The 72089-nt window shown below is 41.6% G+C and overlaps 1 protein-coding gene across 1 annotated transcript; it reads left to right on the forward strand.

Moving 5' to 3' along the window:
• Positions 1-27632: 27632 nt before the first annotated feature.
• On the forward strand, positions 27633-29783 carry LOC147439438 (uncharacterized). The gene is made up of 3 exons (XM_086484317.1): positions 27633-27857; positions 28461-28619; positions 28719-29783. Exons 1-3 carry the CDS (start codon positions 27633-27635, stop codon positions 29781-29783), a joined length of 1449 nt encoding a protein of 482 aa, XP_086340443.1.
• Positions 29784-72089: the final 42306 nt, after the last annotated feature.

Consider the following 72089-nt stretch of genomic DNA (forward strand, 5'->3'; position numbering starts at 1 on the left):
TTGTCATGCTCATGTTGAGCCATGACAACCTCCCGGGATCATAATTACATCGGCTATCAGGGCAGCCACCCCTACGAACCCGCCTCCACATCCTTGATACACAAGGTCCATACTCTTGTCATTCTGAGATCTTTTATTTACTGATGGCCAAAATTTGCCCCCATCCTAGGCATTCCATCTACTGACAGCAAGGCACAAGTAGTCCTAGACCAATCTTCCGAGTGATGCTTGCGTCTGAGTGCCCATATTAACACTTTGCTTTCTTTATAATTTCTGCGAAGCTTGCCACCTCAAAACCTCCTTCAAACACACGGCGGTTTCTTGTCTGCCATACATTATGAAAGAAGAAGTATCTGACGATGTGTGTGCTGACGAGGAGTGTAGGACTACCTGAATTTTTACCTCCAAGGAATAGATCAGTCTTGAAAAAACTAATTTTCCATGTTCTCTAGACCCACTTGCATACTTTCCCTGCCAGGCCTTTGATAGCTGTCAGTCCATGAATAGGTGGGCCAGATCTTCACTAGCTACCCTGCACCCCAAGCATCGATCTGACCCAATCCCTCTCTCCTGAATCTTCACCCCCGTCAGTAGAGCACCCCAAATAACCTTCCATAAGAAAACCTTCATGTACTGCGGAACCTTTGGCTTCCACATGTTCTCCATTACATGCTCCCACCTTTCCTCCGGCCATTGCTTTTTCCATATCTTGTTAAGGGGGCTAGACCAATTCTTCTTTTGCATCATTGTATGATAGATGCTTTTAGTATGGGGTTTCCACAAGAGACTGCTTCTGGGCGATTTCGAGGCATTCCATTCCAAATCCGAATCACAGATTGGCATCACTAGATTGTCAAGCTCTTTCATCACTTTGTGGACAAGTAAGACTTCCAAGCTATTAAGTTTGTACTGGGTAACCATAAGTTCAATGCTTTTCCAGCTCTTGTTGCCACTGTCCCAGAAGTGCTCAAGTCGGTTCAGACCCTTATTATTCAGCTTCCTCGCTGTCTCAATCCAATAGGGAGTTTGTGGCGGATCTACAACTTGGGAGAGCCAGGGGGACCAATGTAGGATGGAGTTCTTGAAGTATCGGGCTTCTTTCCCCCACCTTAAGACTCCTGCTACTCTATTGTATTTTCTTACCAATTCTCCTGAGCTGTCCCCCAGTCTCAAAGTAGACCACGCCGGGGCTAACAGTTTGTCATGAACCTCCACCGCTCTCCACTTTCCACCCTTCGAGCCAAGATTAGCTGCTTCTATCATATCTCTGATCATGACAGCCCAAACTTGATCTTGTTTAGCCAAGGAAACCACAAATTTGGTGCAACAAGCTTCTGCATGGGCACAGGGTTGAGAATTCCGAGGCCTCCTTGATTCCCCGGCCGAGCAATTGATTCCCAACAGGCCCATTGCCATGGCTTGGAAGATTTCGTGTTATTTTGCCATAAAAATCTTTTTACTAGTGACACTTAGCCATCTTGAGAAGCGGGCTAGTGAAGGCAATATAAGGAATCATAAAGGCATTCAACACTTTTATCCGACTTGGGAATGGGAGAAGAGCATACTCCCACCTACTCATTTTTGTTTTGATTTTTTCAAGCACCCACTCGAATCTTTGCTTGTGAGTTACGTCCACCCCCAAGGAGGCTCCCAGATGTCTAAAGATATTCCCTTTTGTGACAATCTCCCCCGACCAGACAATAGGGTCAAATGAGTCATTTTCTGATAGGGAGATCATCCTTGACTTCTCTATATTACATTCGGACCCCGAAGCTACTAGGAATATTTGTACAATCTCCAGAGCTTTTCCAATGACATGGGGGCAAGCCTTCAAGAAGAGGAGAGAATCGTCTGCAAAAAGTTTTGCCATGAGTTGGCTATTTCCAGGTAAGACAAGGCCTTGCACCTCCCCTCGTTCAGCACTAGCTTTGAGCGTCGTGATTAGAGGATGTGATCCTATGGCGAAGAGTAGGGGGCCAGAGGGCATCCCTGTTTAATAGACCTTTTGACCTCAAAAGAGCCCACAATTCTATCGTTGAATAGGAGCTCTGACTGGCTTCCAGCCCCCATTACACGTACCAGCCGACATAGGCGCGACCCAAATCCTAGAGCTTCCATGACGGCTTCTATATATGTCCATGTTATTCTGTCATAAGCCTTGTCCAGGTCCAACTGCAGCAGAATGCACTCCTGCTTTGCGACAGTTGTGTATTCTATGCCCACCATTGCTGCCAAGATGTTATCGTAAATGGACCTTCCTTTGATGAAACCATGTTGATGGGGAGAGATGATCTTGGTTAGTAAGGGGGCTAGTCGGAGGGCCACTGCTTTAGCTATAATTTTGCAGGCCACCGACATCATCATTATAGGCGCCAATGTTTCAGTTTAGAACAGCAGATCTGTTTTGGGATGGGCTTGATAAGCCCTCTCTTCACTTTTCTTGAAAGAGAAAGATATTTCCTTTGAAAAAGGAAATATCTTTTTGGGGACAAAGTTTGCATGTTGCATGGTTTGAAAGGAAATATCTTTTGCGACAAAGTTTGCATGTTGCAGGGGTGTCCCTCATCACTATATGTCACGGCTCTGGGTCAGAGGGGATCTAGGGCCCAAATTTGGGGGCGTGAGGCGGCTTTACTCTCAATAGTCGGATCACGCAGTGAACTAGGGTTGGGTGAACTGGGGGTGAACTAAGGGTGAATTAGGGGCAGGCAAGTTAGGGTGGATGAACTAAGGGTGAACTAAGGGCTCCTAAACTAGGGTATGATCATGTGCCATGCCAACATGCAGAGCGACGTGCGCTAGCGTGGTGGTAGGGCATTCGTGTGGCAACCGAGACGGCCCAGGTTCGACCCACACCCCGCGAGGCGGGTGAACTAGGGGTGAACTAGGGGGGTGAATTAGGAGTGAACTCAGGGCACCATTTTTGCCCTGAGTTCACCCCTAGTTCACCCCCAGTTTACTGTGTGATCCGACGGCCGAGATCAAAGCCGCCTCGTGCCCCCAAATTTGGGCCCTAGATCCCCCTCTAGCGAGAGCCGTGCCATATAGTGACGAGGGGAACAGTGGAAGCAAAACAAAAAGCTTTCAAAGGAAATATCTGACCTTGCAGCAACAAACAAGTGGAGGGTCCTACTGGGTTTTGTTGGAAAAAAGAAAGCTCCACAAGGTTTTCGAAAAAAAAGGGCGAAGAGGGTTTTTATTGGGTTCTTATGCTGGAGAAAGGGGAAAAAAAGATTTGGGAAGGGAAACACAACGATCAGGTTTACACGTTTACATAGAAGGGAAAAAGAAAAAGGAGAGCATATAGGGGTTTCACGCGCCCTCAATCTCGATCTCACTCTCATTTGAAAGGGGAAAGATCTTGTACGAGACTTGAAGGAAAGTGAGAAGGAAGGTAAAAGTTTGCTTTCTTTTGCTCAGAGATATTTGACAAGGGAGTTGGAAAGCTTTCAGGCAAGCATGGGTACAAAGGGGTGGATTCCAAAAGCTTGGAACAGGGCAGCTTGTGATCATTGCAGGTTCGGGTGCATGTCGCGAACAACGGCTTGAGCATGTCATGGGCAAGAACCAAATTTATGATCAGTTGGAGAGCCAAGTAGCGGATATTCAATGTGTTGGGTGCCAGTGCTTGGGATTTTATCATTACTCAAGGTTTTTCTTTTACGATTTTTGGTGATTATCGAGGATCGATTTCGATCGCACATTGTACATAAATTGGAAAATTGAATGAATTTGGTGTTGGGGTGGATGTGTGTTGCAAGTTTCTCTCTGTTTTTTTCTTGCTGCCCCTATCTCCCTCAAGTCTCTCATAGCCAGAAGCTCGACGCTTTTCCGGTCGACCCTGGAGAACTGCGCACTCCGACAACGCTTCAAAGAGGTATTTCGATTGCCAGTTTCAATTCTTCAATATGTTAGCTCATTTCTCTATGACCACCTTCATCAAGGTGATATCCCGGAGGCATTAAGGGCAACTAGTGGCAGGTGATTTCAGTGGTGGAGAGGATGGTCACGATTGCCATATTGCGCAATGTCCTCCCAACGGTGCTTCTTTGTCCTCATTTTGATAGCTAGTCTTCCGTGCTCAATGATGTCATCCATCTCCAACTTTGTTGCAAGGAGTACATCTATGTCTTTGGCATCCCAATTTTCTTGTGAGATGCTATTTTGATCATGTTCCTCTATAGCTCCAGCTTCCTCCACTAGGACTTCACATGTGCCATAGAGGTCGTCGTTGATGTCAACATTCCTTTCATTCTCATCTTTATTGTTGGGTTTAGATGATGGAGTTGTCATTTGAGGAGCAATGCTACTACTTGTCACCTGTGAAGGGATGGTTCGACATAACTTGTGAGCACGCATCTGAGGTATGGGAGGACACATGTGAAGTAAGAGAAGACGCACACGAGGTATGACAATTGTGCTCCTTGCTTGTCCCACATCAGATTGAGTGATGTTATATAGCCTTTGATGTGGATGACGAGGATGCATGGTCAAGGCAGACATCAGAAGTGACTACCTCGGTACCCAATCCGACCCTCTATAGTACAATGGTTGCATTCATGTGGTGCTCGAAGGACGTGGCCTATTTGAAGTGGTTGGTAGAGGAAAAGGAAACCCACTAAAGTGATAGGAGGATGTATTTGTGCAGGCATGCCCTCCTCTCTTCATAAAAATATACTCAATGTTCCAGTTTTCGTTAATGTCTTTGTCATGTGCATGCACATACATACATGCACTCACAATAGTAACCAATAAATTGGGAGAGAAGGGACACCAACACAGGTGCCCAATGCTCAACAAATTTTCAAGCACTTTAAGAAAGGGTATGAAGTGTCTCTTTATAGTTATTTTCAAAATTGTGAAATACACTGACTGCGTTGTGGGAAGCTGTGGTAAGTAAAAGTTTGTTATTATAGTACACCTATTGTGTTTTTGGTAGCCTCAAAGAGAGGACAAATGTGTAACCTTCAGCACCTCAAGGCTCGGCTTAAGCTTGAGGCCGTGTTGTAATTTCTTTGAGATTTAAATACATTCACTTACAATTGTGAGTTTGGCCAAATTTTTTATTTGAAAGTACACTTGCATAAATTTTTAAAAGATATCAATATTGGTCTTAGAAAATACCTTTTGAAAAAACAAAGACAAATTTATCTTTAAAAATTAGATTTTCATTAAAGAATAAAATATCCACAACAATTGTCACTCTTTTGTTACTTGCACTTAAGCTGGACCATTTACTTTTTGTAAAGTAGAAAGCCTTTTGACTTTATATTTTTCAAAGTCTTTTTGTTATCTATCTATAGTTAAGTGGGTTCGATTATTCTATGTAAAGTAGAACTAGTATGTGACCCGCGCGTTATCGTGGCTACATGTGCGTCAATTGAAGCAACTATTGTTCTCCTTCCGTTCACAGGGAGGGCAAATGTGGACATCGCCTATGATTCTTATGTGAGCTTTTATAGTTCTTTAATACGCTTGTGCATCAACCACCACTATAACTACTTTTTAAATGACAATGTATGACAACACACAAGGTCTAAGTGCCCTCCACATTCCCATCAACCAAGCCTAAATCTATCTTTTGGATCAACAATATGTCTACCTTTTTGAGTGTAAGATCGAACAACTAATGAAGTGTAGTTACTCTCCACATTCGTGTGGATTTACCAAGGATAAATCTCCTTCTAGCTGGTCATGCCAAGCTCCAACATACTCCTCCTAATCATGGCAAGTGTGTCCCTCCCCCCCTACCTGCACACCCCCTTTCTCCCCCCCCCAATCTCTATCTGTGAGTGTGTGTGTTGAGTTCAAGAATTATCAAGTCAATTTGAGGTCTCTTGGGAATGAATTAAGTAATGGGCTCCCTTCTCATGATGTCTTGTCTTAACATCCTATGTTACTCTATAAGGAGGCAACAAATTTGAGATTAGGCTAGAGAGGTCCCCCTCACACAATTGATATAGGACCCTGGTGAGTGGTAGTGGCGCTCTAAATAGACTAATAGAGAGCTGGTATCCTTCTTTGGATATAGTGTTTGCATTGAACGACGAATTCTTTAGATGCATTAGCACGCCCTCTCACCATCCTTACCAATCAAGGCATTGGTCATGATAGCAACTCTCTCATGCTTCTCTCGTGTAGTTTTGGTCTTGCATTTGGGGCATCACAGTCAACTAAATCATCAATTGCTATTTGTTGGTACTTAGGATGCATGTACCAGTCATGACCCAACATTACACCACATAGTAGTCGAAGAAACTTTACCATTGGTATGCACAACTGATTTGGTGACCAGTGTGTTGTTTGCTTCTCAAAGGCACTATTCATGATGGGTGTGTGACATGGGGGTGATTGCATGGCTATAGCAACTTTGTCTCTATATATGGATAAATTTCAAAATTTACAGGCTAGCTTGCACTCAATCTAGCTAGCATATACACTTGCATCTACCAAGACTCGTCGCATGGATGTTGAGGTCTCTTGCAATTGACCATAAGCAGGTTAGTAACATAAGGTGCATATGCATATTATTGTTTGTGTACATTTGGGCACCATTGGAACCTTAAAATGTGAGGGCAATGAAAGAAAAAAAGTTCACTCAATCGTTTCTCTTTGTAAGAGTTTTGGGCATCATGCTCAAAGAAAGGGCATGCTGCAAAATACATACACACATGGAGCACAAATGCACGTTCTTCTTTGAGAGAGAAGAGTGTATTCAACCATTCACATGCTTTCCCTTACCCATATTTTATACCATAGCATCCATTTGGCTTAGCTCCCACTCACTTAAATGTGAGACAGAGCATTGAGGCACTACATGGAGGAGAGTCTCTTTTTGTACGCGAATTATATCCCTTAACAATTTGAGAGTGCGATCATCATACCTTACATGAGTGCTCGGCTTTTGATCACATCAAACTTGCTTTACCCTCATTTTAGCCCATAGCAACCATTTGGCTTAGCTCCCACTCCCTTAAATGTGAGACAGAGCATTGAGGCACTACATGGAGGTGAGTCTCTTTTTGTACTTGAATTATATCCCTTAACAATTTGAGAGTGTGATCATCATACCCTACTTGAGTGCTCACCTTCTGATCACATCAAACTTGGTTTACCCTCATTTTAGCCCATACCATTGCCTACATACCTTTCTCTCCTAGCCACCTCATGGATTCAATTTGTTAGTGGCCACCCTTATATCCATAGTCTTCAAACATGTTTCATGTTGTACTTGATCCCAAAGGTCAATCTGACCTTTAAGGATGATCTCTCTCTCTCTCTCTCTCTCTCTCTCTCTCTCTCTCTCTCTCTCTCAGACCTGCGACACACACGACGATGCTGTAGAAAATGAAACATGATCTTTCTCTCTCAGACCTACGATATGCCGCATCTCTCTCTCTCTCTCTCTCTCACACACACACGCACGCAAGTTCGAGACGTACCAACTTATCCACGCATGGCATAGTTCGTTGCTCTTTATTTTTCTAAACTGCGAAGTAGAGCCACCCTTTACAAAAACAAAAGTAATCACCCTTCAAAATTGAAGGTTGGAGTGAAACTCCATGGCTTTGCTAAAGAGTTTAATAATATAAATACATATATAGTACTAAGTATTATGACTTTTTGATAGAATGAGAAGTCAAAACTAAGTCTTTTTATTTTTTACTATCACACTTCTCAAAACTAAGTCTTTTCATTTTCTACCATAAGAGTACTTGCTACTTACCCTTCACTTTTACATTCAAACCAACTGACTTCTGACTTACCCTTCACTTTTACATTTGGAACAAATGTTTCTTAAGGTTCTTGAAATGAAAGAGAGAGTGACACATGAAAGAGAGAGTGACACATGGATGCCCTCTCCTTCCTTGAAAATTTCAAGCTCAATTATATATAGTACTACGTATTATGACTTTTTGATAGAAGGAGAAGTCAAAACTAAGTCTTTTTATTTTTTACTATCACACTTCTCAAAACTAAGTCTTTTCATTTTCTACCATAAGAGTACTTGCTACTTACCCTTCACTTTTACATTCAAACCAAATGACTTCTGACTTACCCTTCACTTTTACATTTGGAACAAATGTTTCTTAAGGTTCTTGAAATGAAAGAGAGAGCGACACATGGATGGCCTCTCCTTCCTTGAAAATTTCAAGCTCAATTATATATAGTATAGAAGTCTTTTCATTTCTTCAATGTTAGTATTCACTTTTTCATTTTAAATCTTCCTACCATTGACTTTTGCAATTTAGAATGGAGATCTTATAAGGTTTCTCTTAAGTGAAGCAGCGAGTGACACATGGAGGGTATCTCCTTCCTTGAAAAATTTAAGCTACTTCATATATAGTACTAGTATGTGACCGCGCGTTGCTACGGCAAAGGAAACAATGCCTATATTCTTATAGGGCTATCTTCTCTTCCAAGAGGAACATTGTCAATACTCTCTTCCTACACGTCTAGTTTATCGCATTTAAAAAAGTGATGCATGACACGACCTCTTAATAGATGCTGCAAAGCATTCTTTGATACCAAGATTGGAAGCTTCTCATAGACATTATTTTTTGTGAGGTGCTAGCCCTTGTTCAACAAACTTAGGAGTGCTCTAATTCTATTGGGATGTGTGTGTGTGTGTGCATATATATATATATATATATACATATATATATATATATATATATATATATATATATATATATATATATAGAGAGAGAGAGAGAGAGAGAGAGAGAGAGAGAGAGAGAGATTCCTTCATTTGGTCTACCTTGATCTAACAATGCTACCAAGCTTGATTATAGAGATTAGATAAGTTAGCATGGTGTAAAGAGATGAAATTTAAGAGAATTCAATGTAGTAATATATATTTTTATTATAAATGGAGTGAGTTCTAGAATTGGTTTCAATGATAGGAACGCAGTTGGATTTAATATCTCTGCTCCACTCTCTTACATGCTTCTATCCTTGTACATATGTATGGATGTATGTATACATATATATATCTATATGTACACATAGTACACACACACACACACACACACACATATATGCTTGAAGTGAAGATTTGTTACATAGGTCTTGAGACATCGTGATATGTTCCAATTACGTGTGTGTGTGTGTGTGTGTGTGTGAGAGAGAGAGAGAGAGAGAGAGAGAGAGAGAGAGAGAGAGAGAGATAGATAGATTTTATTATCGTCCTCGGAGGTCAAATATGACCTATGAGAGAGAGAGAGAGAGAGAGAGAGAGAGAGAGAGAAGATAAACAAGAAGAAAATTTTTAATGCCATCGGAACAATCCCAAAAGATATATCTCACAACATGGGTAAGAATAAAGTTATTTTTGGTTCATCTTCTCTCTCTCTCTCTCTCTCTCTCTCTCTCTCCTCCCCATAGATATTCACTTTTGTTGAAGGCTTGTCTTGTAACTTTTAAAGTCACTTTAGATTGTTGCTACACACGAGCATTTTGTTATGTCTTCCTCTCTCCTCTTGCGTTATTTGTTGGACTTTGCATTTCAACACATTAAATACGGCATTTAACAATTGTCCTCTCCTCTCTCTCTCTCTCTCTCTCTCTCTCTCTCTCTCTCTCTCTCTCTCTCTCGCTCGTTGATTTTAGATTGGCACCCTTGCCTGCCAAAATTTAAGAAATTTATTGGTTTTTAAGCATGGCCTACATGTTAACTCTTAAAAATAAAAAGAACAAAATATCCAAGAATTGGTAAAAGGTCCATCAACTGGGAAATCTCTCTACCCATTTGGGGTGCTCTCTTTCGTTGATTTTAAATTGGTACCCTTGTCTGCCAAAATTTAAAGAATTTATAGATTTTTAAGCATGGCCCACGTGCTAACTCTTAAAAATAAAAAGAACAAAATATCAAAGAATTGGTAAAAGGTCCATCAATTGGGAAATCTCTCTACCCATTTGGGGTGTTAATGTGAGGGTTGGTCTTTGTCGGGCATTTAATCCATTTTCTACGGGTGAAAAACTTTGACTATCCTTTTAAAAATACACTAATGCCAAAAAATAATATCTTGAAAATTTGAAAAGTGCGTGAGCTCAACGGTAAAATATTTCTTTCTTTCTCTCCCCCTCATAAATGTACATGTGTATGCACACATGCAATGTGATGGTCTCTCTCTCTCTCTCTCTCTCTCTCTCTCTCTCATGGTCAATAATCTGGATAACGTTCCCTGCATTTGCATGTCATGCACGTCCTCAAAGCGAGACAACCCCAAGTCGACGTTAGGCGAGCTTTTTTATTTTTCTCAAGCTCTTTAAAGAAATACATATTTCCAAAATTTTCTAAAACATATTAGTATTGGTTTTGAAAAAAGCCCGTTGAAAAGATAAAACAAAATATATCTTCAAAAATTACATTTCCATTAAACAAATTTTTTTAAAAAAATTTGGTTATATTTTCAAAAAGTAAATTCGCATTAGGTAACAAAACCTCCACTAAAGTTATCCATTTTTAGTTATGTGCAATCAAACGTCAACTTTTATTTTACGTGGAATAGAAAGTCTCTTGATTTTACTACATTATAAAGAGTATAGATTTTATGTGGAATAGAAAATCTCTTGATTTTACATTTGAAAAGGCTTGTCACTTCTTATATTCTGAAAAGGAAAAGGAAAAGGCTATCATTTCTTACAATCTTATCCTTTACTTTTACATTTTAGATTAGATGTTTTGCAAGGTGTTTTTTGAAATGAACCAGAGAGTGACACGTGGACACTCTCTCCTTCTTTGAAAATTTTAAGCTGCATTATAAAGAGTATAGAGAGATAATGACATCCATGATTCTTTAAGGCTCCAATCTCCCTTCTTTTGTAGATGAAATAAAGCAAGATGTATTCTAAGGAGGCATGCTTTTAGATCCCTTTTAATGAGGTTCTCTAAGAATGCATAGACAAACAATTAATAGCTCAAACTCTTTTAAAATGTGTATTTGTAAGCTTTGTAAGCGACTTTTCAATTAAAAATGATAATGATCCATTTCTATTTTTTTTGCCTTATCTCACAGATTATTATGAGTTTTAATATTTTTAAAATAGATTTTTAACTCTCATGACCTCTCAATAGTCACTCTTTTCCCCTTTGAATACCCATGTGAAGACCTCACCTTGTTAGAATAATGTTGTCTATTGGAACCATACCTTATATATCTTAGATGTTTTGAACGAAATCATGTGAAAAAATTCTACTTTGAAATGTGATTTTCTTGAAAACAAACACGCTCATTATGAGTTTATATTTTAGAATCCTAGTCTCTTTTGGAACCATAAACTTTCAAAGGTGAATTGACATGAAGCAAGTGAGACAGAGGTGGTCCAAGGCAAAGGGCCTTAAAAGGACACTAATAATAGGGACTCTAATTAAAGGTACTGATACTAGCTTCCCGAGTCCCGACACTTGGACGTTGAGAACAACACTTGGACTCTAAAAGGTACGATACTAGCTTCCCGACACTTGGACGTTGGAGATGAACTTTTTAAGCTCAATTAAATTAACAAACTTGAGTTAACTCAATTTGGACTCAATCGACAAATGCAACATGAATAATGCTATTTTGCTTTAAGAAATTGCCATACTCCAAATAAATTTTAGTGTTAAAAAATTGAACATATATAGATCATTGTGTTGGTAGAGGTCATTATGGTCTTTTATTGTTGGCTCTTTGGAGGACAACTAGCTAGTTGCTTCCCTCAAGGCAAACTTTGAGAAACTCTTCAAGATCCTATCTTTAATGAGACGTTCAGTTCTTTGTGATGATATTGGCTTGATCACCTGCAAATCAAAAGGACAGCATTAATGAGGCATTTATGCTCACTTGTTCAAGACATCAATTAAACTATTGATAATTGGAATTTAAAAGCATGCAGTAAAGCTCTAATTACAATCACAATTGTCATGATACAGCATACTTAATGTTGATTCACAAGAAGTTCTGGACAAATTCTCATAATATTTCCCACATTGTGACTTACCTCAACATCATGAGCTTCTGTGAGGGAGTCACACATACCTAGACATGTACTATTGGGGGCAGGGGACTACCAGCCCGGTGGGGCGTCGGTGGTCTCCTGTCCCCAATCGTACCTAGCTAGGTATGCGGTGCCTCTCGAGCAGAAGCTCATGATGTTATGCATTGTATGAAAAACACTGAGAAAGACTCCGTTTTCCTACATGAGAAAACTTCTAAATCTTCTTGTGATGCAAGTTGAACCCATTCACACTTGTATGAGAGAGAGTGAGTTACAAAGCCGAGCAGCAATACCTAAAAGACGATAGTATTAAGGAGATGGTCACCGGCTGTTATGAGGTTTGCATTTAGTATATTCAACTCTAAAGCCTCAAGGGCTCTTGTAATCTACACAAATGCCCCATCCCCTTTTCAACACTCTACTTTGAGGTGGTGCATGGCTCCCTCAAATATCTAGCTGCAACATACACATATACATACATACTACAATATTGTATCAAGATTTTCACATGAACCTTAATTAAATGCAACCACCATGTTGTTAATTATCCCTCTAATAATTGCACATGATACACACATTTAATATGTCGTACTCTGCGCGATGTTGCTTCGCCAGGACAGGAATCCCTTGAATGCTTGATTGAAGAAGCGAAACCTCCTTCTGGCTGTGATCAATTTTGCAAAGTGGTTTAAAGGATGGAATCCAGGGAGATCGTTGCATGGGTACGAATGCAAAAGGGGGGAGAGATGCCAACCCTTTGAGGCAAAAAAGTGGGGAAGTGGCACATGGAGGAGAGAGGGACGGCTAGATGTGTCAGGTCGATGACCCATACAAAGCGAAGACACACACACATGCTCTCTCTCTCTCTCTCTCTCTCTCTCCCCTTTGTTTCCTCTATGGGATAGGCCAAGAGTGGAGCATATCCACTGTGTCTTTCTCCCTTTGGTTTCTGTCTAGGGGAAGGCACTACTCTCTCCCACTTGTTTCTGTCTAGTGGCATAGCCCCGCTCGCTCCCTCTCATTTCTTTATAGGGATGTCCGAGCACATGCCTGCAATATATGTCATTTTCATGCATGGATGACCATTGGTGCACCTCACCAACTGTGTGTAGAGTGGATGATGGTTAGGATGCAATGACCGCCATTGGAAATACCTCTACCAGTCACAGCTACAATAGGGCAGGGGAATGGAAAGATGGCAATTGAAGACTTGCACTGGAATGTGCTCTCCAACTCTTTTAGCCACATGAAAGATCCCTTTAGGGATTGAACGTAGAAATTAATCGAAATGTAGACCCGTACTAGAGCACAAGGAAACTTCAATCATCAATGACATATCCGATTTATTAATTTTTGGCTTTTTAAAACAAGTCTTGGTAAAGTAGTGAAATAACTTCCATCATTGATGACATATCCGATTTATTGTGTAAATCCTCTAAAAGAAGACTTATTGAAGGGCTTTCTCCTTATGTCTACTGTGTCTAGTTGGGGCTTTTAGGAGGGTGGCTCCCTTCTGAGACATTGTAATGGGTGGATTTATCTTGAGGGTGGCATTGTCTGGGATGGCAATTCATTCAGTGTTTGTGGCAACCTCTTGGTGTCAATTGCTCAATGGTGATCTGGTGAAGGATCTCTTTTGTAATTCTTTTTGGCCCCATGGCTCGACTTGAGCATGGGATATAAATTGGTTTGTGTCACGGGTTTGGGTGTTGTTGTCGTGCAGAAACACTGCTCAGAGACGCTAATACAATGAGAACCAAGCCAGCAACAAGTTGTCAACCTAGGATGGAGTTGATCCGCAGGCGCATGGAAACAAATAGCTGGTTGTCACTCAACTATTCGACCTTCTCTAGACAATCACTACCAAAGGAGATCATTCTAAAACACTCTAATCATACTGAGCTGCAATCTTTCCTACAACACTTCCGTTCACCAAAACATGGTCAAACATTATCGATTCGCCACAAAACTCAAGGATCCTCCTCTACACACCTAGAGGACACTTCCCTGAAGTTTCCAACCTAATCCACAACCCGTAAACATATGGTGCAGAAATCGCGTATAAAGACAGGCCGAAATTTACATGTCGTTGAATCTGGAAATGTTTAGTCCTAAAGTGTAGTTCTACTCACCGTGAACGCAATGACATAAAGCAATCAAAAAACGGACACACAGATAGAGAGAAAACTCACTCGCAAGCTCACGGAAGAGCTCTTCGCAAAGAGACTGAAACCGCTCAAGCTTGGCATCGAAGCGTAGCTCGCGCCTTTGCTAACACGATGGTGTAGTCACTTTCACAATGTAGTAGTCACAACATGCAAGGGGAAAGGAAGAAGACCTCTCTCACTCTCACACACAGTACGCAGTCTCTGTACGTTCAGATAAGCCCAAAAAATGATAAAAAGCCCCCTTAGGTTTACAAAAGATTGGCTTTTATACCTCAGCCTTGGAGGTGTTATCTCATCAAAAATGAATTCTACTTCCTATCAAGGGTGTTTTGGAATAGCAATTACAATGACATATGTTCCGAAAATTATCTGGAGCCTGAAGAATTAATTATATTTAAGCTCATAGTGTGAATAGTACAAGAAAAATGGGATTTCGGATGTGGATTTGCAGATCAACACTCCCCCCTTCCGCGTTCAAGTCGTCCCCGACATGATCTTTGTCTGCTTGACTTGCCGCCTGGGCCTTCTTCTTATGCTCGCTGCTAATGGAAGTCGGGCGGCTTTATCAATTTGAGATAGGATTCATATCTTACATTCCCCAGAGTGATAGTAGGGCCGAAGATCTTGCTGTCGTAAGTGAAAAATCCTGTATAAAATGCCTCTTCGAATGCTTGCATATGATAGCTCGGAAAAAACATAACTCTCTGATAGAGTAGATGCAACACTTCAAGTGATGGCTGCTTCGGGAGATCGTAGACCATCTTGGCAAAGGTGTCGCCCGTTGATAGTAGACTTGAGTCAGTAGCTTTGGAGGGCGCGAACACTTCAAGACAGGCCAGTAAGGTTTTGCATATTTTTCTTAGCATGATGCACGCTAGGTCTAGAGAGCCAGTGAATATCCTAATGGCGCCCTTTAGGGTTTTCACCATATAGGCTGCACTTATTCTCTCTCCTACACTAGGTGGTGGCAATGATGGGTAATTTAGCCATGTTGCATGTGTTCTCAATAATCTGAGATGATTGGCCCACGATCTGACACGTGGCACTGGGCAGTAGGCACAATCATCCCTTATAGCCTTAGGTGCTTCCACCAAATTCTTCAAATATGTTGGATATTTGATGAGCCAGGCTTTTCTCCATTTGGGTTGAGAATCTACAATTCTCTTTACATCTGCATTGCTTTGTAGATCTCTTTCGTATATTGCTACTGTTCCTTTGGCTTGAATTCTCTTTTTGGTTGCTTTGACTCCGTATTTTAAAAGAGGATATGGAAGTGTTGGCTGCATCCACTCTTCTCTTAAAACTGATGTGGCGATTCCTTTAGCACCCAATGAGTGGATAATTCTTTTTTCCCATTCTATGGCGGCCTTGTGATCTTCCGATGTAGTTTGTTCTATCAGATGCTGCAATCGGGCTTCTTCTTCAACCGTTAGAGCCTGTTCCTGTTCCTCTTTCTGCTGCATCTCTTCCTCAATAGGCTTAGTGTCTTCAGCCCCTTCTGGTATTTGCATGTGCTCCGTCTAAGCACTCACCTCTGTCTCCCCCGTGCTTGGTCCTGCTTGGAGCTCTTGTAGCTGTCTTTGTACATATAATTCCCTTTGAGTAGCTTTAGCTGCATTGTCGACCAACAATTCTTGAAGCTCCGCGAGTTGTTGGCTTAACTGCTCGTTGTTGGCTTTTAGCTTCTCTTCTTCTCTTACAAAATCTTCAGCTAACAGAGTCCTTTGTCGTTGCTCAGATTTAAGAGAATGTTGTAGTCCTTTGATTTGCTCTTCAAGGGGATGCACTTCTCTAATGCTGTCTTCCTGTTGGCCTCTCGCTGCCCTTGGAGTTGATCGTAGCCTTTGGATTGTTGTGTCTTGTAGTTCCAATCTGGCTTTCAACTCCATGATCTCATCTCTGGCAGCTTCTAACTCATCGTCCACCTTTTCTTTTTCAAATATGACACTTCGGACCTCATTGGAGGCCTCTGCCATCTGGAGTGTTAGTCCATCTCGCTCCGCTTCAGCTTCTTTCAAAATTCTAGATACCTCTTCAAGATCATGCTCTGCATCATCTGCTCTTAGTTTTGCATCTTGAAGGCCTTTAAAGAGATGATCATATTCATCTTGCATGTTCGCTTCTCTTGTTCTGAGCATATTACTGTTTTCCTCAGCTAGTATAAGAGACCGCGTCCTGATTATGTCCAAAAGTTGGTGTGCGTCTCTTACATCTTTCTCATTATCTTGCAGTATGTTCTGGCTAGTAGGCCGATCAATTGGCCCGAAAAAGGGAACTTGGTACCCCATGCTCAGCATCACCCCTGATGGAGGTGGTCTATACGGGCGCTCCAAGGGTTTCGAAATGTAGTGTTGGGGAATCTGCTCCATTCCCAACACTTCAGGTTGCTCTTGAGATTCTTCTCTTGCTTTTCTATCCCCGTGTGCTCTTTTCGCAGCTTGTGTTGACGGCTTTTCTTCAGTATTTTCCTTCCATGGTGGGTGTGGCAATCCGTACACTACCTTGGCCGCTTCTTCTTCTGAATAGCCTACATTGAGTAGGTCTTGAAAAGTGCATCTGTCTTCTTCCTCCTTATCCTTTGGTGGTGTCTGCACCTCTCCCTTCTCTTTTGGTGATCTCTTTGGAGGGGTGATTGAAGTTTGAGGGCTGGGTAAAGGAGAGAGTGGCCTTGGAGAGGGTGCTTTCCCACTTTCCTTCTTTTCTTCTTGGGCATCTTTTGCTTCAGCAGGTATTTCTTTCAATTTCTTCTTTATGTCCTCCACTTCATCTGAAGTGAAAGGCTCTAGAGATTTTTGCTCTATCACTCTTTTCGACTCTTCATATGCTTTAATATAATGATCAAATTGGTCTTCGAGTGGTCGGGATGAGCTGCCCTCGACTCTTGCTGGATCTGGCACCCAGTATTCTTCGAAATCTCCCTTCAAGGCTCTTTCAGCTCTAAATTGGTCAACTAGCCGTTCTATTCTTGCCGCTTTCTGGCTAGTGGTCTCCTTGGGCTTTTTCTCCTTGGCCATAATTGCCTTGCCTTTCTTTCGTGGAGGTTGTTCCGCTTCCTCCTCATATACTGTTTCTAATCTCCTTTGGAATCTGGGCGCAATCTGAATGGGTGGTGCTACAGGTGGTTCTTCCTCTACATCTTCCTCCTCTCTCAGCCACTCATTCTGGGATGGGGGTGCAGGCCATTTTCCTCTTGCTCCAATGGCTTCGTATGCTATCTTGGTTAAGACCTCTCCCCCGCTGATGTATCTTGGCTTCTCTGTCCCCATTTGCACTATTTGTTCATGCAAATACTGTGCATAGTTTACCGCTTTAGGCACATTGCTTCGGATGGCCCATGTCACTGTCGTGGCAACAGCATGTGGTGGTGCCTCATATTTCTGAGGTCTTTTGCTCATAAATGGAAATACTTATTGTACAGCTTGCAGATTCTGGCTACTCTTGGGTCCACCATGTCTTCCCAGGTCTGATTTGGCTTCTTCTTTTGGTGATAAACTTCTAAAGTTTCTCTTATTTCCCTGACAGAATTCCCTTCATTGCTCATACTTAGGGCATTTGCTATCACCTGTGGTGTAATCATCACCTCGACTTTTTGGTTGTCCAAGTCGGTGATCACAGCCTTGCCATCCTTCTGAATTGTGCTTGTGAGCTCATAAACTCTTTGTGGATCCACACCTGCTAGCTCCGCAGTGAAGAAATTGTGCAAGTCTGCCCTTTCCAGCTGAGTTAGAAGAGCTTCTTTGTTTGCATAATCAATGATTTCTCTTGGGTTCATAGGGATATCCACCGTGTTCCCTTGAGGATCTCTGAAAGTGCCTTGGTATATTGAGATCCCTTCATCCTCAAGTGTTCCGTCATCTATCCATGCTTTTGTAGGCTTTAGTGATTCCCGAGGTATGGTGTACGGCTCGGCCTTTGCAATGATGTCCTTCAGGGACATCCTTTTCTTTTTTGTCGGTGATCGGCTTGACTCCATTGATCCTGGTATACTCAGAATGTCAAAGTTAGTGAGCGTGTTTAAATCTGGCATAATATCAGCTTCTTGCATCCACATAACTTCAAAATTGAAATACAAGCTATTTAGGGCCTATGCTATGCATGTTGTAAAAAGTGCAAATCATGCTCAGAAAAATGCAATGAGACTTTATACGCGTATAAAGTCAATGTGAACGATGGTGGTGATTTTGAATGTGTGCATAGCCCTTGGCTGGTAGGTCACATGTATAGGCCTGGATTCCAATTTGGATGTCATTTGAACAAGTTTTGACCCTTTTTTCTGATTTCAGGCTTTTTGTGGGCTTTCTGTTGAATGACAATCATTAAGAGGATTTCCGATGATGAAACTTGGTGGGAATTCCTCTGAGATAGGAGCAAAGGCTTTGGTTAAGTGAAGCTTGAGATTGGATGTCAAATTTGGCTTGAGAGACATTATACGCGTATAAAGTCTATGTGATCAAATTTCATCTAATTTGATACCATGGATTGACTTTAGCTAGGCTTACACTCCCTTTGCACCAAAACCTGATTTGGGTGAGACATCAGCTGCTTTAAACCATGAATTTGAGATCTAGTGTTTTGATCCTTGTGATTGGGGTTTGAGAGCTCATGAGGCTTTTGAATGTGGTAGAACTTGGGTTCTGAGCTATAACAATTGTGTTACAACCCTGAATGTGAAAAATGTTGACAACAACTTCAATTTTGCTTCTGTAGTCTTTATATGCGTATAATGTCTAGATGGTCAAAATGAAGCTGAACTTGATCTGTGAGGTCCCCATGACATGGTTAGCACTTTGATCATTCCAAAATTGACTTTTGAGGTTTGACATTGAGGCTGGGGTTCAATCTGTGGTTTTGGCATTCTTCTTTTTTTTCTTTTTTTTTTCACTCTTTTTGATCCCACTAGTCATGTTCAAATTAGTCCAAATTGGATATTTGGCATGTATTCATGATATTGGATAAGATGAAAACAAAAAATGATGAGTTTGACCTCCAGAAAAAGATGAAGTCATTATACGCGTATAATGTCTACATCTGGATTTTTTCTCTGTTTTCAATGTATTTTTTTGCTGATGCTTTGTATAGTGCCTGGATCAAGTTTGGTTGGATTTGGAGCAAGTTTGTTAGTGTTTTGGCTATAGTTTGAGTTTAGGCCTAAACCTTGCGTTTTTTTTGGCATTAGATGCTCCAACTAGCTCCAAACCCAGTCAAACTTGGTAGGTCCTATGCTTAGAGTATGTAGTATGGTAATATGAATCAGTTTGTGATGAACTCTTTGTGAAATTGGCAGTGAGTCTTTATACGCGTATAATGACTACTGTTGCAAAAATGTGATTTTTTGAATCCTGACTTGCCTGGTGATTGTGCCCTAAGCCCTAAATACTTGATTTCAACTTTAAAAGTCATTACTTGAGCATAGAAACTTCCCTTTGCCTTTTCAGTCGTTGAAGTTGTTGCTTGGTCCTTGAGCCATCTTCCCACCATTATTCGTGCTGAATATCAATTTCCTAGCTTGGGGAAGTGAGTAAGAACCTTTTCGTGTGGTTGTTGCCGCATTTGGGTTCTCCAACACCCCTTTTCGCGATTTGTCGCTCTTAAAGCGTCTTTTTGATTGGCGATGATAGATAGCCGCTTTTTTGCACTTTTGGCTTTAAGCACAGATGGTTGGTTTTATGCCGATGCTGCTTGTGAAGTTTCGGGGCATTCGGTCGCTTCGTTTGCCCGTATGAACCAAATGACACTTTGCAAGCTCGAAGACTTTTCTTGTATTAAGGCCATTTTTTTGTGATCGAAATTTGGAGAAACTTCACAGGCCCTTAGGCTATGATAAAAGGTATCTCCTTGTGAGATTTCACTCCGTTCTGACAACTTTTTCCTAGATCGGGTTATGGGAGGCCTGAGAAATTAGGGTTTTTCCAACTGACCTAATCTGGCATTTGGGGTCATAGACATGTTCTTCTACTCTAGGGTTAACCCCCTAACAAGTCTTGTAGCTACTAGGTTAGTGGTTGTTGAGTTATGGCTACTTTTCTCTCTCTTCCCGCATCGCCCTACTGCTGTTTCTGAGAGTTTTTCGCGACAAAGTAAACAATGAACACCAAGAGTGCATGGTAGTGAGCTCACCTCTCATATCTGGCGCTGTCTAGTATCCCGTGCGTGTCGTACAAACCCGTCGAAGGTCGGAGCGCTCTAGGTGGCTGGAGGTCTTTGTCAACTGTGAATAGTAGAAATGAGCTTAAAATGGAGTGCAATTTTCTTATATTGGGGTTCCCCGGACCACTTTTGATAAAATTTGACTTGTGCTCCCATCTTCTCGCAAAATGCGGTTTACACTCGAAAAGTTCCTGATTTGGACTCTGGTTGCCCAATTTTCGAGAAATTTGACGTTTCGGTCAAAATTAGGCCAAAACACGCTTCCGGCTACATCCTCATAATTGCGCCTCCATTGTACCATAGGTTGGCCTATAGTTATTGATCATCCCCATATTTTTTTGTTTTTCATTTCGATCGTTTTTCACCTGCTTTTTGTATTTTTGAATTTTTTCTGCTGAACATTAGCAAAATTAAAAGGAAAATAGTAAATTAAACCCAAAAAATCCCCAAAAATCATAATAAATCACAATCATCATCGCAAAACATTATATACACTCACATGTGATTTTTATGGCCGGATTACTCCATTTTACCAATATTTTGCCCAAAAAATGGCTATTTCTACTTATATACACACACCTAGGGGCTTGATTTGGCATTTGGCCCCATATACCTATAGATACATGCTGTATAAGGGCATATATACTTGGGTTGGTCCAGAAAATTTTGCAATCAAACAACAATCCTTAAAATAGTCAAAAATCATGCCCTTTTTTGCTCTTTTCACATTCATTGGGTCCGCATTGAGAATGCCTCCCCCCTTCCTAATCGGAGTCCTCCTTGACGACAAGGTATCTCCTCGGAGTATGCGCCATGCATGGGTGAAAAAAGTTGTGCTAATGCTCGGCCGTGTAATGTAGCCCTACCTGATGCATACTCAGTCAATGCATGGGAAAATTAATGCAGTGCTAGAGGAGGGTATAAGCAAGATGCTTATTGGCATTTGCCGTCGAGGTTTCCTGTTTTCTTTGCAAGTAACAGATGTAACTATATTGCTCTCTGTTTAATTGTCTGTTTTGCCACTGGCAATTGCTTTGCCGCTACTGTTGATATAGCCTGTTGAGAGGCACATGTTAGAAACTGACTCTGAATAGCTAAGTCGGATTTTGACTTATCGGATATTTACTGAGCTGTATTTTGCTAAGTCGGATGTAACTGTCTTTCAGTTGCAGTCTGCTGAATGTCTTGTGACTGGGTAGTTAAGTCGGATTTATCTATAAAAGTGGGGAATGTATCTGCGCACGAGGTATCTGTTCTCTGATATGAATGTGATGATGATGGTGCAGTGCAGCAACTATTCAGTGTATTTTCTGCTTACTCTGATATTTTTGAGTAGTCATGTTTACTGTGTCTGAATTGTTGTTAATGAAGTATGGTGGAGTAGATGGTTATTCTTGCTGTGTATGATGTTCATGTGTTGACCTAACCCACAACACATTTGGCGATCCCGCTGGGTTAACGTTTATTTTCAAGTAATGATGCATGTCAGAGGGAGACAGGAGAGTAGGAAGAGTGTACTACACAAGGGCTCAAGCACAGGCTGGAAACATTGATCCATTTAACTATGATCATGACAATCAGCAATCACCCGATGCTCAGGGGCAGCAACCTGTAGACCAAGGAGGGGTAGGATCAGGAGCAGCAGGAGAAGAGAGAGTGAGGCAATTTATTGGAGCTTTATTCCTGGCAAGAAGAACCACCAGGAGAAGGATCCAGTTTGACCCACTTCAGGGGGCTACCAGGCAAAGACCTAGGAGACCACCACAACCCATTCCAATGGCTCAACCACCACCCAACCCAAAGGTCAAGGCAGCCAAGTTTAGAGCAGGGAGTAAGGAAGATGCTGACTGTCATGTGGCATAGTTTGAAACTAAGTGGGAGGCAAGTGGCTATCATGTGATGTATGCTGATGGAGTAAAGATGGAACAGTTTGCTGCCACATTGGAAGGAAAGGCCATGAGTTGGTTCAGCCAATATGGCATTGCACATTTTGCTACTTATAATGCTTTGAAGCAGGCATTTCTGCAGAGATTTAGAAAGGAGAAGACTCCGACTGATGTCCTGAGAAAACTCAGAGACATTAAGCAAAATAAGATGCTGGTTGAAGACTATGCACAGAAGTTCAGAATTTTAGTAGAAAGACTGCAGGGGAATGAAAGACCCACTAATGAAATGTTAGCAGGTTATTTTTTGAAAGGATTGAGAAGCAGCTTAAAGGGAGCAGTAGCTAGCATTGATATTGCTAGAGGTCTGGATGACCTTGTTACTGCTGCTGCAAGGGTGGAGAAGAGACTTGGCATGACCAAAGCAAAAGGAAAAGAAGACAGTGACTCAGATTCAGAAGAAGCATCTGAAGACACAGATTCCAGTGGGAACTCAGATTCAGACTCACCATCAGACAGTGATGAGGAAACAGAAAAAAGAAAGAAGAAAAAGAGCAGTAAGAAGAAGAAAGTTAAGCAAAAGCAGAGTATTGAACAAGATTTGGTAGGCAAACTTAAAAAGTTTGGTTATTCTGTTGTAGCACCTAAAGAAAAAGTGTATTGTCACATTTGTGAAAGGGATGTACATAGTACTGCTAGCTGTTGGTATAATCCAAAGAATAGAGGGCAGACAGCACCTAACATAGGAAGAGGAAGACCAGAAATTGGAGCAAATCAAGCAGTACCATTTAGGGGAAGACCACCATTTCAGAGGGCAAGACCTCCTAGACCTCCTTGGAGAGAGCAGGAGAACAATAATAATAGGAGACCCTGTGTGTACTGTGGTGCACCAGATCATTGGGTAGGTCCCAATTGTGCTTTATGGGTGAAGCATAGGGAAGAAAGGGGAATGCCCATTGTGAGATATAATCAGCCCAATCAACCTGAAAATCAGCAACAGCAGCAACAACAGCAGCAGCAAAATCAGCCAGCAGCTCAGGCAAATGTAATCTTGTTTGATGTGTTTTCTCAGGATAAGCAGATGCAAGATACTGACCAAAAACAGGAGCAGCAAGGGAATGAAGAGGAACATCAATGGGCTTGTGACTGTAACCAATGTGTGCAGGAGGATCATGTTGAAGTTCTAGCAGTGACTAGGTCTAAGGATAAAGCACCTTTGGATTGGAAGGAGCAAAAAGGGGTAAGAGACCGGGTTACAAAAAGGATTGCCAAACACCAGGCAAAGCAGGTGGATATTGAGGATGACCCAAAAGAAAAGGAAGAGCAGAATAAAGGGAGTAAGGAGGTGGAAAATAAACAGGATAAGGATTGGTTTGAAATACTTATTAGCTCACCTCTTCAATTATCTTTGGATCAGTTGCTGCAATTGGTTCCAGCTTTCAAAGACAGATTGTTCAGAAAGCTGCAGAACCTGAATGGACTCGGCACAATGGACAGGCAGTTTTATTCAGCAGCAGCAAATAGAATTGATCCAGCAGATGTGGACTTTGTGGTACCAGTTATTAAAGTACACTTTCTTGGAGAAAATTTTGATGATGTGTTATTGGATGGAGGCTCTGGGGTGAATATTTTACCAGAGGCAGTGTACAAAAGAATGGAGTTGGGAGCTATGGCTCCAGCACCTTTTCAGGTGAAAATGGCAGACCAATCTAGGGTACAACCTTTGGGAATTCTCAAAGCACAGGAAATTCAGGTGTCAGGATTATCCTTTTTTGTTAATTTTGTGGTACTCAGAATGTCAGACTCAGCAGCTGCATATGAAATGCTATTAGGAAGGCCTTGGTTCAGATTGGCTAAAGTAAGACAGGACTGGGGAGAAAATGTTTTCATATTGAAAAAAGGGAAAAAGAAAGTAACCATACCTATGAGGGGAAGGAAGATGGTTCCATTAAGTGAGAAACCACTGTTTGCTCAGACTATTAATTTTGCTGATGAGGTCACAGATGACCAAGAGGAAGAGTTCTTGAAGGCCAATCCAACTGTTGTACCTGTGTTTGAAGTAGATGTGGAAAGCATGTTACGGCAAGGTAAGGAACAGGATGAGCCAGATACAGGTTTAGCACCAGGACAGACAGTGCAGGGTAAGGAACTGTTACAGTTGGTGGACCAGAAATATGCTATGTCTGATAAGGAACAGATTCAGCAGGAAGAAAAGGAGGCCAGGGATATGGCTGAGAAAATCTATGAAAAGAAGTTTGGGGCATCAAGCAGGGTAGAAAAGGAGGAGCTTCAGGAGCTAAATTTCGGAACAGAGGCAGAACCAAGAATGGTCAGAGTGAGTGCACACATTCAAGGGGAATTTCTGGCACAGCTGTTGCAATTATTGGTTGATTATAAGGATGTGTTTGCTTGGGATTATTCTCAGGTGAGAGGCATTGACCCAGCACTACATCAGCATAGGATTAATTTGAAAGAGGGTGCAAAACCAATTGTGCAGCAAAGATATAGAATGAATCCTAACTTTGCCAAACAGGTGAAGGAGGAGCTTGATAAGCTCGTGGCAGTAGGGTCCATTAAACCTGTACATGAAGTATCATGGTTGTCTCCTATACTGGTTGTGCCAAAGAAAAATGGAGCTTTAAGAGTATGTGTGGATTATAGAATATTGAATGCAGCAACCATTACTGATCCCTTTCCTATGCCATTTTGTGATGCTGTGTTGGATGCAGTAGCTGGTCATGAAATGTACAGCTTTTTGGATGGTTTTTCTGGTTATAATCAGATTAGTGTTGCTGAGTCGGATTAGCATAAAACAGCTTTTATAACTGAATGGGGAGCCTTTGCCTACACAGTGATGAGTTTTGGGTTAACCAATGGACCACCTTCATTTAATTTTGTTGCTCATAAGGTGTTTGAACCTTACTTACAGGACTTTATGAGAGTCTTTGTGGATGATTTCTCAGTGTTTGGAAAGAAGGATAAACATCTGCTACATCTGAAGCTCTGTTTTGAAAGATGCAGACAGTTCAGGATGGCTCTGAATCCTTATAAAAGTGTAATTGCTGTGAGGAGTGGAATACTTTTAGGACATGTGGTGTCAGAAGCAGGAATGGCTATAGATGTCAAGAAAATAGAAGCCATTCAAGCAGCACCAGTTCCTACCAATGTTAAAGAGTTAATGAGGTTTGTTGGACAGACAAAGTGGCACTCCAGATATTTGAAGTATTTGTCTAATGTATGCTTGCCATTAACTCAATTAACAAAGAAGGATGTGGCATTTGTATGGGATGAACCTCAGCAGAAATCATTTCAGATGTTGAAGAAAATGATATCAGTAGCACCAATTTTGCAGCCACCTGATTGGTCATTGCCTTTTCATGTGTTTGTTGATGCGTCGGATATAGCAATAGGAGCTGTACTGATGCAGGAGAAGGAGAAGGGATGGTTTAGACCTGTGTACTATGCAAGCAGGGTTCTCACAGGTGCAGAAAGAAACTATCCTGTGACAGAAAGAGAAGCTTTAGGGATGGTATATGCATTGAATAAGTTCAAGCATTACTTGTTGGGGAACAAGATAGTTTTTCATGTTGATCATCAGGCCTTGTTGTATTTGATCAAGAAGCCACTTCTTACTGGAAGGCTTGCAAGATGGATGTTGTTATTGCAGGAGTTTGACTTTCAGATTGAGCATACTCCTGGGAAGGAGGATGTAATTGCAGATTATCTAAGCAGGATTGAAACAGGTGAAGCACCTACTGGGGTAGATGATGCACTTCCTGATGCTCAGCTGTTTGATGTGCAGACCGCTGTGACTAAGTCTTGGTATGATCAATTGCTGATGTTTTTGACTGATGGAACTATACCAAGGGAGTTCAATGCTGATCAGAGAAGAAAATTTGCACTGAAAACCAGACCCTATTTAGTTATTGCAGGGGCACTATATAAGAAAGGCATTGATCAAGTGATAAGAAGATGTGTACCAGAATTTGAGCAAAGTGCAGTCTTGCAGGAAGCACATTCAGGCACAGCAGGAGGGCATTTCTCTGGAGATACTACAGGGAAGAAGATTTTGCAGGCTGGATTATGGTGGCCTACAGTTTTAAAGGATGCACATGATTATGCCAAAAGATGTGTAATTTGTCAGAAAACAGGTCAACCTGATTCAAACAGGGATAGGATGGGGGATCATCCTATTTTGCCTTTGGAACCTTTTCAAAAGTGGGGTTTGGACTTTGTAGGACCTGTCAAACCAACTTCCAAGAGGGGATGCAGATACATTTTAGTGGCTACAGATTATTGCACTAAGTGGGTAGAAGCAGTAGCATTGAAGGATAATAAAGCTTCAAGTGTGGCCAGATTTCTTTATCATAACATTATGACAAGGTTTGGGTGTCCAGTGGAGCTGGTAAGTGACAGAGGAACTCATTTTCTGAATGAAGTAATTTCAGAGCTAACAAGGACACATATGATTATGCACAAGAAGTCTACAGCATATCATCCATAGGCTAATGGTCAGGCTGAGAGCTCCAACAAAACACTGATAAGGATTTTGAAAAAGATTGTGACAGAGAATCAGAAGGATTGGGATGATAAGTTGGATTCTGCCTTATGGTCCTTTAGAACAGCTTTCAAAGTCACTACTGGTATGACACCATTCAAGCTGGTGTATGGGCTGGAAGCTGTGGTGCCTATGGAGTTTGTGGTACCAAGTTTAAGAGTCTCAGCAGAGAAGCAGTCTCCAAAGTTGTTAGTACTACACAGGAACAAATATCTGATGCAGCTGGAGGAGGATAGGTTGGTAAGCTCTTACATTACTGAAGTCATACAAAGAAGAAGACAAGCATGGGTGACCAAGAATGTGAAGTTCAAGATCTTTCAGGTTGGAGATTGGGTAATGTTGTACAAATCTAAGCTGGGACCACATCCTGGTAAATTGTCATTGAGATATCAGGGACCATATCAGATTGTGCAGGATAAAGGACAAGGGACATTCATCATAGCTGATGTGTTTGGTACAAGAGTGGAAAAGGCAGTTAATGGTTTCAGGCTGAAGAAATTTCAGGGAAAGCCACCTCATTTGGGTTGGCCAAGTGTAGCCTGCATAACTGTAATACCCCTACAGCCAGGAGATTCAGAATCAGCAAAAGGAAAAGGAAAAATGCTGGTTTGCATGGATTTGAGGAGGTCTTTTCATAGTATCCCATATAATTCACGGGTTGGAGGAAGTAGGCAGTTCCAAAGTGCACATCCGATTCAACATTGTAGATGTTGGAAGAGTACCTGTGTCGGAACTAACCAAGTCGGAATTTTTAATAAGAAATTATTAGGCCGGACTAATAACTTCGGGGAGTGTGCTGAAAAGAAGTTTCGTAGCACTTCAAGGATACTGGGTGGAGATATGTGTGCATGGTGCAGCGAGTATAATCATACATGCAACAAAAGTTTAGTACACATGCAGCAGCGCGGAGCATTCGGGTTTTCGCTTGAAGAAGCCTTATTCAGTCCTGCCATGCCGAAAGCAAAGCAATTGATGGCCATGCAACCACAGCCTGATGAGGAGCAGACCGAAGGTTCGGGGCGACGTTTGAGAAGCAAAGCTTTGCCTATGCGGCTTGACGTTAGCAGTGCAGACGAAAATAGTGACTCTGCAGAAGAGGAAACGCCAATGCCGACTCCCGTGTCAGAAGGTAAGGTGATGCAAACATTAATGGACCCTTTTATGGATTTCAAAGTTGACATAGATTGTCAGGCAGAGCACAACGCCATATGGTTGCAGCAGGTAGGATTGTATGAGTTTGCCATTCTGCCTTGGGAAGAATGTAAAAACAATGTATATGCAAAGTCTCAGTTGGAAATACTTAGGAAGACTAAGGGGAGAGTGTCACCGCATGTGGTACTCAATGTGGAGTTGGTGTCTGAGGTGTTCAAGCTGCCTTTGCATCCTAATACACCTATTCCAAAGTGTTCAGAGGAAGCACTGAAAAAGGAGTTTGGTCCAAGAGAAGGAGGCAGGCAGTATTACATGTTAAAGAATGTGGCATATGCTAGGAGAGAGCAGCTTAAGTGGTACTTGGAGAGGCTATGCTTTATTGTGAAGTTTGATTATATGTCAAAAGAAAACTTTGCACCATTAAGCTATGCAGAGCAGGGAGGAGAAGTGAGCTGGGCTCACTGGGTGTATGAAAAGTTGGCAGCAGAGATTCATTCTTCAGACAAGAGGAAGACACAGGCAAATAGTAGGTTATGTGGTTACTTGTCAGCATTGTTTTTTTTTGCACAGAGAGTACAGAATGGTGAAGCAAGGTGGCCTGTGAAAGCAGAAAAACTGGTGCAGGAGAAGCAGCAGCCAGTTCAGATTGAGCATCCCATCATGGTGCATTCTGAAAAGACAGGATTTGTGAAGTTTAATGCTAAGCATATGGAGGCTTATGAGGATTTGGTGAAAGCCAAATATACTCCAGGAGAGGCCTTTGAAGAAATCACAGCAAAAATGCAGTTTGCAGAATTTGGTACCATGGATGTTGATTCACCAATGCAGGTAAAAGCAGAGGAAACACCAATAAAGCTTGGTAAGGCTTTCACATTATCCAACAAGAGGAAGAAGTCTGAACCAGGCAGCAGAGTGTTTTCTAGATTAGATTTCAGTACTGAGGAAGTCTCTGGAGTCTCAGTAGATACTGGGAAATTGGACAGTGATAAAGTAGTTCAGATGCTGCAGCAGGTGCAGGAATTTGTGAGGCAGCAGAATAATATGCTGAAGGTTCAGAGTATGCAAACTGAAAGGAATGCAGAAAAATTGATGGAGTTTAAAGGACAGGTGTCACAGGTGAAAGAGTTTGAAGAGCAAATAGCTATGATGAAAGTAAAGTATGAGCAGGATATGGAGGAAACAGTGGGGAAACAGAAGATGGAGTTAGCAAAAGTGAAGAGATCATTGGGGGAGTTTAAGCAATGGACTGAGAAAGTGGAGGCAGCGGTTGCTTTGGAATTGGAAGACATGGCAAAGAGGAATGCAGAGTTACAGGTCACTGTGGAGATGCAGAGGTTGAGATTGGAACCTTTGCAGATATTAGAGCAACAGATGTTGGCACAAGAGGAAATTAGCTTGAGTGCAGTATTAATGAAAGAAGGAGAAGTGTCTATTCTCAAGCAGCAGTTAGCTTTGGTTGCACAGGAGATGTGGCAAAAGACCAAGGAAAGAATGAGATTTGTCATTAAGTATCCATATGAGGTGTTAAAGGCAGGGTTAGTGCATGAGGTAGAAGCACAATTGTTGAAGGAAGTGGAGGAATTGCAAAAGGAGAGAGACTGTTTGAAGCAGCAGGTTCAGCAGATGGAAGAGAATAAGAGACAGCAGCTTGCAGAGGCAGAAAAGAAAGAGGAGAATTTTACTAATAGTTTTTTGATGCAGGATGTAGCTGAGGAGAAAGTGGCAGAAGAGCAGATTGATACTGAGATTGCAGATAGAGCACAAGAGGTGGAAATGGGAAAAGCTGATGCAGCAGAGTCAGATGCAGTAAAGGAAGCAGAGATGGTGGATCATAAAGTGAATGATGAGGACCAGAGTAAGGAAGAAGCTGTGCAGCAGAGGGTGGATTCCTGATCAAGGGATATGTGGATCCGGGTCAGATTTCTGCGAAATCTACCACCGGGGCGTGCCATGTGTTGAGAGGCACATGTTAGAAACTGACTCTGAATAGCTAAGTCGGATTTTGACTTATCGGATATTTACTGAGCTGTATTTTGCTAAGTCGGATGTAACTGTCTTTCAGTTGCAGTCTGCTGAATGTCTTGTGACTGGGTAGTTAAGTCGGATTTATCTATAAAAGTGGGGAATGTATCTGCGCACGAGGTATCTGTTCTCTGATATGAATGTGATGATGATGGTGCAGTGCAGCAACTATTCAGTGTATTTTCTGCTTACTCTGATATTTTTGAGTAGTCATGTTTACTGTGTCTGAATTGTTGTTAATGAAGTATGGTGGAGTAGATGGTTATTCTTGCTGTGTATGATGTTCATGTGTTGACCTAACCCACAACATAGCCGTAGCTGTTTCTATGGAAAGGATTGATTTGACGGGAATGGCCGTGGACCGTAATTCCTTTGCTTTCCATTGGTAGCTTGTTTTTGCATGTTTTTGTATATGTTTTGCTACTTCCGTTGTTACCACTTTTTTGTTACCGATTGACATCCACATAAGTCGGTTGCCCTTTTTCAAATGCAGTTGTCCGCCTTTCGTTCTTTCTTGTACTGAAGGGAGTTCCTACTGCTTTTGTTTGGGTATCCAAATGCTAGTGACATTGAGTTATTGCTGAGCATTTTCTTTGGGATCCATATCTGTTTTATCCCCTTGGTTTTTGGTTGAACTGTATGCTTCTGCTTCTGTTGACTTCTTCTGTTGTATTGTCGTAGGTCTGCCATGTCACCTCTATCCTTCCGCACCCATACCTGTTTATCGCGTGTTGCTAACCTTGATCTTGGCACTGCGGTCGGTGTTGCTTTATGCTTGTAGTGAACATGGTTGGTAGTTCCCTATTTGTTTGCCATGGGTACCATGTTGTTCTTTGGTAGCATTATTGCTTTTGGCTCTTTTTTTGTGTTTGCTTTGCTGGCAGCGGATTATTCCTGTATTGCTGAGCAAAGGCTGTTACCTGTTGTTCTTGTGCATGCTGAATTTTGACTGCATTCGCATTCCAATCTATCTGCACATTATACTCCTTTTGCCAAGGTTGTCCCGACAACATTTGGTGTTGTGTGCTCTCATCCTCGACCACATAAAACTTGTGTGGGTAAATATAATCCAGTCCATTGTTGTCAACGAGTGTGATGTAATACTTTCCAGCACTTGAGGAGTAGGGTGAAGTTTTTCTTCAAGCTGTAGTTGGTTATATAATTTGTAAGAAATCAGATTGGCTTGAGCTCCTGAATCAAGTAATAATGTCGATTCAACTTGATTGCTCCCTACTTTGACTGCAATTATGGGCTCCACTGTGTCTTCATCCAACTTCGTAAGTCGAATGGCATTGATTCGTAATGGTGATTCACCTTGTTGTTGTTGTCGCAGAAGTCTTCGTTTTGCAATGCGTTCCTTTGTTTCTGCTTGAGCTTCTTCTCGTATTCTCTGTTTTTCGTTCATTCGCTGTTTTCCGTGATGGATTTGTTAGAGCATCTCTTGTGTGAGTGGTAGATGATATTTCTTCAGTCGACATCCACTAATCCATTTCGGCATTTCTTCAACTGCTAATGTAGCAAGCTTGACAGCTCCACTTTGTGATAGATCACTAATCACAAAGGGTCCCATCCCTCGCTTTTTAAGTTTTTTGGCATGTTGCTTCAAAGTATAAACAAGTACAGTCACCTGTTTTGAACTCTTTAGTGCGCACATGCTTGTCAAAAAACTCTTTTTGTCTTCTGTTTTTAGCATAGATTGAAGCTACTGCTCTCAAGCGGAGTTCACTTTTCAAGATCATCTATTCTTGAAGAGAGCTCATGCCCTGTCCATTCTAAGCGTTTCGCTACTCGTAGAGTTGGAATTAAAAACTCTATGGGTAGTATAGCATTTAGGCCAAACACCATGTTGTACAGTGTCGTTCCTACGATGTTTTGTAAGCTACCCTGTATGCCCATAGTGTTGAGTGTAGCTGCTGATCCCAATCTGTTCTTGACTCTGACACTACTTTGGTAAGAGCCGTGCATAGTGTTTTATTTGTAACCTTAGCTTGTCCATTTGCCTGTGGATGGTATGGAGCAGATTTCCTATGTATGACCATGAATTCCTCTAGTAGATATTCAATGACTTCATTAAGAAAATGTGTCCCACGATCACTGACAATTTCTATTGGTAATCCGTATCTTACGAAGACATTATCATACAAAAATTGTGCAGTAGTCCTTGCATCAGCTTTTTGTGTAGCTTTTGCTTCAGCCCATTTTGTGAGATAGTCCGTAGCGACAATGATATATTCGGTATGGGTACGATAAGTAGGAGGTGAAATAGGTCCTACAAAGTCAATTCCCCATTTTGCAGATTCCCGTGCTCCCATCATTGGCTGTAATGGCATATCATCTCTTTTTATTGGCACTTTAGTACGCTGACATGCGTCACAATGCTTGATAAATTTCTTTGCATCCATGTGCAATGTCGGCCACCATATCCCTGCGGTTAAGACGATTTTTGTTGTCATATCGTCTGAAAAATGGCCACCACTTATCTCCCCATGTGCGTGTTCTAGAATCAGCAGGTATTCACTTTCACTTGCACAGATTCTAAGTTGATTGTCTTTTCCTCGTTTATAGAGCTGATTTTCAATCAATTGAAAGTCATGAGCTTCCAGCTCTATAGCCCTTTTTCGTTCTCTTGTGATGTTCTCAGGAAACGTCCTGGTGGTTAGGAAATCAATGATATATTGACTCCATGCAGGTGTAATGTTTACCTGAAACAATGTCGCGTGATCTACTGGTCGTTTGGCACTACATATAGTACAATTGGTAACATAAGAATGTGTGTCCGCATACATAGTTGGCCAATATACCCCTAACTGTTTCAGTCTCTGGTGTGTTTTCATTGTTGAACAATGAAATGCACAATCCTGGACATGTGCTTCTTCAAGGTAGCACTCGAATTCTTTCGGATTTATACATAATCGTAGGATTTGGTCCGATCCTAGATGATACAGCCGTCCTGCAATCAACTGGAAGTTTTTTGTTTGTCGAATTGTTTGTTGTTTGGATCTATATTTCGCATTATCAAACCTACCTCCAAAGGAAAGAATGCTAACAATTTCCTGAGACCATTTAAGTATCATTTCAATATTGAAAAGATAGGCGTCAGGTATGTCATCATCGACTCCTTCAGGAGCTTCTCCGTTTTGTAGTCTTGAAAGATGATCCGCTCGTAGATGTGTTTTCCCTTTCTTTACTACTACTGTGAAATCAAACTCTAGCAATATAATAAACCATCGTACAATTCTCCCCGTATTGCATGGTTTATTAACTAGATACAAAAGAGCCCGGTGATCTGTGAAGAACACAAATTTGTTTGCAAGGAGATAATGCCAAAATTTCTTTACAACATATATCATTCCTAATCCCTCTCTTTCAGTGGTCGTATAGTTATTTTCTGCACTATTTAGCTGTCGGTTCGCATAACAAACTGGGAAATCCATTGTTCCATCTTCTGGTTGAGCCAGAATACTCCTGATTGCATATGCAGAAGCATCAATGTGAACATGGAAAATCTTTTCCCAATTTGGTGCCTTAAGTACAGGTGCTGATATAAGGTTTTCCTTCAGCTTTTGGAATGAAGTTTCACACTCCTCGATCCAATCAAAATTGACTAGCAAACGATATAGAGGTTGTGCAATGACTGCATACATGTATATGAATCTTCGATAATATCCGCAGTGTCCCATGAAGGATTGCACTTGTTTCGTATTAGTAGGCCTTGGTAGGTCTACAATGACTTTGACTTTGTCTAAGTCAGTTTATGCCATTTCTTGAGACAATGTGTCCTAAGATGCGGCCTTGTTTAACCATGAATATGCACTTTTCCGAGTTAAGACAGATTCGATATGTCCTGCATTTTTCAAATACCTTTTGCAAATGGTCAATATGTTCCTCTCGTAGAAGAGAGTGTACACAAAGATCATCCATGTATATTTCGAAGAATATTCTCAGGTATTCTTTGAATGCGTGAGTCATTAACCTTTGGAAGGTAGCTGGGGCATTAGTTAAGCCAAACGGCATAACTCGATACGCATAAATTTCCCATTCGGTGGCAAAAGATGTTTTGTGTTGATCCTCCCCTGCAATTGTCAGTTGGTTGTATCCTGAAAACCCATCCAGGAAGGAATAAGCCCGTTTCCCGGCCACCCGCTCAAGTACATACTCCGTGATTGGCAAGGGATAATTATCCCTTATGGTGGTTGCATTTAACTTTTTGAGGTTTACACATACTCGCAGTTTTCCATTCTTTTTGGGGACTACCACAATGGGTGACACCCAATCTGTATGTTCGATCTCATAGATGAATTCAGCTTCCATCAGCTTGTCAATCTCCTCTTTGATTCGTTTAGCAAATGTGTCATTATATGTATAAGGACGTTGTTTGCTAGGTTTGGCATCCGATTTCAAAGGAATTGTATGTTGGCATATCGATGGATCAACTCCTTTGAGGTCTTTATAGGACCATGCAAACGCATCTTTATATTTCTTGAGAAGTTGTGTTAGCCGTTCCTCTTCTTCAGGCCCTAAATCGTTTGTGATATAGACCGATTGAGGCTTTTCGCCTGTTTCCGCAAGGTCTATCCTTTTTGCATTTTCAGGCCCATCGTAAGATTCTTGGTTTGTTCTTTCTCTGACTGGTGGTGTCATAATGATTTTTTTGTCCTGGATGGTAAATTTACGATAGTGTGACGGTACATTCATGTTTTCCTTTTCTGACTCCCCTTTTCCATCACTATCTTCCTTACTAGTCCATTCCTCACGTAAAGACCGTTTCAGTTCTTGGTATTTCTGTTTACGCTCTAGTTTGGTCCACTCTTGGTCTTTTGTTGTTTCTTTTTTTGATTTTTGAGATTTTTGTGATTTTGTTTGTGTTTTAGCTTTTCGTACCTGTTTTAATTACTCTCGAGTTCTTTCCCTTCGTTCTTTTGAGAATCTTCCTGATATTTGATCTTTTACACAATCGTCTTCTTTTACAAGCATCAAATAGTGAGTTTTACCTTTTATCCTGGGCATTAGGTTTTCTCTTGCTTTATTTCCTGCTCGTTTCCTCCTATAGCGTTCCTGGCGTCTAGGGTGCCGATTAGCAAAATCATAAAACTTGATATTATCTGTTTCCTCCCCACGCTCACTTGAGTTTTTTGAACATTCATTATCTGCATCATTGTTTCTTCCAGATGCTCAGAGGAGTTATAAAACTCTTCTTCTCTGGGTGGTTCTATCATCTTATCTTCTCCTGGTCTAACGTTTACCATGTAGTAGGGTAGCACATCATAGCCATCCTTATCGCAAAATTTTGTCGTTGGACTATCTGTAATGGTACAGACATCCAATGTTTCTAGTATGTGTTCCCATTCTAGAGGTTCCAAGGCATCTTCAGGGAAAGGTTCCGGAATATACTCCTTGTCCTCAATCGCTCTTTCTAAGACGCATTCCTCCTTTCTTAAGCTTCCACAATGTGAAGCTCCACACATCCATAGCTCCTTTTGTTGCCCTAACCATGCTGGGAGTTCCAATCATGCCACTGTAGTTGAATCAAACTCTTCCACAGGTGTTTGGTTTACATCCTTGTAACTATGGTCTTTCAGGTGTATTTTAGTTGTTGTCTCGCCATGTCTGAGGTATATATGGTCATAACCCCAATCTTGTACCATTTTCAATTGTCGCATGAATGGTCGTCCCAATATGATCTCATAATTGTTTTTTTTGTCGAAATCAACTATTGCAAATGTATGCTCATACTCGATCCCGCACGAAGTAACAATCACTTTTTCTAAGAGTCCTAGAGGCTTCTCCATGAACCCATCTGCCAATTGCAATTTCATTCTGGTAGCTCTTAAAGCTGGTTTTCCCCATTTTTTCCAGATTTTCTTGGTGACGATAGCAACTCCCGCTCCACTGTCAAGAATAGCTTTGGAAACTACTCCTTAGAATTCTACTGGTAGCGTGGTGTTTCCATCTTCTCCCTCGCAATACTCTCCAACCTTGTTTAATGGTACTGGCCTGGTGTTTAGTTGAGGCCTGTCCAACTCTCTGATCCCTTCTTGAAGCTTCCATGTGGGGTCTTTCACTCCAAATTTTTCTAGGCATTTTCTTACGGTAGTCCACATATTTGGTCGTAATCTTAGGAGTTCAGCTAATGTGATTGTGCATCACAGGGGTGGACAATAACTCAATCAACCCTTGCGAATCCATCACTCTGTTGGAAGAAAGTCTTTGAGATGGGATTTCTCTCACCTATGACTTAGCTTCATATTCCCCTAGGTAGGAGGGTAGAGTTTTTAACGAGTCGGGTTGGTTGTGTCCCGAGCTCATTGATCCTTGGTCTCCCCCTTGTGAATGTATCTCAAAGTTCATTTGTGACCTTGCCTCAAATTCTTCAATAGGAGGTAAGATTACATTCTTTACTTTTTTCGTGATGTTCATGTGGTTACTTATCCTGTTAGCCTCGTTAGCCTCATGGATTTGCTTCCACAGATCGTCTAGACCGTTACAATCCTTACCCATTTCTGCCAATGTTTTAGGCTGGAACCCGTCACTTGCCTCATCTGTTGTATTTGGCACTATGATAGGCTCTTCTCTGGACTCATAGGCTCTGGTGAGTCTTTCCCTTGTTTCTACATGTTCTTCTAAAGTTGGTTGGATAGGGGTTGGAGCTGGTACTTCATGCCACTTTGCAGGTTTACCTAGCGGGTCTTCCATCAATGATTGAGTTGTTTCAATCATCCTTTTACACATTCCAACCTTTGTTTTTCTATTTCAGCATATGGATAAGTCATCCACCTTTGCTCCTGGGTTTGGTTTATTTTGAGTCTAGCTTCATAAGCTTTTAGAAGCGCATCCAACTGCTCATTTACCTTGTCTGCCAGTACAGATCCTCCTGATCCGGCACTTTGTGGTTCCTTTAATTCCTTCGGCTCTATGGTTGCCGGAGTGTGTGAGCTTAAATTAGTTAGATCCTCTAATCGCTCCAACCTCTCCTTTGTGTGCTTCAGCTCCTCCGCTAGGGCGGTTTGCTCTCGTTCCTTCCTAGCTTTCATACGAGCCTTTCTAGCTTTCCAAGTGCTTCATTGATTTTTTGTTCCTGAACTAGGGGCATCGGTTTTTGGCTCTTCAACTATGGGTTCGTCTGTCCTTTTCTGAGCTTCTGCCCTTGTAACTACCTGAATGGGTATTACCGTTTCATTTTTTGACCCCCCACTGGAAGGTACTGTTTCTAGCAAGTTCAAGGTGGTTTTTGCTCCTTTGTTCGGGTTTTTAGGGCAATCTGGAATCAAATGAGTAACGCCACATTCGGTGCAATATGCGTTGACTCTGATGATTTCATCATGAGGACAGTCTCTCAGCCAATGGTCTCCGCCACACTTGTAGCAGGGTCCCTTGGGCTGTTGAGGTGCTCCTTGTGCCCCTCTTTGTTGGTAAGCATGTCTCTGTCCGCCCATGCCCCCGTTGGCTATGAACATTAATGTTCGTTCATCCAAACTGTATCTTCCCTCTCCCGCAGCCCGTGCAGCTGTTGGTGGTCCCGTACTTCCAATCATGCTCCAAGGTTCTGGCATTTTAGGTTCTTCAGGTGGATAATAGACATGATTTGCTATATATCCACTCGGTTCCTCATAATATGCATGCATAGGCACCAAAGCCTTCTCCTCTGACTCTTCTACTGTTGAAGTGTACCTTATGCCGACTGGTCGTAAACCTAGTAGGGGTGGTTGTTGTCCCAACACCGGTTGTGGTCTTTCTACACCTACAGGTCCTGGTAGGTTTCCTGCTTGATACCTAGGCATCGGTGGAACTTGAGGAGAAGCTACCAGAGATTGGGGGGCGTAAGGTCTCTCTCTCACATACCCCTTGTTATAATAACATTCCTCTGTCCCATGATTTGTCCATTTTTGTTCAATAGCACACCACTTGGGCTGTTTCGCCTGGGGTTTGGCGTAGTACAAGTTAATCTTTTTTAGCACTTCATCTACAAGCAGCTCTTGGTTTGTAGCCATTTCTCCCTTCGGTGTTGTCTTAGAAGACTTGCTTCCACTCTGTTGTGAAGATGAATCGTCGTCAAGGTCCTTGAACTTCCCCTCTTTGTAGACCGCACAATTGTCCACAAGGTAAAGAGCCTCCTTGGTCAATTCATTTAACGTTGTGCTCCTCTTCATATGTAAGTCTTTCTGGAGATCCACATTCCTTAGTCCTTGGATGAATATTAGCATGAGTCTGGACTGAGTTGGCAGTTCTTCAACAGGACAGAACTTAACATATCTTTTTAGTCTTAAGGCTGCCTTTCGTACAGATTCCCCATCTTTCTGTTTGAATTTATGGATTTGTGAGACGGTATTATGAGCTAGCCCTCTTTGTGAGAATTCCTCAATAAACTCATCAAACACTTCCTCCATAGACTCAAAGTCTCTACGCTCTATAGATTCAAACCAAGTAGCAGCATCATCCTCTAGGGTTAGTCCAAATCTTGCAAATTGGGTAGGGAAATCTAACACCTCTTCTGCTCTAATTACACGCACAAAGGCTGCTACATGATCTCTTGGATCTCTGCTTCCTGTGTATTTCTTGTTTACCCATTTTTGGACTTGAGAAGGCCTAATTCTCCGATGGTCTACAAACCTCATCATTGGATCTCCTCGTCCTAATTGATATACCTCCTCAGGTCTTCTGTAATAGGCTGGTTCCTCTCCCAATGGTGCTCCTAAGCCGTAATTTCTAACACTTCTCGCCAGAGATGGTTCATCTCTTCAAACTCATTCTATGCGTGGCCCTCCAAGCTCTGTTGACCCTTGTGTCCTTGGCTTACTCTCTCCTTGATACCTTGAATAGAGTGGTGGTTCTTGCAAATCCCTTAGCCCTCGTGCGGCTTGATAACCATCTCAGTTTCGGTCTTTCTCCATTGTTGCACTCTGTCGAAGCCATGCCTGCAATGATGGCTGATTTTCCGGTTGGTTTTGGTTGTTGAATGTCTGCGGCCGTGTGGAATATGAGGTAGCGTCATACTCATCAGAAAAGGGATTTGTCGACTTGCTTGGGGTGTAGGTGACTCTTGGCACTTCCTTAGGGGCATATACTGATGCTCCTGGATCTGTTGCCCTTTCTATCTCCTCTGGGAGAATACGCTTGTATTCTCGCCCGTATCTATCAACAAAAACTATACCCTTTCCCATAGCAGTTTCGTAAGAGAATAAGAAAAGAACCTTGTCTATGCTTAATTCGTTTACGTATGGTTCTTTGCTGTGAAAGTAAGAGACTGTACCCTCACTCTCATGCTTGTAGATTCCCACGTTCTCGTTATAAGTTGGAACCTTGGTTGTTTTCTTATCATACATAAAAATAGCTCCGGGCCGATCAATGTTTGGTGGCGGTTATTGAGCTTCTGAAACCATTTTCCCTTTCGCCACGTCATCTCCATATCTGTTGTAATCTTCAGGGTTACTGACTATCAGATAGTGGTTCCCCTTTTTGTCTCGGAATCTATCTCCATCATCGTAGACTCGAATTATCTCCAATCTCTGAGCCAACCTCTCTTCAATACAAATGCACTTGCGCCCTCGATAATCATAATAAACTAGGGCTCCATGAGAGTTAGTTCCTTCTAAGAAGATCACCGTGAGTTTGGGATCATTCAAAGGATTTTGGGAGGTGCTTCCTCTTGGCATTGGTCCGTCATAGGTGAAACCACCTAGCTGTTGACTACCCATCATGAAGAAAGATTTGTCTGACGAAGTGTCAGTATCACTACCTTCCTCAATAATCGGTGCTAGTGGATCTAGCCTTGCCTGGTTTACAATCTCCTCGGTGGATACTAAACTACCTTGGTCTCTTGCTACTTTTTGGTCTCTTGGAATGTGTCTTCCTGATCTCAAATTCAACAAACTTAACTCCTAAACAGCCTTTTTAAAACCAAACCTCTTATCTGAGAAGTTCTGTTGTTCGTGTCTTTTCCTTGACCTGCTCCCTTGTATAGTTGCAATCCCTAGTTCTTGCTTTCTCAGAAAATATTTAGCCTCTGAAACTTCATCAAAATGTGAGCATTCACATTAGCCATCCACAGCTGCTAGAACTAGTCAATCAATCCTCAATCAATGACTGTATGCAAAGTTTATGCACTCTGTGGGTAGGTCCTAGCTTTTCACACCTATACTGGCAATTGGACTCGTTGTTTAAGTCCAAATCTTGTTTTGACAAAATATTTGGGATTTCAAGGTTGAAAGAATGTCTAGGGAACAGTTAGTTTCTCTTTCTAAGCCCAGATCTAGCCTCAAGTCTTTATACGCATATAAAGACTACTGTGGTAGAATTACACCAAACTTGGTCCCTTAGTTGACTTTACAATACTGAACAACCCTATGATGTCAGTTCCCAAATCTGGTGTCTATCCTAGGAGATGAGTCTTTATACGCGTATAAAGACTTCTGACACAGATTTGACCTAATTTTGTTTTGGATGTTCCCTACACCCTAAGGAAGTGATAGATACTCTCAGTTTCTGTTTTCACCCCTTTTGGTGTCAGTTATGAACAATTCAAGTTGTTATCTAGTCCAGGTTTTCCTTTTTTGCACTTTCTAGCCCATATGAATTTCAAAAGCAATCAAATTTTGGCTAGGTACTTTTTTTTTTTCTGCCTTAGAACACTAGGGAATATTCATTTGCTCCATTTGAGCCAAATCTGTTCAGTAAGTCTTTATACGCGTATAAAGACTCTAGCTGAGTTTTTGGTCAGATTTAGAACACAAGCATCCCCAAGTCTTTAATCACTGGGTTTCAAGCACAAAATCAGATCCCTTACCTAAAGCTACTCCTACACATCATGTGGGGTTTTGCATTAATGAGTAGAAAAACGCTTCACTGCCACACACACACTAGAAAGCCCTTTTCTCTCCGATACAACTATTCTAAACTAACTAACTGTCAATCACGAAAGACTCAGGCGAGATACACACTCCCTCGATCCTCTCTTTGATCCTTAGTTCCTATCTAAGATACAAGGAAATTTGGCAAACCAAATGGGCTTTTACCTCGTAGGATTAGTCAAAGGTCACCTACTTAGGGCTCTCGTCCCCGACAACTGTTGTCGTGCAGAAACACTGCTCAGAGACGCTAATACAATGAGAACCAAGCCAACAACAAGTTGTCAACCTAGGACGGAGTTGATCCGCAGGCACATGGAAACAAATAGCTGGTTGTCACTCAACTATTCGACCTTCTCTAGACAATCACTACCAAAGGAGATCATTCTAAAACACTCTAATCATATTGAACTGCAATCTTTCCTACAACACTTCCGTTCACCGAAACATGGTCAAACATTATCGATTCGCCACAAAACTCAAGGATCCTCCTCTACACACCTAGAGGACACTTCCCTGAAGTTTCCAACCTAATCCACAACCCGTAAACATATGGTGCAAAAATCGCGTATAAAGACAAGCCGAAATTTACAGGTCGTCGAATCTGGAAATATTTAGTCCTAAAGTGTAGTTCTACTCACCGTAAACGCAATGACATAAAGCAATCACAAAACGGACACACAGATAGAGAGAAAACTCACTCGGAAGCTCACGAAAGAGCTCTTCACAAAGAGACTGAAACCGCTCAAGCTTGGCGTCGAAGCGTAGCTCTCACCTTTGCTAACATGATGGCGTAGTCACTTTCACAATGTAGTAGTCACAGCATGCAAGGGGAAAGGAAGAAGACCTCTCTCACTCTCATACACAGTACGCAGTCTCTGTACGTTCAGATAAGCCCAAAAAATGATAAAAATCCCCCTTAGGTTTACAAAAGATTGGCTTTTATACCTCAGCCTTGGAGGTGTCATCTTATCAAAAATGAATTCTACTTCCTATCAGGGGTGTTGTGGAATAGCAATTACAATGACATATGTTCCGAAAATTATTTGGAGCCTGAAGAATTAATTACATTTAAGCTCATAGTGTGAATAGTACAAGAAAAATGGGATTTTGGATGCGGTTGATTTGCAGGTCAGCAAGTGTATGCACAAGAACACTCAACAAGGGGAGGAGAAACAAGCTGCTCTAATTGACTTGATGGAGTAAAACTATCATCGTCAAATTGAGAGTAGTTGCTATTCAAGTCCCAACACTACAAATCCATGGCTTGAAAAATACAAGCAAACTTAATTTGGATTACAAATTAGCAGTTTACATCTCTCTCTCTCTCTCTCTCTCTCTCTCACACACACACACACACACACACACACACACACACACACACACACACACACACACACACACACACACACACACACACACACACACACTCATGCAGTCCAGCATCAAAGAAGCTCCTAATATGCCATGGATTTCTAATGTTATAGCAAGGAAAGTTCTACTTGACGTGAGCTCAACATGAAAAATCTATAGCTCACAACATTTATATCTCAATGCTCATCTCGAATTTGTGAGCATTGGCATGATGCAGGTCAAGGTGGCTTGTACTGTAGAAGGATTTTTCCTTCCCGATTTTCTCATCCACCATAGTGGGCAATATTTTTTGGCGAGCGCATTTTTGGAATTCGGCAAGCAAACTCCAAAAAAGATTATTTTTCTCTCTCCTCACCTTTTCTCTCTCTCTCTCTCTCTCACACACACACACACACACACACACACACACACACACACACACACACACACACACACACACACACACACACACACACACACACACATATTTTCCCTTTGCAAGAACACCTCGATCAAACATCGTCTCGTCACCATCTCTTTTGCTCCTTTTTTCTCTCTCTTGATCCTCCTTCGGCCTCGGCCTCCCTCCCTCTCTCTCTCTCTCTCTCTCTCTCTCTCTCTCTCTCTCTCTCTCATATTTTTTCCCTTGGAAAACACACCTCGATCAAACATCGTCGTCACCATCGCTTTTGCTCATTTTTCCTCTCTCCTGATCCTCCTCGGCCTCTCTCTCTCTCTCTCTCTCTCTCTCTCTCTCTCTCTCTCTCTCTCTCTCTCTCTCTCTCCAACAAAAAACGCAGCCGTTTTTTGACCTAGTAGACAACAATTCACTCTTTTGATCATAACTTCTTCATCCAAACTCCGATTTGGGTGAGCTATAGCCTCAATCGAAGAGCACAAAGCCCTCTACGCATTGATGTAAAGACAAAACTTTTCAGAGTTATGAAAGGCATTTGTGTAGCAGCATTTCCAAAGTGAATAGATTCAAGAAAATTGACTCTCACTTCTTATTTTACATACAATGTCTTCCGGCACTCGCAAGGGTTCTTGTTCTTCAACAAGGTCCACACCCATTGTGGAAAGTGATCCAAAATCTCCTAAGTGTGGAGATACCAACACAACCACCCAACCAATGACATGGAAAACCATGATCATGGCATACTTGGTATCATTGCAAGGGACTGTAAACAAACAAGGCGAAGGCTTACGAGCACTTGCAATGGAGAATGGCACACTAAGGGTACTTGTGGTTGAGAATGAGAATCTCAAGAGGACACTTGAGATGCAAACAACACGTTTGATGTAACTTGAAGAGGAAGTCAAGGAATGTAAATGCTCTCTTATGGACTTAAATGCTTTGAAGGAGCGGATGAGCAAAGTAGAGCATGACCATGTATTGAAAGAGGATTTGACACCATGAGCCGGGATGTATGCGACATGAAAAATGTATGCAGAAACAAGTCTTGGGCTGATGTATGTGGTAGCAATGTGGTTTCTAATTCCTCACTCATGTAAGCTATGGTTCTAACAAAGAATGTTGAGAATGTGGATGTGGAGGAGTTGAAGGAACGGGAGTGACGTTGCAAGAACATTGTTATTTGTTATCAAAGTTTTCTTCAAAACCCACTTTGGCATGTCCAGAGTTATGGTCTATGGAGCACATAGAGTGGGAAATCAAGGAGCTCTTCGCACGGGAGAACGGCCAATTGTATGCACCATGCCGGATGAGACCAAGAAAAATATTATCCTTGATAATAGTTGGATCTATTTGAGGGATACAAAATGTTTTGTATGTGAAGATCTCACCATTAAGCAACAAAATATGCTTCGCAAGGCATATGAGGAAAAGAATAATAAAAACAAGGAGATCTCTCATGAAGAAAATGTGTCCAAGGAGGAGGCAAGTCCCTTAAGCAAATAGGGATGCATGACCTATGAGACCGAGTTGCAACTGAAAATATGCTTTTGGAATTGTAATGGATACCCATGGAATGCGGGGGTTGGCATTGATGAACTAACAAGCAAAGCCGATGTTGTACTTCTTGTTGAAACTTGGGAGCATGATACACAAAGGATTAATGGCTTGGAGGATTACAATGTACATTCATTGATGTGGTTAAAGAATCTCAAGCAACGAAGAGGATAAGGAGGGGTAGCATGTATGGTTAAGAAAGGATTGGAAGATTTTGTATCAATTGTAAAAGATGACAAGTACAAACGTTATGTATGGCTGAAAATTATGACACCAAAAAGAGCACCCATTTTTGTAGCCTGTTGCTACATTCCTCATCATGATTCTCCCTTTTATGCTTGCATGGATAGAGATCCACCATTTTTTAATTTAGAAGAGGACATTGCTTATTTCAAAGGTGAAGGTAATGTTATTGTATTTGGGGATATGAATGCTCGCACAAAAACATTGCAACATGATACTCAACAATTTGATATGCCATACATTTCAAGGGAGCTGGAGGAAGTTCATTTGTACGATCATACTTCGATAGATGAGAAAGAGCCGGATCATTATGGAAAGTTACTTTTACACTTGCGTAATAGCACAGGTATGCTCATTGCCAATGGTATATCTTTGTGGATTGGAACCAATGGATTTACATGTAGGAGACATAATGGGGACAGTGTGCCTAATTATATTCTACTCTTCGATGTATCACATAAAGAGTTTTATGTTTGGCCAATGGACCCCAAATTCTGACCATCGCACCTTATGTATTGACCTTTCATGTGAAGAAGCAACTACGCATGATAGTCTCAACCAAAGGAAAGAGAAATTATCACTATATATGGATTTCAAACGGGCACCAATGTACATTGAAATGATTGAGCAAAAATTATGGATGAAAAAGCTTCAATATGATGCACCATTGAAAACTAAATGGGAAGATTTTAAGAAAGCTATTTGTTCTTGTGCCAAAGAATGCTTTGCCATAAAGCATCTCCATGGTATCAACAAAGATAGATCACGCAAAAGGTGGTTTGATAAAGAATGTCAAGATTCTCAAAAGTCCTTGATAAAGCTTGATGCAACTATGGACAAATACAACTATCAAAGTCATTTGCATACATACAAGGCATTGATTCAAAAGAAGAGAAGAAGATGGGAAGTAAAGAAACAACTTTTTCAAGTCCAAGAAAAAGCACACGCATGTGGAAGATTTTGGAGAAACTTGAGGGGCAAGTGGGTTGAGAATTTTGGTAACTTAAGTATTGTGGATAACGGTATAACATTGTAGGCAATATATGAGCAAGCAAATGCTGAAAATTTTCCATTTCATGGTTCACTCCCATGTATGCCCTCTTTTTTTACTATTGAGGATGTATGCGGTGGGCTTGAAAAGTTAGCCACTCGCAAAGAGGGAGATCTTCAAGATATCAAGCCGGAGATGATCAAATAGACGAGAGATTTTACCCATGAGTGGATGTGTGATATGTTCAATCTTGCACTTCAACATGGTATGCCTTATGATTGGAGTACTAATTGGGTTAAGCCTTTGCATAAAGGAGGGGATGTAAGGAATGTAAACAACTACTAGACTATAATGATTGGGTCTCTTATGGCAAAGTTGTTTGGGTGCATAATGGAGATGAAATTGAGTGATTGGGCTGAAGAGAATGACAAGCGTGCAAAGGGACAAGCGGGTTTTTGTCGATATCATAGCACCATTGATCATCTTGTCACTCTTTGTGTTCTCATGGAGGAAAGTCGGTTGAAAAGTCAAGCAATTGTATTGTTGTTTTTTAGACTTCAAGAAAGCCTTTGATATGATTCCACGTAACAATTTGTGGAGAAGGATGGAAGAACCCCAAGTGTCAAGTGAGTTTATGCTTGCGGTTTCTCGAATCTATGAGAAGGTGATTCATCAATTGCGCATGGAAAGAGAAATTTCAAAAAAAAATGTAAGCACTATTGGGGTTAAACAAGGATGTCCATTGTCACCAACTCTCTTTGGTCTATGCATCAATCAATTGGAACAAATGGTACTTGACTTTATGCAAGAAGCATTGAAGAGGTCACTATTTGCAATGTGGTAATCAGGCTTTTGTTGTATGTGAATGATGTAGTGCTTGTAGCACACACTTTAGAAGATGCACAAAAGCTTATGGTTGTCCTTGAGAACTTTTGCTTGCATAGTGGGTTGATTGTGAATGAATCCAAAACAAAGGTTATGCTTGTGAAAACCAACCATAAGGAGAAGCCATGCATTGTGTACAAAAATGAGACACTTGAAGTTGTTGAGAGCTTTAAATACCTTGGCCTTGAGGTTCCGTCCAATCACAAGTGGCATGAATGTGCTATGCGTCGTTTGGAAGCAGGAAAGAGAGCATATTATGCATTTGAGAACATGTGTAATGCAGGAAACATCAAGTGTTGGATTCTCAAGAAGTATCTTTTTGATGCATTGGTGACACCAGTTCTTCTTTATGGAGTTGAAGTGTGGGGCGGGAGCATTTCAAAGTCTACTTGGAAAGAGTTTGAGAATGTCCAAAAGCGTTTTCTTACAAACTTTCTCCAAGTTAAGACACAAGCACCATATACACTCCTACTTCTTGAGTCGAGATCTCTTCCAATTGAGGTTATGAGCATGGAAAGGATTGTGGAGTACATGATAAAGACGTGTCAAAACCCCTCACATCGACTTCCTACAATTGCATGGGAAGCAAGCAAAAAAGTTCAAAAGACACATAAAAGCAAGAACTTGAGCACGGGATGGATGCAAGACATAAAGAAGTGGTTTGGGAGATGGGATGCATTACACTTGCTACATGATGCTTCAATTGACTCCAAAGTGAATGAAGCTTTTCTACAACGCCAATGTATTACGGCTTGGGAGAAATCCGTTGGGTCACGCTCCATACATTACACCACCCATATTGCCCCCAACTACAAAACCATGTTCTTCGTTGAAAGAGGAAACCGTACTCACACTTACATGCTTGAGCCTATCCCCTTGTTGGCGATACGCACTATCACAGCCATTCGGCTTAGCTCCCATTTCTTTCGATGCGAGATAGGGCGTTGGGGCAATGGAGAAGAGTCAAATTGACTGTGCACATTATGCTCACAACAAGTTCGAGAGTCTGAGTACCACACACTACTAGAGTGCTCAGCTTTTGGTCACATCCGAACTTGCTTCTCTCACATTTTCAGCCATAAATTAGACCTACACACTTTCCTCTCCCAGCCACAGTGTGGGCTCTCCATTAGGACTCTCATCACCACAATTTTGGAGCATTGAGAGTCACTCATCAGCCATACACATACTACATCACATGTAACTTGGTCCCATAGGTCATATTTGACCGACAATAATAAAATCTCTCTCTCTCTCTCTCTCTCTCATATTTTTTTCCCTTGGCAAACACACCTCAATCAAACATCGTCGCCACCATCGCTTTTGCTCATTTTTTCTCTCTCCTAACTCTCCATCGGCCTCGTCTCTCTGTGTGTGTGTGTGTGTGTGTGTGTGTGTGTGTGTGTGTGTGTGTGTGTGTGTGTGTGTGTCTCCTGATTCTCTTGATTCTCTCTTGGCCTCAGCCTCTCTCTCTCTCTCTCTCTCTCTCTCTCTCTCTCTCTCTAATTTTTTAATGGTGAATACACCTCGATCAAACATCGTCGTCACCATTGCTCTCTCTCTCTCTCTCTAAATTTTTTATGTGGTGAATACACCTCGATCAAACATCTTCATCACCATTGCTCTCTCTCTCTCTCTCTCTCTCTCTCTCTCTTCTCTGTCTCTCTCTCTCTCTCTCTCTCTCTCTGTCCATCTCCATATGTTGCCCCTCCATTGGGGATGGTCTCAATGGAATCCCAAGCAGACTTGATTTAATATTCATTACTTTCTTACTGATGGGCCACCTTAAGAGTCTCATACCCTATCACACAATCTGTGTGTGTGTGTGTGTGTGTGTGTCACACACAAGGAGAATTATACACCTAAATCAATTTACATCAAGATTAATGCTAACAAAAAGAGACAAAATGAGTTATAAACCAAGATAATCCAAAACATCTTCGCCAAAGGTCCAATATTTACCCAATCTATATCAACTTCATCAGCTTCAATACATGGCCGAAAATGTGTGACAAAATTATACAATCATGGGGCTTTACTATAGGTTTTGATATGTGTGTTTATGGCTAAGAGCATTGTACATATCTACTTTGCTTTGCACGGGTTGATGTATGAACATGTTTTCTTTTTGGCTCAATCTAAGCACTCTGAAGAAAATGAAATACACGTGCTTGCAAGCCAAATAATTTTATTTTTTTTTGTACTCTCTATCGGTAAAATGAGGGCATGTGCAGCTAAGGTGATCAAAGAGAAATGCATTGTACACAAAGCACATGACTTCTTCAAGGTTGAGTCTCACGCAATAGACATACATGTGGGGGTGTATGAGGTGCACATCAAGGATGAGCCTCCAACCCAATTTTCTTTGCTGTCTCCTCTGAAATGGAAGTACAAATTTGACTCTTATGTCATTTTTTAGTATTGAACCAGTGCTACCTTCTTTTGTTGAAGTGGAAGAGGAATCATCTCCACCCATAGGAGGAGTCCGCATTGTAGTTGCACTCATTTAATCTTTTCCAACCGTCTCCACTTGTCCTTCAAGCAACATCTCAACTTCTTCATTGGTGAGATTTTTTCCTAGACCAACCGACCAAATTGTTGGAGGAGGAGCTGGCCTTGGTTCTATGTTATGATGTACCACATAGCAATGAATAACATGTCTGGGACAAAACCAAAACCAATGTTTGACTAGCCCATTTGGATGTTTTCTATACCCCTCAAAGGATGGTATAGGAGTCCCTTAACTACATGCCACTATATTTTGTCCACATCTTTTTCCACCACTGGGCGTGACACTACATGTTACACGACTGCCGAGACGGGTTCTTTTGATTGCCCACATAGCTTCATTGACATTTCGTTCCAAAACACTAGAACTTTGTCTTCTCTTTGGAATTCTCACTCCCATCTTCTACCCTTGAATCTTTCATGAAAATGATATTCCTTGGCCTTTTGTGTGTTGTGCGATCACGTGTTTTTGATTTGTACTCTGGTCTATGTTTCGATTCATCCTCAACATCAATCACAATCGACTGCCCTCGCTTTTGCCGAATGGTTTCTTTGTCTCACAAGTAAGAGAAACAAGTAATCATCCTCACCAATTTTCCTCCACTAAGGGACCCATTAATACAACAACATTTAGAAATTCTTGCTCGCCAAGTACATAGCTAGAGCCCCCCTCTTGCATCAAAGTTGTTGTCCACATGTGTACCTTTCGTGCGTCTGCATGTTTATCTACACTGAGAACTAGTGCAACCATTTCTTTGGTTTTATCAGTGAGCCCTTTCAATGTACCATCCCTCACGTCATATTGGTGAGTTCCTTGATGTACCATCAATATGTTCATGCTTTCATCCCTTCGCATGACATAATATGCAAAGCAATCACATGTACGCAAACAAATGGGTGGTTGTCACGTGGTTGTCCGCAATAGTGACAAGTAAGCTTGTCTCCAAGTCCGTCACAAAACTCGCTCATGTAAGGTAATTTTAGCATACCGCCATTCAAATGTGTTGTGTGACTTTCCAAAATTAACCAATTTGGGACAACTTTTGTTGAGACACTTTAGGGAACCTACACATTGACTTTTGCGACACACTACAGGACATGCGACGTTGGAGGTTTGTGGTTTGGTACAGTGGTGTGGATCATACTTATGTTCCATAGCATCCATTGGATAAACATTTCCTAAGGTTGGTGGAAAGTCACCCGGTGGAAAGTCAAACACCATGTTACCATTGTACACCTTTGTTATTTTTGACACTTTTTGGTTTCCACTATCTTTGAAAGAATCTTCGTCAAGGTGTTGGGCTTCGTCATTGCATTAGAAAATGACAAAATATTGTTTGTTCTCCTTACCTCGGTAGAGTTTTGCAATGCTTGCTCCCCAACTTGCTTGGACTAGAACATCCACCAAATGAGCAGCCATGCTACTCGAATTTAAGACTGTGTCATCTTCAACTAGCACCATGAAATTTGTAGAGAGATTCATTCACTACATGAAACTCTTCTCCTAAGTGATTGCTTGTTTTCTCTAGTGGCACTATCAACTCTTCACTCCTGTTGGAATTAGGGTTGCAGAGAAACACACACAGCTTAGAGAAGACGAAGGAAGCTCAAGGCACACAATAGAGAGTGTGTTACTTACTGTCTAATGGAAAGATAGATAGCCCTAGAGTGATGGGTTTATATCCAATGCTCATGGAAAAAAACCTCCTAAAGAGGGGAAAAATGCCCCGGTGGTCCTAGTGTGTTCACACACATCACTACCACATGTATATGGTAACAAATCCCCCCTGAAGTGATGTTGTGAACGAGAGCTGGCACATGAGTAAAGGGAAGTGCCATGCCCCTGAGGACATGATCAGTCCACAAAGGGGAGTAATCCCAAAGCTTTGTGGAAAGCTTCAAGCTTCTCACGAGACAATGCCTTTGTGAAAAGATCTGCAAGGTTGTCATGTGTTGGCACATAAGCCAAGTTGATCTCCCAGGGGATTCACCATGGAAAACTTACCTCACCACGTAAGTGCAGGGGAGGGGATTTTTTTTTCAAGTTACATAAGCGTATAAGTTAGGGGCATGCCCCTAATAATTTATCTCCCAAGCTTAAAAATAAGGGAGGGGGGTTCATATTTATGGGGGTGGGGGACTGACCCGGGTTGATTACTTGTAACGATTGGTCACGGGTGTGCACTAGAACTTGGATACAATTTGGGGAAGTTTTTTATCAAGTCACACATTAAATTTTTCATCAAGCCAATCATAGATAAGGGCAAATTTGGAGCAGGTCGTCAAGGGTTGATTTATACCAGCTTTGGATGGGTCAGAATTGGACAAGTAGCCAGAGTGCATATCGATCGGGAACACAATTTGAAAGTCAAATTAAGACATATTGAGGGTACATCTAGTCATCAATATAAGTGGTTCCTTAGTACGTTTCCAGTTACTATGCTACACACTCTTTGACTAGCTTCACTTAGTTAGATCATGTGAGACCTAAATTTTATATGTAAGATATGGGTATGATAGTTTTCTTCGTTGATTGTCGTATAAGCGTAGAAAGGGGGGTCATATTCCCTAATATGAGTTGTATATAGGGGTTTTATCAAAGTTGTCTGCTCGTAGGTGGCGTCTTGTTTTTTATATAGCGTGAATCCCCCGGGGTTGATCTCTTCTGTTGAGAGCCTCTCCCTGACATAGTGGTAATGCACCTCAATGAGCTTTGTGCGAGCATGAAAAACTGGGTTCCTCGCAAATGCCAATGCGCTCTGACTGTCAGTGTTGATAGTGTTGGCAGTGTCCTGTCCAACACCCAAATCAGCCATAAGGCGTCTGAGCCATACACACTCGACCGTAGCTATGAAGAATGCCTTGTACTCAGCCTCACAACTCAAAGTGCCCACAGTAGGTTGCTTCTTGCTCAACCATGATATACATGAACTGCCAAGCATGAAACAAAAACCACTTGTGGACACTCGCGTGTCAAACCAACCAGCCTAATCTGAGTCCGAAAAAGCATGTAAGTCTGGAGGCAATGATCCCCCCTTGGGATAAAACAAACCAAGATGTAAAGTGCCACTAAGGTAGCGAAAAATCCTCTCGACAGCCTGCCAATGCTTAGGCCCTAGGCTATGCATAAATCTAATGACGGGTGAGACTGCAAACTCAATATCTGGCCTCGTGTTGCATACATAAATGAGGCATCCAACAACATTTTGGTAAAGAGTGACATCTGTAGGATCACCAACATCATGTAGACTCAATTTCAAACCTTTTTCCATGGGAGTGGCAATAGGTTTGCAATCCTCAAGTCCAAACTTACGTAGCAATGTCTCTATGTAATTTTTCTGACACAATGCAATACCACCATCACACTGCTTAAACTGCATGCCCAAGTAATGATGCAACAATCCCAAATGTTTCATCTTGAAAGTAGCATTCAAATCAGCCTTAAATTCAAGAATATGTCTCTCATTTGTTCCAGTGATCAGCTTACATTATTGTCTCTAGTACATGAGAGCAAGGGCTGAACAGAATCTTCCACAAACACTACATCCCATGAAACCAAAATACTCTTTGTTTGTGGATGGTACAACATGTAACCTTTGCTTTCAACACTATAACCAACAAAAATACATTTGATAGCCTTATCATCCAATAATCTGTGTTGCAGTTGTGGCACTAAACCATAAGCCAAACAGCCAAAAACACGCATGTTCTCAATAGATGGATTTCTATCATGCCATGCTTCATATGGAGTCATAGATTGCAACGTTTTTGTAGGACACCTGTTAAGTACATAAGTGGCACACATGACAGCCTCGAGCCAAAACGAATGTGGTAAAGCTTGACTCTTGACCATACATCTTGCCATTTCTGTAAGAGACCTGTTTTTTCTCTCAGCAATACCATTTTGCTGAGGCATATACGACACTGTACTTTGGTCTTTTATCCCACGACTATCCAGAAATGCATTAAATTCATGAGACATATACTCCCCCCCTTGGTGGGAACGGAGGGTGCCCATAGTACATTTCGATACATTTTCAGCCATATCCAGAAATTGTTTGAAGCACATAAAAACTTCGGACTTCTCTTTAAGTGGAAAAACCCATCCATGCCTGGAGTAATCATCAATGAAAGTCATGAAGTACAGGTAATTTCCCAAGGACGGAGTTTGCATGGGCCCACAAACATCACTATGCACAAGTTGCAACCTGCATGTGGCCCTAATTGAACCATCCTTTGGAAACTTAGAATGCTGTATTTTACCCAAAATATAGCCTTCACAAACATGTTTGATAGGTGCTTCAAGAGGCGGCAAAGAAGCAACCATATCAATTTTTTGCAAACGCAACAAACTTGCAAAATTCAGATGCCCAAAGCGTGCAAGCTAAAGTTTTGCATCTGAAATAGCCCTTGAATCCGCAACTGCATTTGCAAAATTTTGTCCACACTTGTCATACAAAGTGAGCTTATAGAGCCCACGACACAAAAGCCCAGATGCAACAATTTTATCATGAGAACGGAGATCATGAACTGTACATTTGTCATCCAAAAATTTGAATACAAGTTCAAGTCTAGCAAGTGTAGATACAGACAAAAGATTCTTCTTGATCCTAGGTACATAAAATGTATCAACAAGTGTGAAAGAACTGCCATTTGCAATAGTAAGCACAATATTTCAAACCTCTTGAACTGGATAAGAGGCATTGTTGGCACAAGTGATTGAATTCCCATGAGGGACAGACTCGAGAGAGGTAAACAATTCACGATGTGAGGTAATGTGCTTTGTAGCACCACTGTCGAAATAACACACATGTGAATCTGCAACAATTGACCAACATGCATCATGGACAACCGGATTGTAAGTGCACTATGCACTAAAAGCCCATTCTGCATCAACATCAGCATCACATTCTCCTTTTACAAAAGACTCAACAATGGCTGCATTTGTAGTGGAACCAGCATTTTCAATGGAACCACCCTGTTTCTTCTTAGCCTCTTTGGCCTTCAACTTAGGACACTGCTTGATCAAATGATTATTAGCTCTACAATAATGGCAGTGCATCTTCTTTTTTCCCTTATCACCAGAATTTCTAGACGAATTGCTGCCAGCAGAAGCATTAGAAAAAAAAGTTTTTCCACTCGCAGTAGAACCATAAGAAGTGGTTGCATTGCTGTTACCACCCTTTCTTTGAGAAGCAATAAAAGCCTGTTCAACTACACGCTACCTAGTCTTGTTTGTTTTGGAAAGTGACTCTTGCAACAACAATGTTTGTTTTGGAAAGTGACTCTTGCAACAGCAATGTGCATAATGCATCAAACTTGACAACTTTAGAATTTCCTTGGGTCATTAGTCTCCAAGTACTAGCAAAAGTCTAGTATGAATCTTGAAAGGCATCAAGAACAGTTTGCACAAGGAAGCTATCTGAAATGACTTCACATGCACAAATAAGTTTCCATTGATATCCTTGACACTAGCAAGGAAAGTGTCTATATCATCTTCCTCATGCACAATCTTCGATTCTAGCTCTTTATGCAGCAAAGCATTTTAGCCTCATTGCGGCTTGCATAAAGACTTGTTAGAATATCCCAAGCCTGTTTTGCAGATTTTGCTGAACGAATGTGAGGAACAATGGTGCGCTTCATAGACAATGCAATCAATGCATGAGCCTGTGCATCCTTTACATCCCAACGAGCTTGTTCTGCCGTAGGCAAAACAACTCTAATAGCAGCAATCCTTACAGCAAGACCTGCAACATCCTCAGAATCAGGGCGTACATCAATGCCCTGCACAATATTCCAAACACCCTTCGGCACAAGAACATGTTGCATTATGTAAGCCCACATAGGGTAATTGTCCCCATCCAATTTGTCCTCAACAGCAAACATCTTGAACACATATGTGTTGTTGTCAGCCATGGTAAATGCTACATTGATGTGAAAACTACTCAAAAATGGAGAAACGAAGCGGGAACAACACATGCTATATAGCACAAACTGTAGAAGACTGTAAGGCACCCGTTATACAGGAAACGGGACTGACAAAAATTATGCACAAAATGACAAAATTGCTTGTGCAGACCTGCCTGTAGTGGAAGAAGAGGCCGAAATGAGCTTGAATCAGAAATCTGAGCAGACAGCTCTATGAGCAATCCCAAAATATTTGTCGACTTGTGAACACTCACCAAACCTCACTGAAATTGGAGAAAGTGAGCAGGCGTGTGCTGGAGCAGCTGGCCACTAAGCCCAAGAGGACGCAACCTGCTCTGATACCAATTGTTGGAATTAGGGTTGCAGAGAAACGCACATAGCTTGGAGAAGACGGGGGAAGCTCAATGCACACAATAGAGAGTGTGTTACTTAGTGTGTAATGGAAAGATAGATAGCCCTAGAGTGATGGGCATATATCCAATGCTCGGGGGAAAAAACCTCCTAAAGAGGGAAAAAATGCCCCGGCAGTCCTAGTGTGTTCACACACATCACTACCACATGTATATGGTAACAACTCCCAACCATGACAATGACATGTAGAGAACTAAATGTTTGTGGTGCAACATGCTCTTGTAGATATTTAACCCCAAAATAATCTTCCCATCGGTAAAGGGAAAAGCTCTTTCGAAAGAAGGAAAGACTATAGTGCACAAAATGATAGTATAGTTAAAAAATAAGCACTACATTGAAAAAATGAGAGTGGAAGTGTTTAATTGTGTTTAGAAGAGCTAAGGATAATTTATATTAATCCTAGTAGTTATTGGTATTTTTAATTATTTTTTGAATTTTAAATTAGATTAATTTTTTTAAAATTGGATTCCCTCTCCTCTCCCACCCACCCCCATTTGACCCCCCCCCCTTGCCTATAAGAGGGTCCCGTGACTTGACTTTCTTTCTTTCTCACTCCCACTCTCTACCTTTCTCTTCAGATTTAGTGAACTCTAAAAAAGCACATCTTTCTCATTTCATTACCCTCTCCTTATCCCTTTGCTTAAACCTTTGCCCTTCCTTTCCATTCTTTTTCTCTTGAATTTTCACTCTCTTTTCTCTCAAATCTTCTCCGCCTTCCCTCAAACTTTCCATTCTCTCTTCTCTAACTCTGACTCTCCACCTTTCTCCTCAAAGCCATAAGCACCCTGATTACAAAGAAAATGCCAATGTCTATCTTAATCTTCTCATTTAATAGATCAACCAACTTAGGAAGATGAGCCTTTGGAACAGGAATAGGCCGTAGATTCCAAGGCAAGTGTAAAATAGTAAATATCACCATTGGAGCCACCACATTAGGATCCACACAACTGATCTCACTTGGTTGGAAATCAAAAGCCTTCCCTTGCCTCTTTAACATTTCCAAAACATTCTTTTTCCTCTTGATTTAAAAAAATTGTGTCATCTATCTTCAATTCTTGTAGCATTTCTTCTTTAAATAAACGCCTAATCTTACCTGAATCTCAAAGAATAGGCTATTGAGATGCTTTCTCCTTAACTGTATCACTCTCTTTTGGCAATAGAATGGCCATAGGTCTGACCTTCTTTGCCACTGTTTTGTATTTTGTATTCACTTGTACCTCTTCTGCATCCAACTCTTCTTTGAATTGCAAAAAAAAATCGTACATGTTAAGAGAGTTTACCTTAACAATATCAATCCCAACTTGATCATTAGATTTCATAACTATATTCAATTCCCCATTGTGTCCACAAATGCGTATTCTTCAAAAATACCTGAAATTGCTTCATCTAGGTCTATTATTTCACATCCTCGAAGTATACCTTGGACATTGCAAACATGTTGCCTCTCCCATTTGTGAAAATCATTTAATTTTTTTGTAAGATACCGAACTCTGAAGCCAACCCCATAATTCCTGAAGAAAAATTATCTCTGTAAATATTAGTGATAACTTTTCTCCAAAGCACCATCGTAGTCCCGCTTTACAATGGCACTTAAGAATTCTCTTTGGATTATTTTGTCAACCTCGGTAATGGATGATCTCTTAAGGTATCCATGTTCCTAGCATGGTCCACACAAACAATTAGAAATTAAATTGCTTTCTTACCATCACGATTTCTGATCCTAGCATATGCAGATCCATCATCCAAAACCTTGGTTCCATCCGCACTGCAATCATGTAAGGTTGTCCCAATATGACTGGATAGGTAGAGTGATATTGTACAAAAAACTTTTGTTCCTCCCTTACATCCCCTATGGTTATTTTAACATTAGGGAATGCACCATACAAATCCCTTGATTGGGCATTGGCAGCTCGGATATGCCACCCATGCTCCACATCAACATGCCACATCCCTTTTAAATACAAGCTCTCTGCACATAAGGTTTACTTTTGAACCATGATCTACCAATGTGATCTCCTCCGAATCACCTACCTTCACCAAAGTTTTAGTGGTAGCCCTTTGCCAATGACTCCGAGTAAAATGAATGCGAGGTATATATCCGTATACTCATCCTCATGAAATCTGACATACTTTACCTGCTTTGGAATCTCGTGGTTGTCCACTATGCTTCCTATTCATCTTCACCTAGTTCTTCTTCATTAACACTGGTCAAAATAGCTTCAAGTGTTTCCAATACAATTTCCCACTGGACACAACTGTTGATACACAACTTTTCCCTTTTTTGCTATTGTCATAGCATATGGCCTGAAGGTCCCATTCTTGCTAGAACTTTCAATTGGTTTTTCATGCCTTTTACTCTCAATCTGCACACCATAAGTCAGTGCTTTAGCTACACTTGCATGGTGTTCCTACAACATCCCTTCCATGCTTTTCTTCATACCACCTCTTCCATATTTAGTCTTTAGAGGAAACCCTATTTCTCGCAAGTGTATCTGGCCATCCTTCAGAAAACCACATCTTTACGCTTGGCTTCGACAAATTCCTCGCACTCACTCCTGACATGATCGAGACTGTCACACCACATACAATTTTGATTTCTACTTCCTCTTTGTGAACCGCCTTGTCTCGATCGAGATGTTGAACCTTTCTCTTCAAGCTTCGCAGCTTTCAGATTGATGTTTAATTTCTGGATTCCCTTTACAAGCTCTTCCATGAATGACTCCTCTAGCTTTGGAATCTTCTCCTTTATTGGCACATGAACCTCTTCTTCCTTTTCTTCCCAATCTGCATTCATCCCAACTAACTTATCCAGTCTTTTTGGTCGTTTCACCACCATATTGACCGCTTCAATCACTTTTTTCCAATTTTATTTTAGTCCTAACTCCCCTGCGGGATCCTTAAGGAGATCCACTAAGCTCTTTTGCAATATTGGGTCTGCTGCCTGCACAAAAATTCTACTTTCTTCGAAATAAGAGCAGTATGCTCAATTGCAAAAATTTGACTAAATATTTTTTCAAATTCTCTTAGCAATCCAGAAGTAGATAGCCCCTTATTATGTTGCTGGAACCACTTCAAAAACTCTTCTTTGTAACGCGCTCCTTATCTTCAAGAAAGTATTCATCTTTGAGAGCTTGCTTACACTACCCATGTAGCTCCATGTGTAGTTCAAAGCTCCTCAATCTGTGCTCGTAATTAGGCACGACAACGAATACAAAATTATCCACTGTAGCATGCTCTTTTGCTCCCTTGTCTTCCATAACCTATTCATAAACTTTGCAAAATTTGGAAATGTCACCACCTTCAAATCACCCCAATTTATATGTCATTGCTTTTCTAGCTTCACAAATTTGAGCTTCCATTTCCCTTTCCGAACTTTGAGTCATCATCTACTAATGGTGCAAATACTGCTGATGCATAAGTGCAACAAATTGTTGCATGCCTTATCTTGGCTTTCCTACATTGCTACTTCCGTCTACCCCGATCAATCTCACATGGCACCAAAAAGATGTTGGAGTGCATGGCTCTCCGGGGTCGACCAAGAAAGCACCAGACTTTTGGCTATAGATGGATAATCAGAGTAGCCTCAAACCAAGGGAATCCAATGCGTATAGGGTAAATTTAAGGATAAATAAGAGCGTTTAGAGAGTAAATTGAGAGAGAGACACAATTGGGAACATAATTTAAGGTTAAAACAAATTGAAAGAAGATAATGACACTTGAATGATATTGGCAACCCATAGATGCTTCCATCAATTTGTTAGTTGAAACCCTTGATACAAATCGGTTGCATATGACATCATCATTATGCCTATTGATTTGCAAACCCCTATTTAGATAATTCAACCCCAATGGAAGCAATCCACAATTGCTAGGCAATTTGCACCCTGTGTAGCTCCTTTGCCTATCATATTGGAAGAAAAAAAAACCCTTTACCCTGTGCTCAGTCAAATTCACCTGCCCTTCTTTGATTGGCTCGTGTCTCCTCTCACCAAGGTCGTTGGTGAGAGAGAAAAAGCCCTTCAAGTTTTGCAAGCTAAAGAGATCCCTTCGAGCTTCCTAAAGGCCTTACACGGAGTTCCTCATTGAGCTCCGAAACGACTTCCTGCAAGCTTCAACTCGAACTCCGAAAAAATTGTCTTGAGAGCTCCCTCCATCTCCTCCAAAAGAAACCCCAACAGTTCCTACGTGAGCCCTCCTTTGTGGTCTCTCGTCTTCTTCAAGGAAGCTCCCACTACCCCTTCTTTTTTCCTTCAAAAAACCTTTCTCTGCCTGTCAAAAGATCCCCCCTTGGGCGTGAGCATGGCCCCTATTTTTGACTCTCCCTTGCACGTAAAGCCATGCTATTTTTGGCCTTTTGTTTGATTCCCAATCCTCCATATGGCCCATTGCTTAGGAGGGGCACCGACGGCGTCGTCGGTGCTCCCAAGCTTGCCTCTCAAAATTATTTGTCTCGGAGGTGCATGGGAATCGGACTCAGCTGGGCCATGCCATGTCAGAACGCTCCACGCAGCCAATGTCCAACCACCGCCACTGGCTTTCGAACAGCACCACCGCGCTTAAAACCACACCGTCAGCCACCGGTGTGCACCCATAGAACCACCACATAGCACTAGCAACACAGGCACACCATGGCACAAGCTCCTCAAGAGCTCTCTCCACTCAAGATATCCCAAGAGTGATGCCTCATTTGTCCTTTATACCATGCATTAGAGCCTCTTCTTTTGCATGTGGGCTTTCCCTCACTGCAACATGTCACATCTTGGCGTGTTGGGCCTCCAAGGATCCTGAAACTCCTCAAACCCACCACTTAGGACTCCAAAGAAGATCATCTTTATTTTTATTTTTATTCTCTTCTTCTACTTCAACTGCTTGCCATCACTTGCTCACAGATCCAACTTCTGAGTTGTAAAACTTGACTGAAAGCCCATGTTTTTGGCCTCAAGCTCCTTCATCGCAGACACCTTTCAACCTCTCTAGACACTCCAACCAATGTGACAAAAGCTTGGAAAAACCATGTCGAACCATCTCACTGTCGCTTGGCCCAACATTCTACTTGTAGTGAATTGCCGACCATGACTCTGTTTGACATGCCATCACTTCCTACCAACTCTATATAGTGCGTACCACATCTTAGAACCTTGTTGAGGTTTAAAAATCACCTGATGGCACACTGATTGAGGTGACCAAACTGGCATAGATCTGCCCCCCCAATGAAATTTCCAATGGCAATAATTTGGCAATCATAACTCTAAATGATGCTTTGAAAAGACCAACATGCTCCATAATTCGAGCTCTACAAGTCTTTCACTTTAAAGTGCCTTTGAACACCTGCCACCATTGCCCCTGTCCGTCTCAGCTCTGCAAACATCTTCAGCCTTAAAATTGCTTTATCTTTCACACTGTAGCTCCAATTTTGACGAGCCGTAAAGACAGGCTTGTAGACAACTTCAAGCACTATAGTTCTAGTCTATAGAACCATATTTTGGTAGCATCACTATAGCATGTCTTGTAGGCAATAGCTTCATTTCTTGGCCCCAGACCCTAAATGGGCATACATTCCATCATCCTGATGTCATAAGAGCTTTTGGTATAAATCATAAGTTTAAAAAAACCTTAAAAATGTATGAAGATTAACATCTTTCACCCCATGCCCGCAAAGCGGCACGACACTGTGCAGTAAAAAAACAACATGTTCCATCCGGCCACATCCTATGCACACATGTGGCCGTCTGTTCATGTCCGTTCGTTGATGTAGTTGTCATGCAAAAGAACAAATCACACCGCCAAAATCACAAAGATAGCCTTTTCCAACAAAAACTGCATAATAACATTGTACAGAATGCATGAAAGAAATGCATGATAAGAAAACATTTCAATGTCCGACAACCACATAAACCAGAGACTGATAGCCATAAAAGAAGCTATTCTAAGTACATGAAAATTGATCATTGACTGCGATACAAGAGCTTCGGCATTGTTGCTCATTGGTAGCCATGCTTGAGAACCATAATGATAACCCTGTAGAAGTACACAAATAGAGGTGTTTCTCATTGGTAGCCATAAACGAAAATGCTTGAGAACCATAATGAAAACCATGTAAGAGTACACAAACAGAGGTGATGCGCATAAGAAAGCATAAAGCAAGCTACATGAAAAAAAATACAACCCTATAGGACATGACTCAATCCTTGAAGTCTGAATCATCATTAAGCCCTGAAAAACACAAATTCATGAAATTAGACATAAGCTTTATGGATCGATAGTTAAAACCTTAGTTGTAACAAAAGACGGGATCAATTTGAAAAATAAGAATAATGACTAAATCCACAACCTCCTACACTTGGATTTGCTGTGTTTTGAACCCTCAAGTTGCTATGGTGGAATACGGATGCCCTTATGTGCAAGGCCATCTCATGGTGAGCAGGATTACCGCCATCATTGGGAAGCTCTTGGGAGTTGGGATGAGGCTCTCGTTGATCATGAGGCTCTGCGTCACCTTGGATGTGCACAAAGTTGTGTAGGAAGCAACACGCTCCTATCATAGTGGGCGCAAAAGCAAGATTGACATTGAGATCTTGTAAAATTGGCCACGTATTCTTCAAGAGATCAAAAGCATTTTCCACTTTCACTCTCCCCTTTGAGAGTTTCCTGTCAAACTCTCACTTTTCACGTAAAAATTGCCCTATCTTCACTTGATATGTCTTTACCAAGAATATCCTCACATTGTAGGCTGAGTTTACTATCAAATAAGGCTCTATTGTCTCCCCCTGAATGTACAATAGTGGCCAATTGAGTGCTTCTCGCTATTTGAAAAGACCATACAAGTTGCATTCTTCGTAGGGAGAAGAGTCATACACCCCTCCCACAATCCTACAAACTACACTCCAAAAAGGTTTGTTGGAGTCGACAATACCCTATAGGAGAATGCTTAGGAAACCATGCATGTTGATGTATTGTGTTGGATAGAACTCTCATAATGGCTTTCTTTGTAGACAGATGTGAATCCCATCAAGTGCCCCGGAGATATGCGGCAAACCAGAGATAGCCTCAAATCCTGCCATTAGACAAATGATCACCACAATTTGTGAATGGTGCTTGCACCAATGATAAAAAGATTCGCCATGCTTTGTGAGGAGTGTCCATGCGCAAGCCGCCAAAGGATGCAAGAAAGTGCAACCTCTGGAGAAATAGGCTCTCTGACAAACCTAGGCTCCGCTTGTGGGCAATAGTGGATGAATCATGTTTAGAAGCACAAGAAAGGGTCTGCGAGACATGAGATATGAAAATCAGTAGGGATCTTGATTTGCTAAGTGAGAAAAAGACCAAATCACATTGTGCACACTGCAAAAGAACATGTGTTGGCAAGGAAAACACCACCATAATCTTGGTGCAAAACGCCATGCCACTGTTGGAATTAGGGTTGTAGGAAAACACACAACACTTGGAGAAGATGAAGGAAGCTCAAGGCACACACTAGAGAGTGTATTACTTAGTGTGCAATGAAAAGATAGATAGCCCTAGAGTGATGGGTGTATATACAATACACGGGGAATAAAACCTCCTAAAGAGCGAAAAAATGCCTCGGAGGTCCTAGTGTGTTCACACACATCACTACCACATGTATATGGTATCAAATCCCCCCTGGAGTGATGCAGTGAACAAGAGCTGGCACATGAGTAAAGGGAAGTGCCATGCCTTGAGGACATGATCATTCCACAAAGGGGACTAAGCCCAAAGCTTTGCGGAAAGAGACAATGCCTTTGTGAAAAGATCTGCAAGGTTGTCCTGTGTTGGCACATAAGCCAAGCTGATCTCTCCTGTTGAGAGCCTCTCCTTAACATAGTGGTAATGCACCTCAATGTGCTTTGTGCGAGCATGAAAAATTGGGTTCCTCGCAACTGCTAATGCACTCTGACTGTTAGTGTAGATAGTGTTGGAAGTGTCCTGTCCAACACCCAAATCAGCCATAAGGCGTCTGAGCCATACACACTTAACCATAGCTGTGAAGACTGTGCTGTACTCAGACTCACAACTAGAAGTGGCCATAGTAGGTTGCTTCTTGCTCAACCATGATATACATTAACTACCAAGCATGAAACAAAAACCACTTGTGGACACTCGCGTGTCAAAACAACTAGCCCAATATGACAATGGAAAAGCATGTAAGTCTGGCGGTAATGATCCCCCCTTCGAATAAAACAAGACAAGATGTAAAGTGCCACTAAGCTCATTTTGGTTGGGATGTACATCAATTAGACATTGTGACTGCTTTCTTGAATGGTGACATATTTGAGGAAGTTTATGTAACACAGCCTCGCGGTTTTGTCAAGAAAGGACAAGAGGACAAAGTGTGCACATGTAAGAAGGCTTTGTATGGGTTGCAGAAATCTCCTCGTGCTTGGTATGAGAAAGCTGACACTCATTTATTCAAAGAGGGCTTTTGTAACAGTCCAACAAAAAGCACATTGTATGTAAAGCGTGAGGGTAATGTACTTCTCATTGTGGTTCTTTATGTAGATGACTTGCTGATCACTGGACCAAATGAGAGACATATTTCTGAATTTAAGGCTGATTTGAATGCTACTTTCCAGATGAAAGATTTGGGGTTGTTGTATCATTACTTGGGTATACAGTTTAAGCAGTGTGATGGTGGTATTTCCTTCTGTCAAAAAAGTTACATAGAGACATTTCTATATAAGTTCGGACTTGAGGATTGCAAACCTATTGCCACTCCCATGGAAACAGTTTTGAGATTGAGTCTTCATGATGCTGGTGATCCTGCAGATATTACTCTTTCCTAAACTGCTATTGGATTCCTCATTTATGTATGCAACACGAGGCCGGATATTCAATTTGCAATCTCACAAGGCAACAGATTTATGCATAGCCCAGGGTCTAAGCATTGGCCGGCTGTCAAGAGGATTTCCCGCCATACAACAAATGGGAGAAAAAGTCTCTTCATAATCTATGCCTTTTTGCTATGCATATCCCTTTGCAACAAGTGGAGCCTTATGGCGATCGACCTCACCATCTGGCTTGCATTTCAACTTGTAAACCCACATCATACCAATGGCCTTTTTTCCAGGAGGCAAATCATATAAAGTCCATGTGTCATTTTCTATAAGTGCATCATATTCTAATTGCATGGCAGCCATCCAATTTTTTGAATTTTGTGCTTCATCAAAAGACATAGGTTCCTCAACATCATGTAAGCTAGACACGGCCAAAGCATAACAATCTGATGCATAAGATGCATGGCAAGAGCTTGAACGAGTACGACTAGACAAAGGTGCATCCAATTTACTGTCACGCAATGTATGCACCAGCCATTTTGGCATACCTCTAGCCTGCTCATTTTCAGCCCTTTCCTCATCAAGTACATCATGTACATCTGCATTAGTAATAGGCTAATCTGTAACATTTTTGGAAACCCCCATAGGCTGTACATTTGCCTCATTGGAATTTACATTCAAACTTCCACCACTGAAAAGAGGCAACAAGGTGTCATAAATGTCCTTTGAGCATACATTACTGTGTCTAGTACATGATAGAAAGGGCTGAACAGAATCTTCCACAAACACTACATCCCACGAAACCAGAATACACTTTGTTTGGGGATGATACAACATGTAACCTTTGCTTTTGGCACTATAACCAACAAAAATACATTTGAAAGCCTTATCATCCAATTTTTTGCGCTATGTTTGTGGCACCAAAGAATATGCCAAATAGTTAAAAACACGCATGTGCTCAATAGAAGGCTTTCTATCATGCCATGCTTCATATGGTGTAATATACTGCAAAGCTTTTGTAGGACACCTGTTAAGCACAGACGGGGTTTGCATGGGCCCACAAACATCATTATGTACAAGCTGCAACCTGCATGTGGCCCTAACTGAACCATCCTTTGGAAACTTCGAATGCTGTATCTTACCCAAAATACAGCCTTCACAAACATGTTTGACAGGTGCTTCAAGAGGCGGAAAGAAGCAACCATATCAGATTTCTGCAAACGCAGCAAACTGGCAAAATTCGGATAACCAAAACGTGCATGCCAAATTTTTGCATCTGAAATAGCCCTTAAATCTGCAACTGCATTTGCAAACTTTGTCCACACTTGTCATACAAAGTGAGCTTATACAGCTCACGGCACAAAAGGCCAGATGCAACAATTTCATCACCAAAACTGAGATCATGAACTGTACATCTATCATCCACAAATTTGACTACAAGTCCAAGTCTAGCAAGTGCAGATACAGAAAAAAGATTCTTCTTGATCCCAGGTACATAAAGTGTATCAGCAAGTGTGAAAGAACTACCATTTGTAGTAGTAAGCACAATCTTTCCAACTCCCTGAACCTGATAAGAGGCATTGTTGGCACAAGTGACTGAATTCCCATAAGGGATAGACTCGAGAGAGGTGAATAATTCACGATGTGAGGTGATGTGCTTTGTAGCACCACTGTCGAAATACCACACATGTGAATCTGCAGCAATTGCAATGCATGCATCATGGACAACAGGATTGTAAGTGCACTCTGCACTAAAGGCCCATTCTGCATCAACATCAGCATCACAGTCTCCTTTCACAGAAGACTCAACAATGGCTACATTTGTAGTGGAACCAGCATTTGAAGTGGAACCACCCTCTTTCTTGTTAGCCTCTTTGGCCTTCAACTTAGGATACTGCTTGATCAAGTGATCATTAGCATTACAATAATGGCAACGCATCTTCTTTTTGCCCTTATCACCATAATTTCCAGACAAATTGCTGCCAATAGAAGCATTAGGAACATGTGATTTTCCACTCACTGAAGAACCATAAGAAGTGGCTGCATTGCTATTACCACCCTTTCTTTGAGAAGCAATAAAATCCTGTTCAACTACACGTTGTCTAGTCCTGTTTTTTTTGGAAAGTGACTCTTGCAACAACAATGTGCACAATGCATCAAACTTGACAACTTCAGGATTTCCTTGGGTCATAAATCTCCAAGTACTAGCAAAAGTCTGGTAAGAATCTGGTAAGGCATCAAGAACAAACTGCACAAGGGAACTGTCTAAAATGACTTCACCTGCAGAAATAAGTTGCCCATTGATATCCTTGACACTAGCAAGGAAAGTTTCCATATCATCTTTCTCATGCATAATCTTCGACTCCAGCAACAATGCATTTGTTGCCTCATTGCGGCTTGCATAAAGACCAACCAAAATATCCCAAGCGTGTTTTTTAGATTTCGTCGAACGAATTTGAGGATTAATGGTGTGCTTCACAGACAATGTAATCAACGCATTAGCTTGCGCATCCTTTACATCCCAACAAGCTTGTTCTGCCGTAGGCAAAACAATTCTAATAGCAACAATCGTTGCAGCAAGACCTGCCACATCCTCAACATCACCTACATCCTCAAAACCAGGACGTACATCAATGCTTTGCACAATATTCCAAACACCCTTTTGACATAAGAATATGTTGCATCATGTAAGCCCACATAGGGTAATTGTCCCCATCCAATCTGTCCTTAGCAGCAAACATCTTGAACACATCTGTGTTGTTGTCAGCCACGGAAAATTCCTGCACTTGATGTGAAAACTGCCCAAAATGAGGAGAAACTAAGTGAGACTAGTACGTGCTATATAGCACAACCCGCACTAGACTGTATGGGACCTGTAATGCAATATTTGGTACTGACCAAAATTTTGCACAAAATGAAGAAATTACCTGTGTAGACCTGGCTGTAGTGGAAATGGAGGCCGAAATGAGCTCGAATCAAAAATCTGAGCAGACTAAGATCTAGAGCACACCCAAAATTTTTGTCCACCTGCAAACACTCGCCAAAGCTCACTAAAATCAAAGAAAATGAGAAGGGTGTGCTGGAGCGTCTGCTGGCGACTAAGTGCGGGAGGATGCAACCTGCTCTGATATCAATTGTTGGAATTAGGGTTGCAAGAAAACATACACAACTTGGAGAAGACAAAGGAATCTCAAGGCACACAATAGAGAGTGTATTACTTAGTGTGCAATGAAAAGATAGATAGCCCTAGAGTGATGGGTGTATATACAATGCACGGGAAAAAAAACCTCCTAAAGAGGGAAAAGATGCCTTGAAGGTCCTAGTGTGTTCACACACATCATGTCATAATAATCAATATCTAATTCTCCTAAATGGTTTTATCATGTTGAACTGATCAATTAATATGGGGAAGTGCCAGGGGAGGAAAAGCTAGAATATTGGTTAAGCTAGCAGACCGGCCAGAATAGGGATCCAATGGAGGGAAAATAGGGATCCAAAGGGGGGTCCATCTGTAAAAGAGCCATGTGCAACAATGGGCTTAAAAGACCCTAAGGTTCAGCCCATTAAGATTTCCAAAATGCTAAGGTTCCAAAATTCAAAGGTTGTGTCCAAAGGCCAAACACTAGGGAAATTGGATGCTTAGTGTGTGTCGAAAGTCTTTGTCAATCCCTACATAGGAGGGGGTGAGTCTTGCAAGTAGTGGAAGAGAGAGAAACTCACACACACACACACACACACACACACATACACACACATACACACAAGCTCCCTTTACACAAAGGGAATGAGGGACACATGTTAGCTCCCTAGCCCAGATGCCCTCAAGGTGTACCCAATTCCTATTGGATGGCCTTGGAGGTGGACCAATGAGAAGTAGGCTATAGTAAATCTAGTTTAATTAATTTAAAAACACTTAATAAAAGAACCAATAAGAATTAAGCTCTCTAGAAGACTATTGGACAGTCTCCCAAGGGGACCAATGAGCATTTAGCAGCCCAATGGCTTGCCTGATTCCTATTGGCCAGGAGGCAAAGGGGTCCAATGAGAGTTTAGTTGAATTAAATAATTACCTAAAGCTCTCACAAAAGGGGAAAGGGGGACACATGTTAGAAGGCTATCACTTATGCTGCTTAATTACCATTGGCTAAGCCTGGGGAGGTCCAATACGATGCTAGCAAGAGCAAATAGCAAGAGGGGTCGACCAAGAGAGAGAGAGAGAGAGAGAGGGCTAATTTTTGCAAGGCATTATCACACACACACTCACACAATCTCATGTGTGAAGTAAAGAAGACTCTCTCTCCTTCTCAAGATTTAATGGAAAGCTTATCACCTACTCCAAGCTTGTGAGAAGGAAGGCCTACACCAACAACTCTTGGCTTTGTGATGAAAATCCAACCAAGAGCCAAGCTTCAATGCATGCTTGTCTACTCTACCATGCTAATTACTAAGCTAAGCTATGCTAGTATGAGTGATTATGTGAGGAGATGTACATCTTTCTCGTAAGAATACTGCTTCTTCCTCTCAATCTACTCTCATACCCCGCTAGCTCTCACCATCTTCGAAGGCGTGTGAGGTCTTGGGCCTGAGACCGTGAGGGAATTGATATTGTGTTTGATAAGTGTTTTTCATAGGTTGCATGAAGTTTCCATCTTCATTGCACTAGCTAGTATTGAAGGAACACAAGAAATTGTATTGTAAAATGTCTCTCTTGATGGGAGAACCATAATAGAAAGCCTTTTGGAGGGGGGACCAGCTCCATGCAAATCCGGTCCTCAATTGTTGTCAATTGCTTAATTTCTCTCTCTTTTGAAGTATTGTTCATGCTATCTAACTAGGTGTTATGCTTTTTGTTGCTCTCTTCACCCAAGCACTCTTGTTATTCTCATTAGGAAGCTATTCTAATGAAATGCTCACTATGTTCATGCTATTTTCTGCTACACAAAAGTTATTAGACCATTAAATGTAGATTGGTATCAGAGCACAAGGTTTCTCTATTCTTGCTCAAGAAGGGAGGTCCTCAAGCTAGCTATAAATGGTTGGTACTATTAATTGTATGTGAGTAAGTAGAATAGGGATTTTTCAGCCTTGCAGTGCGCCTGCCTTTGTGCAGTTAACGGGGCATCACCGTCGAGAGCTATGGTCTTAATAGTGGATTCCTACGGGGCTTGCCTGCAGCTTAACCGCTATTGAGCTATTAGAAGCTTGACAGGAGCCGGTGCTGTTTTGGTGTTGAACGACCCTCTCTTCTATTCCTTGCAATTAATGGTATTCAAGCCATGGGTAAGTAGCTTGAGTGCTTTTTCTAAAGGGGTAAAGAGGAGTAGCAACTAGGGCTTGAAGTGCCAAAGTACACCTAAAAAGTTTACACCTAAAAGTTGTTAGAATGGCTGACAATAGTAAAGAGAGTGAAATTAATATTGATAACTTTGATTTTGCTAACGAGCAAGCTACTAATGATGCCCCGATGCTTGTGAACTATCTTGTTTCTAGGCTTCAACAAGCCATGGGCAATCCATCCCTCCAAAGTGAAGTGCAACGACAGATTCGTACTCATGGGATTCTCCAAGCTCCCCACCATGACGAGAGAACACTTAGGAAGCCTCCTTGCGAGACTTCCAAAAGAGGTCTCTCTCCGATTCGGGAAGAAGAAGAGGATCCCTATGAAGGGCTTATAAATTTTCTCCTTGAAGACGCATCTCCTTCTCAAAGGAGAACTCAAGAGCCTCCACTGAAGGAACGAGAAAGAAGTGAGTCTCCTGCCACCTCTGTAGAGATGGCTCCAGGAAGACGGCGGGCTAAACGCTCTCCATCGCCTCCAAAACGGAGAAGACCATCACATACTTCTCCACACCATACTTCAAAGAGGGATGACAAAAAGCAAGAGAAGAAAACGGCGAGAAAGAGGACACCCTCTTCTCCATCTTCTTCATCCTCTTCCTCTCATGAAAGTGATGGTGAAGACAACGAAGATAAAGGCAAGAAAAAGGCGAGAAAGAGGTCACCCTCTTCTCGATCTTCTTCAGATTCTTCATCTTTTGAAGAAAGTGATGGTGCAACCTTTGAACCATCAAAAAGAAGAGGCCATAGGAAATCCTATGCCGCGTGGAAGAGATCATCCATGTTCAAGAAGTTCAAAGAGGGAGGAAAGAACATCTCTTTCCTTACCTATGATGGCACTTTTGGTGCTACGGACAAAGTCTTGGCCTTTATCCAACAATTCGATGCGGCCTTTGGAGATGAGGGCTTCACGGAGTCCTCTAAGCTACGCCATCTAGCTATGCACTTTCAAAAGTCCGCCAGACAATGGTGGTCTAGCCTACGGGCCAACGATGTGTTAGGAAATAAGACGTAGCTAAATAGATAATTGAGTAGATTGCTTAATGGAGAGAGACATATTTACATACACGAGATTATAGAGTAGAGAGAGAGAGAGAGTACACACGATATACGTGGTTCACCCAATGTGGGCTACGTCCACGGGAAAGCAGCCACTCAATGGCTTTAGTACTTCAAAACAAGAAGTAGTTTACAAAGGGATTATACCCTTTTGGAGCTCCCGCCTTGCTTCACTCTCACCACCTCACACCCACCTTGTTGAATCAACTTCACACTATGAAATGTGTGTAGAAATGACCTCCTTTTATAGGCCAAAAGGGCTGCCCTCTCTCATGAGAGGCAGCCATGTGTAGCCGTCCTTGTGTGAATAAGTCGAAATCGGACCCTTCAATCCGCCCATGTGTGGCCGGCCTTGTGTAGACAAATCCACTTTTGAATTCGGCCAACGGCCAACAGACCGGTCGATTTCCGACCACTCTTCGGCCGTCGTCCGGCCATAATATTTCGACGGAAAGGAATATTCCGGCGAGGGAAAAAAAAGTCTCGCCCTAAAGTTGCCCCTGAATTTTGGCCATGAAAATTTTGGTTTCCGGCGAGTGATTTTCCTTCACGCACGATGGATTCTCCTCATAATGGGGGCCTTACAAATGTGCGCTTTTACCATAGAAAATTACAAGGGTAAATCAGGCTCCATACTTAACAATCTCCCACCTGGAGACTGATCTCAAAACCAAACCTGTGTGACTGCTTTCCATCCTGGCTTCTTATCCTTGAATGCCGATTAAGGATGAGCAAAAGCTCAACTTCTCCTTGTTGACCACCTTTGTAAACATGTCTGCAGGATTCTCACTTGTATGCACCTTTCCTAGCTTTAGTTGTCCCTCTTCCAAAAGAGTGCGTATGAAGTGATATCTCACCTCAATGTGCTTTGTCCTTGAATGAAAGGCTGAGTTCTTTGCAAGATGGATAGCGCTTTGACTATCATTGTACAAGAGACAATTGTCTTGTTTGAATCCAAGCTCTTCTAAAAATCTGTGAAGCCACAGAATTTCTTTGCTTGCCTCCATCATTGCTACATACTCTGCTTCCGTGGTAGAAAGTGAAACCACTTTCTGCAGCTTTGAAGCCCAGCTTACTGCTGTGCCTCCAACTGTGAACACATAACCATTAGTGCTCCTTCGAGTATCTTTGTCACCTGCCATATCTGCATCAGCATACCCTTCTAGAAAAATATCAGTTCCTCCAAAATACAAAGCATTTGTTGTTGTCCCTTTTAGATACCTAAGTATCCACTTCAGAGCTTGCCAATGCTCTTTACCTGGGTTGTCCATGAACCTACTCACAACTCCCACTGCATGTGGAATGTCTGGCCTTGTCCAGACCATAGCATACATTAGAGAACCTACCGCTACATCATATGGAACTTTAGACATATAGGCTATCTCCTCTTGTGTCTTTGAACACATATCCTTCGTTGGTTTAAAGTGGCCAGCCAAAGGTGTAGAAACTGGTTTTGCATTTTGCATTGAAAACCTTTCTAGTACCTTCTTGATGTAATCTTCTTGAGATAGCTTTATTGTCTTCTTCGTTCTATCCCTTGATATTTTCATACCAAGTATCCTCTTTGCAGCACCTAAATCTTTCATTGAAAAAGATTTAGACAGATCCTCTTTTAGGTCTTTGATGTCCTGCATGTTAGCACTTGCAATCAACATGTCATCAACATATAACATTAGGATGATGAATTTCCCATCTCCCAAATTCTTCGTGTAGACGCAGTGATCCGAGTTGCATCTTGTGAATCCATGATCCAACATCCATCGATCAAACTTCAAGTACCATTGTCTTTATGCTTGCTTTAAACCATACAAGCTCTTCTTTAATCTGCAAACCATTTTCTCCTTACCTTTTGCTTCA

This window comes from Adiantum capillus-veneris, chromosome 16 (genome assembly GCF_014529385.1).
Source record: "Adiantum capillus-veneris isolate H3 chromosome 16, ASM1452938v2, whole genome shotgun sequence".
Taxonomy (NCBI): Eukaryota; Viridiplantae; Streptophyta; class Polypodiopsida; order Polypodiales; family Pteridaceae; genus Adiantum; species Adiantum capillus-veneris.

Excerpts from the sequence above, each read along its gene's own strand:
- LOC147439438 (XM_086484317.1), top strand. The coding sequence starts at position 27,633 with ATGCAGCAGCGCGGAGCATTCGGGTTTTCGCTTGAAGAAGCCTTATTC. Across the intron at positions 27,858-28,460 it reads AAACGCCAATGCCGACTCCC|AGAGTACAGAATGGTGAAGC; the intron begins GTGTCAGAAGGT and ends TTTTTTGCACAG. Across the intron at positions 28,620-28,718 it reads TGGAGGCTTATGAGGATTTG|GTAAAAGCAGAGGAAACACC; the intron begins GTGAAAGCCAAA and ends TCACCAATGCAG.